Below are 60,948 nucleotides of genomic sequence, written 5' to 3'. Positions count from 1 at the left end.
CTCTGGCTAATATGTCACTTTGGTTACTAATTCAGAAATGGTTTTGGATGATTTTCCAGAAACGTAAGGTAGCATATGTCACTTTCTCTCCTTTCATAACTGCAACTCTATATTATAGTTGTAGTTTGAACCATGTACTGCTACAGTACACATGAATGATAGAAGACAAATAATTTCTCCCATGTCCGATGCTTTCTTTTATCATAATACAATAATTACAGATGATCCAATAATAAAGCTTCATATGAGGAATTATTGGCTCAATAGTGCTTCACAAATAAAATAGGCTATGGCATAAATTATAATATAATGATAATTATAATTATAACCTTGAAACAGGATTTTAATAAAAACAATCTTTTATTTTGATTGGCTGAAAAATTATTCAGTTTCCATTTTTTAGTGCCATTCCTAAGGCCTGGAATTTGCAAATTAGTTCAAAAGATTTAACAGATTTAACAGATAATCAGAGTTTAGAGTGCTATTAGTACCTCACTTGATCTTGATTGTATCCCCCTGTTAATGCAATTTAGGACTGCATTAGCTTTTTGGCGGCTGCTGCACACTGCTGGTTCATATTTATCTGGTTGTCCACTAAGACTCCAAGATCCCTCTCACAGTTATTGCTAATGAGCTTGGTTTCACCCAGTCTATATATGTACTTTTGGTTTTTCTTGCCTAAGTGTAGGACTTTACTTTTCTCTCCATTGAATTTCATTTTGTTATTAATATAAGATTTGTAAGATAAGTAAGTAAACCTGTAAATCAATTCAAGATCTATGCATAAAGAAAAGCAAGTTGCAGAGAACAATCCAGAGTAGAAGCCGCAGCTGAAGCAGGCGTCTGTCGAGGCGGGTGGCTGCAAAAAGTGGGATTTTTTGTTAAGATTTTGTTCATCCTAAAATATTAATAATTACTTAAATACTGGATTTGTTTGCAAAGTAAGCCAAAAGGTACCTAAAAGACGGGTTTATTTTATAAATGGTTGGAAAATAAAGTAAGAAATTAAATGATATTGTTATAATGATATATAATGTTGAATAGGTTGTAATATGAATGTAAACTTAGTAAGAAATATATACAAATATCAATATGTGCACAAGATATATGTACCCAGTCGACACACTGTATAACTGAAAGATGGATTTGTTTTTTTAAAAAAATTAAAATTAAAAATCTTTTTAAAAAAGACGGGTTTTGTGAATGATTATCAGGAAAAATGAAGACATCAAGGGTATCTGAGAGTTGCTCAGTTGTTGTGAGATAGGTGTCATAAAAATTTAATAAATAAATAGAAATCTGCAGAAAGTGCATGGCTGAAATGTCAAAAGGATGGGCATGCCTCATGTTTATGTAACCTGGTTGAAGTCTTGACCCCTGTCGCCTGGTGATGATGGCTGCAAGAAGGAAAGAACAAACTTAGGAACTTCTTTCTTCTGGTGCTGGTTGTCCTACAGTATATGCAGATTGGGTCTGTGCTATACAGGGACGTCCCTCTGCTCCCATCCCTATTCCAGTAAGCAACTCCTGGGTTTATGTCATGTAAGTCCAATCGGCTTTTAGATTGAGGTCCATGTGTGCACACAGGTAATCAGGGAACACATATGTGACAATTTAGTTTGAAAGAAAACAATACAGATGTTGGCAAAGATACCTGCCATTTTCAATGCAATCCAATGTTCCTCTCTTCAGAGTGGTTCTTTCGTAAAATTATGACAAATAATATTCACATCAACCAATGTACATCCATCCTTGTGGAACAACTAATTTTCAAAAGATTTAACAGATTTAACAGATAATCAGAGTTGGAAGGGACCTTGTAGGTCATCTAGTCCAACTCCTTGCCCAAGTGGGAGACCCTTCACCATTTCTGAGAAATGGCAGTCCAATCTCTTCTTGAAAGCCTCCAGTGATGGCACTCCCACAACTTCTGAGGGCAAGCTGTTTCATTGGTTGATTGTTCTCACTGTCAGAAAGTTTCTCCTTATTTCCAGGTTAAATCTCTTCTTGTTCACCCAATAGGCCTCCTTATTAAGAGAGAATTTTTATGTTATTACTCATTGCAACATGTCCCTTTAATCATAGATTTCTTGGTTCTTCCTGAATTCATACCCAGTGATTCAATGAATTCATTATAATAGGCCTTTGTCCCAAGAAGAAAGTCAGGCCCATTTTTAGGCTATTTAAAAGATGAATTTTACTCTGATGGATTGGCAACAAGCAAAGCTGGAATCAATTTGTGGCCCTGACAAACTCTAATTCCAAAGTCACGCTTGTGGCTGAGAATGTCATGTGGCAAAATTGAAGGAAGGGGATTTGTTTAAAAAAATGAATGACTTGTAATTGGCAGTTTTGGATGAAAAACACTGCCAATAAGTTCATGGATCATCCTTACTACACTTTATTGCAATCGTTTTGGCAGTAAATCCAAAGTTTTGGCATAATGTTTTTCAGTGTAAACTAGGAATTAGAGGCACACTGAGATAACTAATTTCTGTGGTGCGAGAGAAAGTTTGGAAAATAAAATAGTAGATTTTTAGCAATGTCCTTGATGACAGCTAGCCAGCCAAACCACAGGATAGCTGTGAAGATCAGCTATTTCAGAAGAATGGTATGTTGTGAGATGAGAAGGGAAGAGAAAGAAGCATATTTGGTCATCCTAATAATTGTTTTCTCAAAGCTTCTCTCAAGCAGCGCTTCTGGCTAGAATATTTATTAGGCAATCTAAACATTGTTTGGGATTAAATCTTTTTAAGGTAAGATGGAGAAAAAAAGGTGTCATTTTAGCATTTGCATTTGATGATTTTTAAACAATTGCACATTGATTTCATTCTCAACCCTGTCAGTTGATACTGTTCAACAGCTGTATTAAAAAGTTTTAGTAATATAATTATGGAACCTTATTATAGAATCAAGGAAGAAAATTTGAAAAAAATATACATATGTTAGGAAAGTGAGCCAGTATGGTCTAATAATTAAGGCACCAGGCTAAAAACTAGGAGTGTTCTAGTCTCACCAAAATGCAAAGGCAGCAAGGTGACCTTACCAACTAATTTCTCTAAGCCCTAGGCAAGCCACTTCTTGCCAAGGAAATAGCAAGAACGTATCCAGACAGTTACCAGGAGACTATACTAATGTCAAAACTACAAAGTACAAAGAAATGTCTTCATAAACAAACATACATTTATATACAGAATTGCTTCAGTTCTGTATATTATCTCTTATCTCACACCATTGGCTAAACTTTATAATTGCTTTTTTACATTATTTTCCTCTTTAAACACCTTTACCTTATAGATAGTCCTTGGATTACAAACACTCCTTCAGCAACTGTTTAAAGTTTCTCAGAGTTCCAGCTGCTGCAGTGTCTCCAATGTCAAGTGATAGCAGTGATGACCTTGCAGTATGATCCCAATTTCTGATATTCCTTGTGAACTTCTCACAAGCAAAATCAACAGGGAAGCCAAGAGGAAGTCAGAAATTATTCCTACCACTCTCATGTCTTCCCAGACACTGTAGCACTTGCCCATAGTGTGTGCGCACGCACACACACACACACACACACAGAGTACCTATGCACATCCACATTCTGCAGGCCTTGTCTGTAGCACGGCCTGCTTGCCTGGGACTCCCACCTCTTCCCACTTATCAACCCAGGGTTATAACAACAACCGGCACTGGCAGGATTGCCAACGCTAAGTGATATGGTCATGTGATATTGTGCTTTATGATAGCATCACTTGACAATGAAAATTCTGGTCCCAATTGATGTTGTAACCTAAGGACCACCTGTCCTTTGACTTTTTCTTGAAGCTTAGGGAGGAGGGTGGAAACAAGCCCTAAGCTTCTTGGAAAGCTACCACCTTGGTCATGCTTCCTTATGTTGTTACTCTTGATCTATCTTTTTCAAGGCAACTACAGTTGTTTGTCTAGGGCTAGGCACTCCATTCTTCCTTCTTCCTCATTTGCTTGCTCCTCAGTCATACATATATATATAGGGGGCGTGCATAAGCGCACCAACGTGCCTACCATCCCTGTCCTATTGTTTCTTTTATTTTTCTCTTATTTTTCTTATATGTACCCATTTCATGTATTCATAACTATGTATATACTTATACTTATTATCTTGTAAACAATTGACAAATCAAATAAATAAATAAAAATAAAATAAATAAATATACATTCTTCCTCCTGAGTTCCTTTCTCTAACTTGTTGCCTGCTTGCTTCAGCAGGTTTACTTCTTGATCCTTGATGTGTATATTGTACCTCCAATCCATGCAGAAAACATTGCATAAACACAAAACTACTTTGCCTGACAAAGCTTCACTTCATAAATCTTGCCTTACAAGTCAGAAAGCTTTGCTCAGAAGGGTTTTAATTAATTTAGGAACCTTCTGATGATTTATGTGTCACTTTTCATACTTTTGGCAAGCAGAAAAACTTGAACTTTGAGCCAAACTATCATTCAAGCTCAGTGGCACATACATGATTTAAATGCTCCCTTGAAAGCATTAAAAATACTTCCTCCCATACCTACTTCCTACAGATAGTAATCTATTTTTTCCAAACAACGGAGAAGCATACGTTACATGGTGTAAAGGAATGGGTATGTATTTATGTATGAATTTATTATGCAAGAAGCAAAGGGTTGCCAAAGTGCATTCTGAAGGGATAACCAATGCCCAGTGAATCTCTCCTATGTCTAGATCAGCTCTTGATTAATTTCCCAGTTAAGATTGCCAGGAATATTTTTCCTGCACTCTTTATAATATCTAGAAAATAGCTTTTATATTGTTTATCTCATCTTGTTTCCCCAGTTGAGCCTTTTTATTCTTGTATTTACAGAAACACAATGGCCATGTGGATTATTTTCCTGGGAATTCTGATGCACTGCTCCTTCCTGGAAGTCCTAACACAACTGCCTACTCAACCCAAAAACTGCTCTGACCAAAGCCAGAAGATCAGTTTTAGTCACTCATACAAAATTAATGTACCTGAGTCCTTTCAGTTCAATGTGGAACCAGACCCGGGGCCTCTCCAAGACAACAATCACATGTTCTTCACTAATGGCAAAGCAGAGGAGGGCGAAGAGCAAAACATTATATTTAGGCATAACATTCGTCTGCAAACTCCTAAAAGAGACTGTGAAGTCCTTGAACAAGTTAAAGCTTTGCTGGAAAGACTGGAAAATGTAGAACTAGAAGTGGTACATCTGAAAGGGATTTGTAACCCTCAAAAGTGTTGTGGAAGAGGGCAAGGTGAGGAAGCTAGTTTTTGTAGCCTGTTCACTGTATATTGTGCCCTATCATGTGCCTGAGACTTGCCTTATATCACCCACCAAACACTGGCTTGCTTGTCATCCATAGATGGGGACCCAGATTTAGCTGAGCGGACTGTTGAAGTTTGTTATGATATGTAGAGAATAACCCTTGAGTAACAAGGATATGCACATGGAAACGTTTATGAGAGTAGTTATGAATAATTATTCAGTTACACACAGATACACTGAATTGAGTTAAAGTTTACTTTAAGAAATAGCACAGTCCAATAAACAGTCCAGGTCATATACATTTTACAGTCCAAAGAATATCCAATTGCAAAGTCTTCTTACCGGTTGCCTTTTTCATTTCTAGTAAACAAAAATATTTATTTATGTATTTATTTGATTTGTCAATCGCTTACAAGATAATAGGTATAAGTACATACATAGTTATGAATACATGAAATGGGTACATATAAGAAAAATAAAAGAAGCAATAGGACAGGGATGGTAGGCACGTTGGTGCGCTTATGCACACCCCCTACAGACCTCTTAGGAAAGGGGTGAAGTCAATAGTCTAAGGTTAAAGTTTTTGGGGTTTGGGGAAGAAACCACAGAGTCAGGTAGAGTATTCCAGAGATTGACCACTCTTGCTGAAATATCAAATATGAATATCAAATATATATCATATCAAAGTATAAGCACAGCATAAACCTTAGATAGCAACAGAATGTCAGAGATACAGAATGTCAGAGATACAGCATATCAGAGAGCCCGGTACGGCATCAGCTGGCGCCGCCATCAATATTTTGATAAAAAAAAGTGGCTTCCGTGACCTCACGGTGACAGCACGTTTTCATCAACCTTTTCCGGCCGTACGATCAAAAGATAGCGCATCATAAATGCGTGCCTCGGCGCTTCATCAAAGGTGAGCTTTTCCGGTAGAAATGGCTTTCTACCCGGAAAAGCTCACCGAGCGCGCCGCCATCTTTTGATGAAAGCGTGCTTCCGGTGAGCTTTCTACCGGAAAAGCTCACCGGAAGCACTTTTTCATGAAAAAAGATGGTGGCGCCAACAAGCCGCGACCCGGTAGGAGTTGTTCAGCGGACGTGCCGGTCCGGACCGGTGTGTTGGGGACCCCTGCTCTAAACAGTTTCATGGGGTTTACTTATGCAGATTTACCCCTGTATCCAATAAAAATTCAGTCATCATCTTATTATCATCCTTAAAAGCAAAGCAGCAATATTGCACATGTTGGCTTAAGGGTAAAAAGATGGCATTTAGCTCAAGATGCTTTTTGCTTAAAATTGAAGCTCGTGCATGTAAGCAAGGTGTCAGTATTCTTCTTCTCAAGGGAGTTGAGATCTTGGCGCCCATGTGTCTTTGTCTTCCATTTTTTTCTCCTATGTTCTGGACCTCTTGCTGAACAGGGGTGTCATCCTGCAGCGGCCATGGCACTTTCATCCAAGAGATCTGCAGCTGCAACTGCGAGGAAGGCTGGGAAGGGCAGGACTGTTCCCAACCCACGTGCCCAGGAAATTGCAGTGGTAATGGGCGCTGCATTGATGGCCGGTGTGTTTGCAATGCCCGTTATGCTGGTGACGACTGCAGTCACCTCCTGTGTCCTGAGAACTGCAGTGGAAACGGGGTCTGTGTCCATGGGGTATGCCAGTGTTATCAGGAGTTCACTGGAGATGACTGCAGTGAGAAGAGGTGCCCTAATGATTGCAGTGGCAATGGATACTGTGACAGTGGCGAGTGCTACTGTAAGGATGGTTTCACAGGTCTAGATTGCTCTAAAGGTAAGAGCCTTTTCCTGGCTGTCCCCACACAATGTTGATGGACCTCCAAATGAAAATTTCATTGAACGGCCATTCTTTCATTGCTTTTTTAGCACACTCTGTCTGGAACGGGAGGGGGGGGGGGCAGAATCACATTTAACCCACATCTTCCTCCTCCTCATTGCTTGTGTGAAATGCTCTTGGCTGAACACCCAGAAGTTCAATTAAGCCTATTAAGAGATTTCCCTTGTTGCTTGTCTTTCTGGGCTTATTGGGGGCTCTCTGAGCCCCGCAGTGTCTTAGCTAGGGGGTCTCCTCTGCGAGCCCCCAGCAGCCCACCCTTGGTGCTATAACTGGAAAGGCCCATTGTGTATGCTGTTGAAATTTGTTTTCAGGGGACCTGAAACAACTCTTATATATTGAACAGAATATTTATTATTGCTGCTATTATTTACTAGGGCTATAATCTGCCAGAAAGTACTCTCCAATTTCTGTTGCACTGAATTGGGAGCTCTGCTTAATTTGTCATAGGATTTTTGAATACAAATTGCCATACATTATTCCTCATTTCAAGGAGTACAGCCGAGTACTTCAAAGAGTGCCAGTTTCTCTTCCAGTGAGGGTGATGCATTTCTAATCGACTTACTTTTTAAAATGTTATAATGATAAATGAAGTAACATAATAGACTCTTATACTGCATATCAATATTTATTGAACAGTCAAGGATTTTAACTGCCATTCTGATGAAAGTGTGTTTGTTGCCTTTACTTTGATAGTCATGGAAAGACAAAATGCAAAAGAGAAACAGTTCTTAAAGAAAGATAACAGAAATCTACAATATTTCTTCCTCCCCCCTACCTACAATTATTGTACGTTACATCTGGGCTCCTTGCATTTGATCAAACATTTTGCTTGGGGAAAAAAGGAAGTCAACTTAAGTTAATGCAACTTAAAATGGGTAGATTTTATTAGGTGCCAGATCTGCACTTCATCATCTGATGAAGGAATTGTCTGAAGGAATTGGACACTTTGCTGCTTAATGCATGAAAAACAATGTTAGCAAATATTTATTGTCAACACTTGTGCCACTAATTATAAAAAATTGAGATGCTGTGGCCTATACATTGCTAAGCAAATTATACAGACAAAATGAAACATGATATGCCTCGCTTGACTCACAGGCTGCATTATTTTAAAATCTTCCCATTATTTCCCAATAGTGCTTGCCCCATGGAATATCCATCTCCTTAAAACCACCGAAAATTCCCTAACCATTGGCTGGGATAAGATAACAGAAGTGGACTACTACCTCATCAGCTACTTTCCTGTTGGGAAAGAGGCCTTGATGAAACAAATAAAAGTGCCCAAAGATCAGACAAATTATGAGATTCGGGGTCTAATGCCTGGCACAGAATATGTAATCACACTTCGCAATGTAAAGAAGGAAGGCTTCAGTGAACCAGAACTCCTGCAAGGTAGCACAGGTAGGTCACTGCCATTCTCTTTCCATTATCTTTGAACCTGCAGGGTCTTCACATCAACAGAAGACTTTGAAAAACTAATAATGCAAACATTGTTTCTTAAGGAAACAATATGAATTATGGATGAATTATGGATGAAACAATATGAATTATGGATGAATGAACAAATGTCTGAATGGTAGCTATTTCTAATATTTTGCCCAACTTGGATTCTAGAACACTTGGATTCTAGTGTTCTACAAAAAAAGGAAAGTAGCTGTAACTAACTCTCTTTGCAATATTTTTATCTGCTTATTTAATTTATCTTCTTCATTTGTTTCTTTCCTTGGTTACCTCCATAGCCAAAGTGAGGCCAGAGGATACAGACCCTCTGACTGGAGTCACATTTCATCCCACTATGATTTTCTCTCCTTTTTTTCAGAGGTGGGGGAGGGGAATCATGTATACCTCTATGCCATGTCAGTGACAGTTTCCCTCTGAAAAATAACTGTTTAAAGACAAGAATTAACTCTAATTGAATACTGTAGCAGGTGGTGCTTATATTCTGTCTGAATCCAGTTCCCTCAAGATTTCTCCAGAATTTTCATGATCACAGCCACAGCCAAGAATTACACGAGGAGTAAATATCTATGGCCTAAATTAGTTTCCTGGAGGGTTTGAAAGCTGTTTTCCAATGTCCCTTCTCCTATCTCGGGGTTTAGGCAAAAACTCATGAAGATCCTCCCATCCAGTAACATTTGGACAAAGTCCCCACTGATGATCATGGATTGTTTTGATACCTGTTGTATGTATGGAAGCATATTTTTTGGGATGGGGCAATGAATCTCAGGAAAAAGGAGGGATGAAACTTCCACTGCCCAAAACTCATGTTTTCAGTAAAATCAGTATTTTAAAAAGTGAATTTCTCATGTACTGTATGCAGGCTTTTTTATTGTCTCATAAAATATAATCCCACTGGGTACTTTTAAGGAAGAAAGGACCAATTCTCACTCCAGGATCCTCAAAGAAACACCCTCTTGTGCTGCAAATAGGCATTGAAATAATTAATATTGTTTATAAATACTGATTTATTAAACCATTAATATTAGTGAATACTGTACTATTTTAAAACCTACTTGTCATAGTGAAGAGTTGGGGTAATATGCGCAGTATGTCCATTTGTGTGAATGTAATGTGTCTGCATGGTTCTGAACAAGGTATGGGGAAACTGTATGCTCACAGTGAAGCAGTTCTGTCCACTTTAGCTATAGATTAAAGGTGTGTCTGAAAGGGAGGATGGTTAAAAAAAATCAAGATGGTGTCCATGTCCACATCATCATAGCCCTTTTCTCTAATCATAATATGCAAATGTGATTAATGAATATTAATCCTAATCAGTTCAATAGGATGTATTCAGTGAGATGTATTTGTTTGCATACATAAAATAAGATATTAATACTACTTCAGGCTTGACATCCCCTCCTGTGGATGTTCCTGCATGAAAGACTATCTTTGATGGTAGGTAGGCTTTGCTAAATTTACAGAATAATAGAATTGGAAGGGACCTTGGAGGTCTTCCAGTCTAACTATTTGCCACTAGTTGGTTGTATCCCTCTGACTTAAGCCAGGGGGGCAATTGAGTGAGGAGCAATGGACATCAAAAGGGGTCAAGGCTTTGATCACATAATTGTGGCCACCATCCTGATTCCCTTCCATTACGTATGTCTCTAAGAATTAAATATTAAACTTTCCAATATTATGGGTAAGAGGCATAATATAATCGAATCATTTAATTGCTGTTATTGATACCAAATTTACTTTTAGGATAACTATCATATTGCACCATATTTTCTTTTAAACTTATATAAATGTGTATTTTTAATTTATACTGTATTACTGCCTTTTGTTTCTATATTTTATTTTAAGCTCTGGCCTGTAATAAAGCATTTTTTTTGTCTGTCTATAAACTGATGCTACCTTAAGATGGTATTTGGTCCTCAATTACCTATAGTGTTGTGATCTTCCTAAGAAGGAGGACTAACTCAAATACTGACGTGACCCTAATTTATCCTAAAATGTTTATCCTAAAACTGCATGTGTTTTTTTTATACTGAAGAAAGATTTATTTGTACAATAGTATCAATTTCTTAAAGGATCCAAGAGGGAAAATGGAAATAAACATAATTATATTTATAGAGATATATTCAGAGAGTAAGCTTGTTTTTTTGGAAAAGTCTGCTTTGGTCGTTAGAGCAATGCGAAGTGCTTACGGACTTTTAGAAAATGACTGGCATTCAGGTCCCACCCCAATAGCAGAAGCTGTAGGTTAATACCAAAATTTATTTGTATTAGTTGTTGGCTAATACACGAGATTTTGGGAAATCTGCACCCCTCTGTTTAGCATAGCTATAATTTTCTATATTAAAAATGTCCTTATAATCAACACTCTGCACAGAAAAGCTTGGTTGTTGTAGTCTTGGAGTCCTCTTTGTCAATGTTCATTTTAGCCGTTTCTGGCATTGGGCTTATCTGGGTGACGGAGGAGACTGAGAACTCATTGGAAGTGGAATGGGAAAATCCGGCAGCAGAAGTGGATTACTACAAACTGAGGTTCAGTTCTTTGTCTGGAGAGGAGAAGGAAGTAGTGGTTCCCAAAAGTAATGATGTGAAGAGCAGATACCTCATCACAGGTAAGTAATCAATGGGTGCTTATCCAGAATAAGGGCAATTAATCTGTTCATTTGGTACCAAAATGTTGGCTGAGCAATTGCAGGAATGAAAAGTTTTTGTTTTCAGAGTTAGGGTTCTCACCTATTTATATTTTACTTTCTTGTTATGTGCTTTCCATTTCTGGGATAGAGGTCAACTTCTTTGGAAAAGAAACCTCAATCAAGGGCCTTAGACCAGTGTTTCTCCACCTTGGCAACTTTAAGATGGTTGGCTGGTGAATACTAGGAGTTGAAGTCTACACATGGTAGGGAGGCAGGTGGACCCTAAAAGATGTGCTCCAAGTTTGCCTACTCCTGTATTAGAAGCTTACAATGTTTTATATAGCTTAGAACACAGAACATAGTTGAATGCTGCAGCAGACAACCAGAAGCCCTCACACATAATTGGCTTCCAAAGAAGCAGCTTCTAAATGCTTATAGACTTGAAGTCTCTGTTTCCTCCTTCCTGTCCAATTTGAAAATGTTATTTTCTCTTTTACTTTCTTTTCGAACCAAAGGATAACTGCATAATTTCTTCCCTAATGATTGCTAATGCATTTTAAAAACTTAAGATGACTATGAAAACTATAACTATTGGGTTTGCACCCTATTACTGTTGGTACTCCCTTTGGTGTTTTTTTTTTTTTTGCTACAAATGTTCTATTTCTATTTGTAGGTATTTGTATTTTATTATCTTCTCTATTCCTTCTCTTTTATTCTGTTGTCTCCAGGTACTGCCCTGTCCACTAACTAGACATTTTTGTTTTTCTTATTAACAATAGTTAAGTTTGGCAAGTTATGTGTCTGTTTGAATTCTAAAGTCCCAGCAGGGCACTTTAGCTTCTTCATTTTCTATCATTTTCTCTTTTTCATGGTTCCACCAGTTCTTGCTTGCAAGTATTTCTTGCAAATTCTCCAATGCACTGTGCTATTTTCTTGCAGCAGCTACTTGCAATGATCCACTATTTCTTCAACTTCTTTGCAGAGGCAGCATTTCTATCCTCTGTTGACTTCTCAATTCTGGCTTTGTATGCATTTGTTCTTAAGGCTTGGTCTTGTCTAGCCACAATTAGTCTCCCTGTCTCTTCAACTTTTCTGCTCTTAGCTATTGCCAGGACTTGTTGCTATCTGCTTTGCCTGCTATTTTTTTTTAATGTACTGGCCATGTACTGTTTTGTCTTCTGATTCTCCTTTTCTGCTTTTCATTGGTCTTTCTTGTAGGACTTTTGGTCTCTCCAGTGTTGTTGTTGTTGTGTTAATATTATTATTATTATGACATTATAGTTGGACTTAGTTGACTTATTATTGCAAAAGGTGCAGGATAAAATGGGGAGAAAGAGTCATTTTGGTCTTTGTTACTAAAAGCACAACTCTCCCTATTCCTGATCTCTTTGTCCAAGCTGTTTTTGAACATAGGTTTAATACTATTTCAGTGTAGCACTAAACTTATCTCCAGATGAAATTTATCAGCTGATATTTAGGCTACCCCTCAACAACATTTCAATTAAACTACTGGACTAATCAATTGTCAAAAGGTGCTTCTCCAGACCCAACTTATGATTAGAGGGTGACCAATGGATTTTTTTTTTTTTTGCTAGCTGGTAATGTCTGGTTGAAGGGGAGGAAAGAAAAATCAAGAGAACCCACAATTTTCTGTCCTTCATATGTCTTGTATACCACCTGTAGACACTTTGCCTATGAGCATCAGTTCTACCCATTCTGTATATCAGTAAACAAACTTATATTTTATAAAATTCCAGATGCCTTTTATGACCTGCTTCAAAGGAAGCTGAATCTGAGAAAATACTGCAGCCTTTCAGTGCTTTATTAGACTGCAAATAGTCTTAGACAATTTAAAATTCACTAGAATGGAAACAATAGTTGTGATATTACTACAATAAAGGTCTGCCTTGTGCATCTATAAAGTGGGTTGTGCAACAAGACCTATAATGAAAACTACAGATTGCAGCCATAAGACTTTAATAAAACATTTTTTTTCATATGATCTGAAACAAATCATTAAAGCTTTACATCAACAGCTTCCTTGAGCTCAGAAACAGTTGAAAAGTGATGTAATAGTTTCAAGTGCAAAGCAAAATTTTATTCTTCCTCAAATATGATGTCAAAGTATTACTCTGGACATATTATTGAAGAACAGTAAAAATGTATTTTAAAACTTGTTAGTTTTAAATCTTGAAAGTGTTAAATCTTGAAAGAAAAGGAAAGAAAAGTACAATTATGTCTCAGACCATTTTATCATTTCCCTCCTCTGTTTCTTCTTTCCATAGGCTTGAAGCCAGGAACCAAATATAAGATCACTGTCACATCTGTGAGGAATGAGGCTGAAGGGAAGCCATCTTCTGTACATGGTTGGACAGGTATAAACAGAAAGCTTTGTTTGTAGCTTAATGACATCCTTACACAATATCACAGCAAGACCACTATTGGTCTTCACAGCTGTTGCAGCAATTGGCCATACAGCTGGATCAACTTGAGACTGTCAAACCTTCTTTCCAAACTGAAAACTAGTGTCCAGGAAGAAACAATATGTCAGGATTCTGGCAGTTACTCCAATTAAATCATGAGCCTTGAGCCACACTCCCAAAACTAAAGAGAATTTATAGTTGACACAATAAGCATGCCAGGAAGGAAGGGGATTATTCCAGTTAACTCTGGTCCCAACCTCTGTGAGTTATTTGGTTGGTCTGCAGAGTCTTGACATGTATGGAACATGTCTTGAAATGTATGGAACATGTCAAGACTCTGCAGACCAATCAAACAACTCACAGAGGTTGGGACTAGAGTTAACTGGGATAATCCCTGTATATTCCAGAATTTTCAGATAGTAAGGGCTTTGGGGTAATGTCATTTGAGATTAGAGTGAAACTCTATGATCAGAAAGGTCTTTGCACAGATTCATCTTATGGTGCCCTTTCCTCAACTGGGTAGCCTTTACATGGTCATTCATGACCCAGTCACTTCATAACTGGACTATTGTAAGCTTTCTGACAATCTGCCCCTTAATTTCTGTTACAAATATTAGGGACAAACTTCCCCATTCAAAGTTCATTGGCCCTGAATTCTATATTGACATTTTCTCACAGAAAGCCAATACCAAAGGCCATTGTAGGGTTATATTCAGTGCAGGCTCTATGCTGATGATTAAAATCAATGCATGGAGAGAAAAATGTATCTGTGTTAGCAGGTCGAACTCCCTATTGCTGTGTCTTCAGTTACTAGTCTGAAAACTTGGGAGCGGGGTTGTCATGAATACCACCCTTTTGGCCTTCCAGCTTTTGGAAATCATTTAAAAATGTACCAGAGATTAAGGCTGCTTTGACTATTTCAGATTAAAACATCAGGATGTTATGCACTCAGTGATGTTTGTACATTTGTAACTTTTGGTTGGTTCATGTTTTGCTTCTATGTGGGATGGCTACCACCAAGCTCCTGGCTTTGGAGTAAAGAAGACCACAAGTTTGGCTTCAGAATCACCCAAGAATGAATTGCATAGCATAACGTCAACCAGAGGGCAGACTGCTGGAGTTGCAGGTTTTGGCAAGGCAGTCTTGCTTCTAATTGTATAACCCTCAAAAATAACAGTATTGGTGTAAATGAAGCTTTGCTAGCTATTGTTGGTTGATACATTGAAAATGGCTTGATCACAAAATGTCCCTTTGACTGGAGATTTGAATTTGGCAGAAGTCTTATTAGAAGATGTGCTTCTAAGAACATGCAGAATGCTAAAAGGTTCTCAAATAATTAAGTAGCATCAGGTCCCAATCAGAAAAGATTCGTGGTATTGTCTTGATTGCAGATTAAGCTTTACCTACGGTAGCTATCAATAGATAAATGTATTAAGAATTACATAAGACTGAAAAGCCTTACTTTTTTCTAAGCAACATCTTAAAGGTCATGTGGTGTATAGGCCAGGGAGTGTGAAGGCTCAGCAGTTAAAGACACTGAGTTTCTCAGTGGGCAGCCGAACTGAATGCTGTGTGATGGGGTGAGCTCTCATTATTTTCCCCAGCTCTTGCCCACTTAACAGTTTGAAAGCATGCAAATGTAAATACATAAATAGTTACCACTTCAGTGGAAAGGTAACAACGTTCTGTGCATTTCGGTATTATATAGTTATGCTGGCTACATGACCATGGAAGTATTTTCAGACAACACTGTCTCTCTAAGAAACAGAGACGAGCACTGTCCCCTAGAACTGGACATGACTGGACGGGGGAAACCTTTAGCTTTACTAGTATAGATCAGCAAGAAGTTGCCTTTGTCTGTTAACGTAGAATTTCATTTAACTCACCATTGGCCAAGTAAGAAGGAGGCACAGGGACTAACTCCTGCCATTTGCCTCAATGATCAGAATGCTTTTTGGAGGAAGGCGATGATGCTGTCTTCAATATATTTAAAGAAACAGTTATGCTTCCAATGGGATGTTTTCATATGCAAAGTTTTTCTTGAGGTATTTGCAACTATGTAAGGACCAGGAAGGAGTTCTCTAAAACCAGACCTTTGTTTAAAAGAAGTAGGTTCTCTCACAACACACTCCTGCAAACCAGCAAGGTAATCTGAAAAGCTTCACATACATATAGCTGCATCACTATATGAACAAGAGATTGTTGGAATCATTGCACCACAGCTTCAGGATGATAAGCTCTGTAATGATTTGTCAGCCATTATCTTGAAAGCTGGGCCTTATACGTGTTAGAGGAGAGTTGGAAGATAAAGGCGTGTCCTGAACTTTTGATCACTGCAACAATTCTCCGCTCAGTATCTAGTTTCTCCACAAGTAGTTATGTTTCTGGAGTGCCTTTTATATGGGACATTAGCAACTCCTGTCTATTTCTGTTACCAACTTCACTCCAGGATTTGAACAAGTAGGAGAGAGGAGAGCAAAGGTGGGTACAACAGTCTTCCTGCTCTTCACTGCAGTGTGCCAAAAATAATGAGGGATGTCAAACTGAGCTTTTGCTGCTCATTTGTTACTTTCTCGATATTTGCTAGTTTTAATTACTCTTCCAAAGCAGCTCATTCGAAGATAAAATCCTAAAGTCCATCATTGCTATCAGAGTGCTCAGACTGACATCCTTTATCTGCTGGTTGATGATTTGCTGAAGGAGGGGTGGTGGCAACAAATCCAGAGGTCAGAGGAAAAAGCCAATCACTTTATTATGACACCCTCACAAATTAGGATAATACTATTTGACAGTGATTCAGAAAAGACATGATAGATGCCAGTGGTGGGATTCAATTTTTTTTACTACCAGTTCTTGGTGAGTGTGGCAGGGGAAGGTTACTGCAAAATCCCCATTCCCTCCCCACCCCACTAACCTGCTTTCCAGCTTTGTTCTCCTGTGCAGGGCAACCAAAGGAGACCCAGCCAATCAGCTGGGACTCAGGAGACAGAGAATAGATGGGGGTGGGGACAGTCAGAGGTGGCATTTGCCGGTTCTCCAAACTACTCAAAATTTCCGCTACTGGTTCTCCAGAACTGGTCAGAACCTGCTGAATACCACCTCTGATAGACTCATGGTAGGGATTGGCAAATTGTATGCTGGTATTGCTTTCTACCAACACACACAGATATATAAAACTAACAACATGATCTCTAGTTGCCCAAGCATGGTTTTACATACGAGACAGGAAAATATGATCCAACTCCTGAGGAGCAAGGGCTCAGCACAGGCTCTGATCATGGAATTGGCCCTTTACAAGATGCCTTAGGGCAGGCCAATTCTGTGGAAAGACCACACAGACAAAACCTCTGCCAATGGTTAGGTCATTTGAATGTTACTCTACCCGCACAAAAGAGTTGCTCTCAGAAAAGCAGACTCTACATTAACTTGTCTAAAATGACCCCAAATTATACAGAAATCTGAGTAATTATTTATAATTTGAGGGAACTCATGAAACTAGATGCTGGTGATGGTAAACCACATTGATGGTCCCAAGGGAAAGAGGCAGAATACTTGTTCACATTCAGCTAGAATTTCTTCTCTTCCCTCCTTCAATTATTTACAGGTAAGAGCAGTTTGGAATAAACACAGCAGCTACACTCTTGTTCTTGTAAATTGCAGAAGGAATGACCTTGAGGAGCATGAAGAAAAGCTGCTACAAAGCCAATGGTTACATACTCTGTGTCTAGGGAAGAAATGTGACATGAAAAAATGTCTCAGACAAATGTTTTCCTAGTTCTTGCCAAGTTGTAGAGAGGGCGGGAAAGCACATTCAGATATGCAAAATTCTGTTACTATATCTTTATAGTAACAGTGGTATTAGCCTACATGACTTTGGTTTCGTAGTCTGGATTACCTTGAAGTGCTTACAGTTCTTATGCTGCCCATAGACACTAAGCTCTACCACATTGCAGCCCATTTGATTTAAAAAGTCTACCAAAGGTGCTATCAAGTAAATGCATATTTCTTCCATGCTGACCTAAGCAACAAGGCTTTTTAAAGAGAGCACTTCTAGTTTTGTGGAGTTTGTCAGTCCTTTGGAAGAACTGAGGTTATCAACGGTACAGCTGACAAGGAAACAGTTTTTATGAAGAAAAGAATGCACCATGGGAGGAAGGGGGTGTTTGAGCAAATATGCCAGAAACAAATATGATTGAAATATGGGGAATACAAAACACCGATTCTTTGAGGATTCCCAGGAATCAGACTAGCTTGAGGTTTTAAATGTGCCAGAGCTGTCTTGCTGTAGCAAGATGTCCAGCTGAAGACCCTGAATATACCATCTATTTTTAAGCAAGTGAACTCATGAAGGAGCAACTTGAATGCTAGAAATGGGAGGAGGAGTTTTGCTAGAATTCAGATTAAGAATGGGTTGTCTGATATGTGGAATCATGGCCATAAATGATGTATATATTTGAAAGAGCAAGCAGAGAAAACTACATCTCAGTTCCAGACGTATGACCACCACCCCCAATACTCCCTGGGAAAAATCTGAGCTTCAGGCAAAGATTCTTTGCTGCTGCAAAAGAGGAAAATCAAGATATGAAACAATAAGGGATGACCTTGAGCAGGGATGATTCTCAGTGAAAAGATCTGAGTGGGGGAAAGAGGTATATACCACCACTACATGTCAGTCAGTGTACTTGAGAAGACAACACAGATTTTCTAAAACAAAACATGATGGATGCAACTCTGACTAGAGCTTGTGGACAGATATTGTAATTGGCATTTAAATCTGTATTAGATGAAGAAACCAGCAGATTACAAAAACAGGGGTGAATTCTGACTGCTCTTAAAAGAACAGATTGATGCACGTGAGTACCATCCATGGGAAGATTTATTTGTGCCAGCACAAAATCTTCTCAGTTTGGCTTATGCCCTTTGTAACTGGTAGGATGAAGGGGTGCCATGTGGATTGTATACCCCCAAGCACCAAAATGTTCTGAATTAGCCTTGAAAAATGGTGGACAATGGTAAAACTTGCTGGAATCACTGTGTCTAATCATGTCTAATTCCTTCCTAGATATTGATGGCCCAACACATTTAGTAACTGACCGAGTAACAGAAAACACAGCCACCATTTCTTGGAATGGAGCCCAGGCTCCCATTGATGGCTATGTAGTGAGTTACAACTTAGTGGGTGGTGATACCAGACAGATATCCATTGACAAGGACAAGAGAACCACTACTCTTGTGGGCTTGAAGCCTGGCATGGAATACATTATCCACATCTGGGCTGTGAAGGGAGCTCAGCAGAGCAAAAGGGCAAGTACTGAAGCAGAAACAGGTATTTCATAGATATGAAATTGTGAAATCTTCACGAGTTCCCATGTTTTAGTTCTACACAGTGCAGTTCTTTTTAACATGCCAAACTGTACAAATTATATGTGAAGGAGTGTTAGAACCCTGGCAGCAGATGGAAGATTTACAGTCTGCTGAAGAAACCATGTATCTTCTTTTCCTTAGTTTTGTCAAAACAAATCATATTCAGTTTGTGAATGTAGAACCCGAACTATGTCAAGCAAGTACTGATTGTCAAATTCTGGACAGAATGAACTATAAAGAAACCAGATAAGCAAATAACAAATCTTTTAATAATATAGTAATTGGTTAAATATGGCAATCATATGTTGTTATATATCTGCATGTATGCATGTCTGTATATTATGTATGGGTAATCTACAGATTCATAGCATAACAGTGGTGAAAACTTAATTCAAGTCTTAAATTGGGACTAAGAATTATTAAACTGTCATTTAAGAATTTGGGCATTGACAAGCAAGGAGGCTTTTTGTAAATTAGAGTGTTCAGGTCTGATAAATTCAATATATTTCCCGATATAGAAGTTCTTAAGCCAAGGGCTGTAACCCTTATTGGTACAATAATAGATTTCTTTTTCCACAAGCATTATTTCAATCTGCAAGTCCCAATATAGTACTGCATTTTGAATCTTTTTCCAATTGTTTTTCTTCAATCCTAGCACTGTGTGATTTAGCAACATCAATGAACCATAGTTTCCTCTTTTCAGTAATTGTTATATCAGGCATGTTAAGGACAAGATGGCAGAGTTATATGTATAATGCTTCTGATACTTCCTGTCTTTGTTGAAGCTGAATATGATGACAGTTCTGACAAAACTATTCAGAAACAATAAATAAACTTTCTCCAGATTTTTGCTTCCTTTTTAGTAATCTATTAATTTAAATTGTCAGACACGAAGAAACAAGGATATATAATGCTGATATTTAGTTGTTAAAAGTTATGCTCAAGTTTATGCATGGCCATATGGTCTCTTCAGTAAAGATTGACAGATCATTTTAAGAAAATGGAAAAAAAGAATATATAATCCAATGTTACTGAGGAAAAAAATGCAATAAATTGTACCTTGATTCACAGAAATAGATGGCCCCACCAATTTGAAAACAGACCAAGTGACCGAGAACTCAGCCACTGTGTCTTGGAACAAGGCCTGGGCACCGGTGGAACAAAACATCCTCAGCTATACATCTGCTGATGGAGAAACCAGAGAGGTACCCATTGGGAAGGATAACACCAAGACTACCTTGACAAACCTGAAACCAGGCATGGAATATGTTCTCCACATCTGGGCAGTGAAGGGAAGCCAGCAGAGCAAGAGGTCAAGCACAAAAACTATGACAGGTAACTTGAATAGAATGGTGGGAGTGGATTACTGCATTTCTTCACCTATAAAAATATTCTGCAGGGGATCTGAATAACAAGCTGAATGAAATGATGTCCTTTGAATGTCTATGGAGATTCTTAGTCATCCAGGCAATGATTATCCCAAAGGTGCTTTTTTAAGAGGCAAGTGGGTTCTTTTTGGATTTTCTTTGAAGATGTTTCACTTTTCTTTCTTTCTTTTTAACAAATTTTATTCAGTTTTTCACATTAAAAACAAAAATCTCTTTTTAGTGGACAACGTATTTCCGGGTCATCACCTTTACATACAAATATGACAGCAATTATACATTCATATATGCATACTTAATTCTATTATTACCTTTTCCATTCCAAATTTTCAGTAAGGAGAGAAACAAACACATTAATTCTAGCCTCTTTCATTAATCTCAGTTGAAGTACCTTTTTGTTTCATTTCAATTATTTCAAATATAATCCTTTAATATTTATTTTAAAAATAAAGATAAACAATATGTGTTTGCCTAATAATAATAATAATAACAATAATAACAATAACAACAACAACAATAATAATAATAATAATAATAATAATAATAATAATAATAATAATAATAATAATAATAATAATAATAATAAACATTACCAATGTCTCTCCTTGCTTTTAATATCTATATTAACTTATTAATTTATTTGGTTCTTTAGTCTGTCATATTCTCTTTCCATTACACATTCTTTTAATAAATTCTAGATTAATACAAATTTTAACACTAAAAAAACAAACAAGTATAGGTTTCCCCCCTTTTACTGTTCTGAGTGTGACACCTCAATGATTAAAATATATCTTTATTTCCTCATCTTGATTCCCAATAAACCATTATTTTTAAGAAGTTACAATAATAATCATTACATCTTTTCATTTGGATTCCGCAGTATATTTTCCCCGCTTGATTTTTAATAAGAGTTATCAGTATCTATATTACCCTATTTTCTAAATATTTTTAATTGCAGAAATATTCTTATTACCCCTTGTCACCCTGCAGAATCCCCTTTTCAATTCATCAACCATTATCTCTGAAAAAAACAATTTCTTTTCAACATTTTACTATTTCCGTATTTCTTTATTTCATGCACCTGTTTCTTACTGCTTCTCCTCCCCCTCTTTTCCCCATATCTTTTCTCATTCCAGTTTATATCCCTCTCTTTCTTAATATCTTCCTTTCCCCTTTTCTGCTGGGTCTTTCTGCCTTTCCTGACTTCACAGGTATTCCCCCTTTTGATTGCCTTCTTAAATTTCAACTTTTTAACCTTCCTTCTTTCCCCACTTCTTTGTAGTGTTCTTTGTGTTAATTGTCTATTTAAAATGTCTTCTCCTTGAATCGACTCCTCCTCCTCTGAAGTTCTTTCTTCTTGTTCTTCAATCGCCATTTCCATTTTTTCTAACACAGAGAAAAGTGATTTGCCTCTTTCCTGTCATAATTCTCTCATATTTTTAAGTTCCAGTTTTAATTCCCGAAGAGATATCATCATTACACACTCTTGTATTTTATGATCGTTAAAGTCCACAAAAAAAAAAAAAAAAAAACACACCACTTTTACTTTCCTTCTTTCTTCTTTCAATTTTCTAAAGTTCTCAGTTATTCCAGCCCAGGGTCTATACCAAAAACATCGATCAATCCCACAGTCAGTCTTTCCTTGCTTTTTCCTTTATTCTGGTTCTGCTTTCACTTTCTAAGATTCTTACTTTGTTTCAACATTTCTTTAATGTTATATCCACACAAGTTCATTCAGAAACAGGAAGCTTTCCCTTTTGTTTGAGCTCAAGTTTTTGTCAAAAGGTGGCACTCTACATTATACAAAGTCTTCACCTTTTCCCCCTATTTTTTTATTTAGGGTTTTTTGAACCTCAATATTCCAGCACAGTCCAGTCTCCAATTTGTAAACTTTATTATTATTATTTTTTGACAATCTTAAGTCCAGCTTTATTTTATGCCTGTTTATTCCCAAAATATTTTAGTCCAATTTAGTTAAATCTTTAGTTCCGGCTTCTTCCTTTCCCGGTGCGAAGCCCCGCTTAGCTGTTAAAAATATTTTCTTTTTCTTCCCCTGTCCCTTTGTAATTTCGCCGCTCACTTTTCTTTTCTTAAAAATTCCATGTTACCTTAATCCCGGGGTACTTTTGTTTAGTTGTATTGCCCAGTTGTCCCGGTTCAGATGTTATCCACCTCTTTCTTCCCTCCTGCACAAATCTTAATCCAGCTGAGTCCTCCTCTTCGGGGTGGCCATTTTAAACCACCGCTGCAGTCGTCTTCGGGGGAAAAAAGACCAAGCCCAGGGGGGAGATGCGGCTCCCCTCAACCTGGCTTGCGGCTTCCCTTTACTCCGCCACCCCTCCAAGGCAGCTTCAGCCCCTAATCGTAATAATCGGGGCTCTCCAACGAAAGAGCACGGACCATAGCCATAGAGAGTCGCGATCTACGGTCCGTCAGCGAGGAGGCTCCGCCTTCTTCCAAAGATGTTTCACTTTTCATCCAAGAAGTTTCTTCAGAGAGAAGTGAAATGTCTTCAAAGAAAAACCAGAAAGTCCACTTACCTCTTGAAAAAGCACCTTTGAAAATGACAGTGATGTAAATCATACTGATACCAGAGCTGATGAGTTCTATACTATTTTCCTTATGTATTCCAGTACAAATTGTGCTATATATTTTCCAGCTACAGTTGCATGAACAGAGCTGCTTTGGAAATGCTAGGGACAAACCTAGCATATATACAGAGTCCTGCAGCACCCTCTGTTGTATTCTATAAGTATTCCTTTCTCCCTGTTATTGGGATTAAATAGGGAGCAAAATCATAAATATCCAATTAGGTTCTGCTATCTTTGCTACATGTTCAAGAAAGGATAGGAGCGGAAATGTATTATTTGAAAGCTTGTAGACAATGGTAGTACAATTGAAATAAAAGATTCCTTGGTAGATTTGTGTCATAGATCTCCAGCCTTTCAGCTTCACTATTTTGGGACATTAGAAAGTTTCTTACAGAACTGTGCTCTTTTTCCTTTGATATATCATTGCCTCTTTTCCTTTATGTCCCTCCAAAGACATTTATTCAAGAGATCTTTGATTCAGCCCCTTATAGTGCAAACTTACTGTAAATTATATATCACTCTATTTCCTGAAATTCTTAAATAACATGCATAGAATTGAGGACTACAATATTTTACAGGGTGATAGAGCTGGTTGGTCATTCTTCAATATAAAAAGGGACATGCCAGTATACATAGAATATGTATCCTAATATGTACTCTAAACCAGGGGTGTCAAACTGGCAGCCCATGGGCCGGATTCGTTATGTGCAGGCCAAACCCACCCCAGTTCCACGAATGGGAAAAACATGATGGCAATATGACACAGCAAGTTTGACACCCATGCTCTAAAACAGTGGTCACCAACCAGTAGGCTGTGGCCCACTGGTGGGCCATGAGAAAATTTTGGTGGGCCGCAGAGAAATCTCACCTCCAGAGCACCCCCCCCCAAAGCAATTAATCCAGCCTGCGCAGAAACACAAGGCTGCACCGCCCACATGGTCCGCAGGAACCCTCCCCCACTCTCTCCTTACCCAGCAAACTTGCCTGCTAAATTGCTACTTTTCCAACCATCAGCTGTGGGATTTAGATAAGCTAGGAAGCAGGAAATAGTTGGATTTCTTGCTTTCTAGCTAGTCTTTAGATCTTCGGCTCAGTACAGCCTAACCTCCCTTAGGACTGAAGGTTCTGTTATTCAGTGCATATTGGCAAGCAAATTTTATGTGACAGACTGAGCTAGCTGATGGCAGATGGATAGATCACTAAATGATTCTGTGAGCAACTCAATCTGCCTGCCTGCTTTGCCTGATTTTGGGTAAAAGTTGTTCTTTTTTTAATAAAAAAATCAATATTTACATGCATGGCGTGTTGTAAGTTAATTTTGTGAGTTTGCTTGCAAGCAAATTTTATATGATAGACTGAGCTAGCCAATGGCAGATAGATAGATCTCTGAATGAATCTGTGATTCTGTGAACAACTCAATCTGCCTGCCTGCTTTGCCTGATTTTGGGTAAAAGTTGCTCTTTTTTAATAAAAAATTCAATATTTATATAAATATTTATAATATTTACATACAAGCCATGCCCAGCCAGTCACATGACCACCAAGTGACACCCACAAATTAGGCCACACTCACAGAACTGGTTGGTGGTCCTTGGGATCTAAAATTATGAGTTTGGTGGTCCTTGAGGTCCAAAAGGTTGGCGACCCCTGTACTAAACCCTTCTATCTTGGATGAAAGAAAAAAGAAATAACTGGCTTCCCAGATATTACTGATGGCTCTCAGTACCTCCTTGGTATGTGCATAAATTTTCTCTTCAATTACAGATTCTGGGATTGATTCTTTTCTAGCTTCTCTGTTTCTTAGCACACATCCAAATAGCTTTATTAATATGCTACCTTCCAGTCCCTACATTGGAAGAAAAAGATGCCAATATAAATTGTGTAGATGACTCAGCCTTATCCTGCCTCAGCAAGAAGGCCCTTGAATGGTGCCGCCTGTATAGTTTCAATGTGGGACAAATTAAGACAGTGATTTGTGAGACGAGTTGCTAGGAAATTTTAGAGCTGAAAAACTATTCTGGAAATGTCCTTGTTGTCCAGAAAACTACATGGACATGTACTCTCCAAAAGGCAATCTTTTCACCATACCACAATTTGCTTCTTCTGAGACAAACCAAGGCAGCAGTGACAAAGTACATCAAGGTATGCACAGACAATGTAACTGTGGACAAGTGCATCAGAGTCCATAGGAATTGTAAATCCGGATGACTGCTGAGGTACGGATGCTTCTGAGAGCCCGGGATTCTGCCTTTAAAGCAGGGGACACTGACAAATACAAAGAGGCCAGGGCAAACCTTTGAAGAGGCATTAAGATGGCAAAACAAAAATTCAAACAAAAGGTGGAGAACCATCAAGCAGACAACAACCCGAAGGAACTGTGGGAGGGACTGCAGCACCTAACTAACTAATTATAAGGGCAGCACAAGGAAAACGGTTAATGCTGATGCCTCGTTGGTAGAGGAGCTGAACACTTTCTTTGTATGCTATGAGGTGAAAACACCTGACCTTGCTGTAACCCCTGCCTGCCGGCCTTCTAATTCCAAGCCACTCACTGTGAATGAACATCAAGTGAGAGTGGTATTGAAGGCCGTGAACCCCAGTAAAGCTGCAGGTCCAGATGGGGTGCTGAGGATTGTGGTAAAGACTTGTGCCGACCAATTAGCAGAGGTCCTGATGAGGATCTTCAACATCTCCTTGCAAACGGCCAGTGTTCCATCATGCTTGAAAGCAGCCACTATTATCCCAGTCCCGAAGAAAACAGCAATTAACTGCCTGAATGACTGCAGACCTGTTGCACTAATGTCTGTAGTGATGAAGTGCTTCAACACCAGTGGTGGGTTTCCAAATTTTTCCCTACCAGTTCTATGTGCGTGCGTGCTTCTATGTGCATGCAGGGCTCAAATACTGACCTCTGTCAAGGCTGGATAGCTGCCTGAAGTGTTTTTAAGCTCAGCTGGGGTGCAGCAATAGCGCGAATCAGCTGAGCTTCATGTGCACGTGCACGGTACAATTATGGAGCTCTGTCAACCTGGTGAGCTGCCTGGAGTGTTTTTAAGCTCAGATGAGGTGCAGCAATCCACTCTGCCATGCAAAGCAGCTGAGCTAAAAGACAAGGAAATATATGAGAGGTAATGGTGGGTGCGAGTGGGTGGGGCCAACCAAAGGTGATATTTGCCAGTTCTCTGAATCAGTCAAAATTTTCACTACTGGTATGCCAGAACTGGTCTGAACCGTCCGAATATCACCTCTGTTCAACACCTTAGGTCATGCCTCCCACCGTATTTTGACCAATATCAGTTTGCCTACAGGGGGAATAGGTCGACAGACAACACCACAGCTACAGCCTTACATTCTGTAGCGAGCCATCTTGAGAAACCTGGAAACTATGTCAATATGCTTTTCATAGACTATAGCTCGGCCTTCAATACCATTCTGCTGAGCATCCTTATCGAAAACCTGACTGACTTGAAGTTTCCCTCTTCCATCTGCGACTGGATTAAAAACTTTCTGATGGACCGGCCACAAACAGTGAGGGCTGCGTCATTCATATCTACCTCCCTGAAGCTTAGTACTGCCTCTCCCCAGGGCTGTGTGCTCAATCCCTACCTGTACTCATTGTATACACATGATTGTGTATCTTTCAACCCATCCACTGTGATCATCAAGTTCGTAGGTGATACCACCATATTGGGCCTTATTACAGGTGAAGACGAATCAGCATACAGGGGGGAGATTCAGAAATTATCCACATGGTGCTCAGAAAACAACTTGCAACTGAAGACAAAGGAGATGGTGCTAGATTTCTGGAAGAAGAGAGAGGAACCTGTCTGACTCCAAAATGAAGGGGGGCTGTGTGGAGAGAGTCTCTTCCTTTAAATTCCTGGAAGTCTATCTCAGCGAAGATCTCACCTGGAAAAACAACATGATCCAAGTGGCCAGGAAGGCCCAACAGAGACTCTATTTCCTCAGGGTCTTGCACAAAAACAAGGTGGAACAACAACTGATGACCTCCTTTTACAGGTCCACAATAGAAAGCATCCTCATCATGCTATGATATTCCGGCTTGACAGCCACAGATAGAAAGACATTACAGAGGGTGGTGAGCACAGCACAAAACATTATGGGCTGTCCCCTGGTAACACTAGGTGAAATTGCTAGGGCTCGGTGCCTTAGAAGAGTGAGGAAAGTCCTCAGGGATGACTCACACTTTGGTCAGCACTTCTTTACCCTCCTACCATTGGGAAGGAGATATAGAAGCATAGCCAGTCATACAAACAGGCTGAAGAACAGTTTTTATCCATGGGCTGTCAGACTCCTGAATGTGAAATAACATCACAACTACGTAGCACAGGGGCCGGTGCAATGTGCAACATGTTCACCTTGGTGCAATAGGACTGTGTGTTTGTTAATATGATTTATTGGGTTAGGGATTTTTTGTTTTCACTGTGAGTTGTATTGTGTTGGGGGGGTGCACTAAGGGAGGCTCAGTCAATCTCATTGTACACATGTTGTGCTCTGACAATAAAGGTTTGAAATAAGTATTTTAAAAGGAAGAGTAATTGTAGAACAATATAACTGTTCAGGGAAAAGAGGAAGATACATAAAACAAAGAGGAATTTGTTCACCTCCTCTTTACAAAAAGGCAACATAGAATATGCATATAATTTCTTTGAGTTCTCATAATAGCTTTCTGAGTGTTTTCATGCTGGTCACTGGTTTGTCTAGATATTGATCCACCAAAGAATATCCGTGTATCAGATGTGACGCAGTCCAGTGGAGTAGTCACTTGGGTGCCCCCAGATGCTCAAATCAGTGGCTATCTTCTCACCTATCAACATCCAGCTGGCACTAGTAAGGTAAGCCTGACAAATGCACCATATGGGAAATTGGTCAACCCAGCTATTAGGACATGGCAGACTTGCTTAGATCATTTCAGTCAACAGTCACAACAACACATCTAGATTTGCCATAAATTAAGCCTGATTCTAATGTCTTTTTTTGTTTTCTTTTGTACATATGTTTTTATGGCACCTTGTTCTATAATTCTAGGCAGCTCATACTAAAACCTAAAGAATATGCAACTTAACCTGGTACAATTTGTTTAAATAAACAAAACACATCATGTGGCCTTAAGACTTGATAAAATAATATGATTATTTCATTTTTTTTGTAAAAGTTTTTTTATTTTTTAAAGACAAACACTAACACAACACAAACATAAAACCATCTTCCAAAATACAGCTGGTTGGTACATTTCTTTCGTGCAATGTCACAATATCAACAGTCTTCCCCTTCCAAACATACATTCATAATACATAAGTCAACTATATATATTATATTGTATTATTATTGTATCATTATTAGACTCCACTATAAATTTACATAGTTCTTATTGAGCGAATCTAAGTTTTAACAAATCTGGGAACATTCAATTCATTTCATTATGTTCAATTATATAATATCATTACATCATATTATCTTACATATTATACTATTCCTTTTTATAACATCATTTACTTCTCTATTTTCTTATCTAACCATTGATAAAATAAATACCAAATTTTATAATATTCTTGATCTTCTTGCTCTCTAATTGCTAATGTCAATTTACTCATTTCTGCACAATATGATTATTTCAATAGTTATTCACAATTAGAACTATTCTAATTACTTCAAAATAAAAACAAATAACTATTCTATTTACTTCAAAATAAAAACAAATTATAGGGCAGGAAAATAATATAGACGATGAAAAATGAATTCAGGCATTGGCATTCTTACAATAGCAACCAAGTAATGGCTTATAGAAACTAAGCTACAATTATCAGCAAATGATGCATTATGAAAAGGCCCAGCACATTGGAAAACACAACTTTTCTTCCTGTGCTGGGCACTAATGCAAGAATGAGCAGCAAGTTGGATTTTTATGTCAGCTGCAAAAATCTGCAAGGAGGATGTTACATACAAGGTATATGACTACAAGGAGACTGTAAGTTCTTGTTCCATATTAGGCATTGGCTAGTCCCCTTCTCTCAACCCTAGGAAGCAAGCAAGTGACTTCTGAAAACCTTGCCAGGAAAACTGCAGGTATTAATTCAGTCAATCTCCAGGAGTCAAAAACTGACTTGAAGGCACAGATGTCAGGTTCAAACTCAGAGGCAACATAGTGAACTCCAATCAAGTTCAATCCTTTACTTATTTACACTTAATGGACAGAATCTTGCCAAACTAAATAACCTTCTAACCTACTAGGTATATCCTGTGAGATTCTAGGGTGTGGCTGTCTTGAATCTGTTCCCCACTCCCCATCCAGCTTGGGACTGTGCAGTCTCTTAATCCAGGCATCTCTCTGGGGAAACTCTGCTAACCCTGCCACCATTGCTCCTGCAGGTGTACATTCCATCGCACAGACATGCATATGCTGCCAGGCTCTCTCTCTGCAGAAATTCATGCTGTATCTGTGGAGGATGCTGATATCCCTGATACAGAAAAAAGTGTAGGTGTGGCACAGAAAGGCTGAAAATGGTTGTTGCCATGCCTTCATGGTTATCTGTCATTTTATTCATTCATTTATTTCTATCCTGCCCTCATTATTTTTATAAATACTGTAACTCAAGGTGGCAAACCTATTTGTAGTAGAGGGAGGCCCGGAGCTCTGGAACTTCAGCTGAAGGAGGAAGAGTTGGGGAAAGGTTTTTGGTGAAAAGACTTTTGGTGAGAGAGTTGGCTGGAATCCTGAAAGGTGAGGTGGGAGGGGAACATTTATTTCAGACAAGGTTAGAAATTAAGGAATTAGAATTTTTAGTTAAAATAGCCTTGAAGCTTCTAGTGAGGGAGGAAGAGGCGGGGAAAGAAGAAACGGAGGCTCTGTCACGTTTTGGTGGAAAGACTTTTGGTGAGAGAGTTGGCTGGAATTCTGAAAGGGGAGATGAGACTGCAGAGGCGAGTGGACCCAGACAAGTGGGTGAGCGAGTGACCAGAAGGGGCACCAGATATGACAGAGGTGAACTGACCAAGATGAGTGGGCAAGCCAGTGAATCACCAGAAGGCAGAGGCAAGCTGACTCAGACAAATGAGCAGGCCAGCGATCAGAGGGGCACCAGGCACCCCAGTGGACAGTGGAAGTGACCTGAGCTGGACGAGTGGAGGTGCCTGGGCAAGAGATCAGAGTAGACTGATGTCCAGAACAATATATACCTGGCGAGTGACTGTGTAGCGGGAAGAGCCTGGGTACTTGTAGAAAGGGAGGGGGGTAGATGAATCAGGACTCTAGCAGCACTTTTGGAGGTGGTGCTACATATCCAACACTCCTCCCTCTCCTATTTTTCCCAGAACAACAATCCTGTGAAGTGAGTTGAGCTGAGAGACAGCTATTGGCTCAACATTGCCTGGCTGTCTTTCATGACTAAGACAGGACTAGAACTCACAACCTCTGGCTTTCTAGGTGCCTTAGCCACTAGATCAAACCGTCATGAAGCATGAGGAGAAGTTTTTGCCTTATATTCAGTGTTCAATGTTATGCTGCAGGCACACAATGTTTTATTACACTATCAAAAAGGCACCTAAAAATATAAAAGTAAATGAGACAAGCAACAGTGATAAAAACTATGCATTCAAAAATGCAGCAGGGAGCTAAAACCCTAAAGATTGATAGGCTTTGCAAAATGGTTGAGGAGCATTTGTGATTCAGGAAATAAAAAAAGTCCCCTGTGTAAATGAGAATATCAATGCATCCTATTCTATTCACATACTGTCTGCATTTTAATGTTTCACATAGTTAAAGTACAGCATGCATTTTTGTCACCTGCTGTCTTCAGTGATGTTAACCAGTCATGTAAGTTCCTATTCATCACTGAGCTTTGAGGGAAAGCAGCACATAGGAATGGAGTGTTGGTGAAATATAATTTCAGTCTCTTTCTTCTTTGTGGCAGGAAGTGCAACTTGGAGCAAATGTTCAAAAGTTTGTTCTAGAAAACTTGAGTCGTGGTACTAAGTACACCATATACATCACAGCTTTTAAGGGAGACCGCAGGAGTCGAACAGTGACTGCCACGTTTTCTACAAGTAAGCCTTGAGAACTCTCGTACTGTAATATTTTGGTGCTATCTATGTACCTTGTCCTTAAAAGAAGAACGAACTTGGAATGAAATTGAACTGGGATGAGTTTGGTCTGGAAGAACTTATAGTAAAAGATGGTTTGGAAATGGAATGTTAGTACGAAAATTATGCAACTGAAAACCACAATAACAAAAATAATACTTATATTTTTATCCCCCAGTATTTCATTATATCATAACAAATACAAAAAGACCTTTAGCCTTAGAATAAACTAAGCAATGTTTGCATTTTCATTTTGTAAGTTAGAACTCCTGTTTCTCACGTGGGGATATTATTGATCTAATAAACTAGCCTGAAAACAGTCCAAAATTGATAAAAGAAATAATCATCAAATTTGAAAAGCAGTAGCTATTCAGAAATAGGATGAAGGTTGGTAGTTTAAAAAATGTCAGCATTTGGAGATTTCTATAGATTTGATAGTAATTCCAAGTGCCATATTCCTATTGTTCAGTTTTAATTTTATGAAATGTAAGTGTGGCTACTGTCCCTAAATTGGTAAATAATGATTCAAGATAATCGTGAGGTATATATATATATATTTAATAGATTAAATAAAGAGCATATAGTAAATGGTCAATGGTCAGAAAAAAGTATTTTAATTTCTTCATATTTGTTGAGGTAATTCCCCGTTAGGAGAATGAGCACATGCAGGGAGACGTAGTGAGAGTAGGGAAGAATAACACACACACAGCACACAGATACACTGTACAGTAAATGTAGGTTTTTACTTCCAATAAACGTTTAAGCACAGTCCAAACAAGCAGTCCAAGTCATTCACAGGTAAGGCAGTCAGTGTTCCGTTCAGGGATAATCCAAATATCAAAGTCCAGTATCAAAAAACAGTTCAGTAACAGACTTACATCAACGATCAGTAACAGTCATTAGGAGGAACGGCAATACTCTCCAACAGAAGGAAACAGAGACTCACTAAGACTCAAACACACACTCCAGAAACACCAGAACAGGAACTAAACAACCCAGGTTTCTGGCTCCATCTTATGGCCATTTGATGAACCACACCCAATTACACTTTTAGCATTCCCTTAAAGAGACAGTATTAAAATGTCTATTCTGGTTTATATATTTTCCAACCCAACTATTAGGTGACTTACATTCCTAACAATATTTATACTTTGAAAGTATAAACACATGAGAAACACATGACATGTGTTGAGGTATTCCCTGTTAGGAGAATGAGTGCACTCAGGGAAACATAGTGAGAGTGGTGTTGAATAACACACAACCAGTACACAGATACACTGAATAGTAAACTGTAAGTTTTACTTCCAGTAAACGAGTAAACAAAGTCCAACAAACAGTCCAAATCATACATGGTTAAAGCAGTTAGGGATAATCCAAAAACAAAGTCCTTTTCTTTACCAGTATCATAAACAAAGTTCAGTAAACAGAGTTTGTGAACAGTTGCAAGACTCACAGCAATTCAAGCAGAATGACGATCAGGCAAAAGGCAAAAGGCAATGCAAAAAGGAACAAACCAGGTTTCTGGCTCCATCTTATGGCTGTTGGAGGAACCTCAGCCAATCACAATTACAACACTCTCTTAAAGATACAACAGTATTAAATTACTATCCTGGTTTATATATTGCCAACCCAACTGTTAGGCGACTATCATTCCTAACAAGATGCAAAGACCATATTGCCACTAAATGCCACTATTTGTGCCACTAAATATAGGAAAATATAATGGGAGAAGAGTCCAGTTCAGTTCACCAATTCAGAATGGAATGGAATTGAATGGAGTGGAGTGGAGTGAAGTAGAGTGGAATGAAATGGGATAAGACTATAAGACTGAATAAATGACAGTTTTGTTATTTGAAATTTAGCCAAGTGTCTTTCCCTGTTTGGAGAATCAAAAGGAAACTTACAGTTAAAAGAGGATACATTTTTAAAAAATAGCACACTTATAAGTAGGAAAGCACATACAACTCTCAATGACCAAATAACAGCTCTCAAGCAGTCTTATCAGTGTTTAGCAGTTTAGACTTGCATTTGTGCAGATTCATGCCTTGCTATCTTAGTGTTTATTTTCTTTTTCTCTGCTGTTAATGAAATTTATCCAAATGTCTTAGTGGCTTAGATAGTTTGGCCTCAGCATTCGTTTGCCACTAGGTTGTTCAAAGACTTTTCTGTATTTCTATCTCATCTTTGAATTTAATAATGTCAGCTCTTATTTGCTTTGCTCCTGAAGTCAGTTTGCATTATCCCTACCCTGCGGACTGCAGCCAAACCCAGCAAAATGGTAATTCTATCAGCAGCCTATATACCATCTACCTGAATGGTGACAGCAACAGACCCCTTGAAGTATATTGCGACATGACCACTGATGGAGGGGGATGGATAGTGAGTGTTGTTTTCATTACTTTCAAAATATTATTAATTTTAGCTACTCCCAGTATAGGTAGTCTTTGTTTAGCAACCACAATTGGGATCAGCAACTTGGCTGTTAAGCAAAGCAATTACAAAGTGAAACTCCACCTGTGCTTATGATCTTACTTCAGATTCGCTTTGCTGTACAGACCTGCAAAATCATAAACACAAGGATTGGGTGCAAAGTTATTTCTTCATCACTGTCATAACTGTGAATGGTTGCTCTCTGAGGCAGTCACTAAATGAGGCCCACCGTACTCTTTGACATTTTTCCTGCATGGTTATCACAGTGCTGATATTGCAACCAACTAATCTGGAAACCTGTGAAGACTTTGATTTTAATTACAGACAGTCCATTATTCGTCATGAACCTCCATTGCTGACCTTCTGTCTTACCTCATGTTCTTCCTGATTCATAGTTTAATATGGAATCTGTGATTATTTGTGTGTGTGTGTGGGGGGGGTGTATTATACACACAGACATACTTTGAATTTTTAAATGGGCGCAGCTCTCTTTTTTCTCATTTTAAAAAACGTTTGGTACACAAAAGAGCATATTAATTAGTTCTCTACATAAACAAATAATCTTAATGAGACCACTTGAGAATACCTTGTTAGTTGTGAGTTGGTGTACTGTATGTGTGTGCTTTTATAGTCATGAAACATGGAAATGAAAAAGTAGGCTGAAGATATGACCTAAAACTGTAACTTAAATGTTTAAAGAATTGGATATCAAAGGAGAAATAAAAATGGATAGCTTACTTGATATTATGATTGCTCCATAAATGAAATAGTATCATCTGGATTTCTCAAATTCAAGGAGAATTTCATGTGTAATATTGTGTAACTTCTTCTAGTCTATTTATATCTGCTAGATTATGAACAGACATACCTTCAATCTTCCTTCTCTGTTTGATACTATATGTAGAATTAACATTCAATGAACCAATTTTTATATGCTTCTGCCTGCTTTTACAGATGATTCAGCGGAGGTCCACAGGGCAGCTGGATTTCTCTAAGAGATGGAAGAATTATGTTGAAGGCTTTGGAAGTCCTTCTGGAGAATTTTGGTTCGGTACTGTTGCTTTTTTAACATAATTCAAGATGGATGTATAGGCTTTTTAGAAGAACCACTATTAATGCAGAAATTCTAATTTAAGGATTATACTTTTCTGATGATGGGTATCGAATCTCCACACTACTCCTTTCATGCCCCGAGTTCTTAGAGTCTCAATACTATAGGAAATCTTCACTTAACAACCAGTTGCTTAACATACATTCAAAGTTATGATGGTCTCAAAAAAAGATTACGACCTATGACCTTTGAAATTGAAATTATGACAGTTGCATGCACCCTTGAAGTCACATGATGGCATTTTAGGCACATTTCAACCAGCTCAAATTTACAACCAGTTCCAGCATTCTGTGATCACATGACCATGATTCGTGACTTGTTATGCCATCCTTTGACAGAAAACAAGAAAAAGCACCCATTGAATATACTGGATTTGCTTAACAATTATGCGATTCACTTACCAGCCATGTATTCACTAAACAACTCTTGTAAAACCAGTTGAAAAATCAAATCAGATTATGTAGTGACCAACTTAACAACTACAAAGACTTATGACCTAAATTCCGAGCTTGATCCTGATTATAAGTCAATCATAATGAAAAGGTTGGGAAGAATACCTATAGTGTGCTAAAGTAGGCTCAGATTCTAAGAGTTTTACTTAAAAAAACATTGCATTTAGTATTATCTGGCTGTACAGTATGTAAGGACTCAGCACCATAGGTCATGCTTTGCAATGCTATAGAGCAGGGGTGTCAAACTCACGTTGTCATGGCGTTGTCATGTGATGTATCAGGACTTTCCCTCCTTCGCTAAACTGGGTATGGGCGTAGCCAGCACATGACGCATCCGGCAGGCTGGGAGTTCGACAGCCCTGCTATAGAGAGTCATAACTTTGTTGAAAATCATTAGCTAAATGGGAATAGATGGTGGTGGTTGGATTGTGATGGAATGCGAACCTGCAGGAGCAGTGGGGGAGAGTTTCGGCAATGCAGCTTGAATGCAGAAAGAAAAGGTTCAGGATAGCCACACCTTAGAACAGGGGTGTCAAACTCAATTTCATTGAGAGCCGCATCAGGGTTGTGTGTGATCCCAGAGGGCCATGTGTGTGCGTGGGGGGGCGAGTGTGGGCATGTCCATGGTGGGCGTTTCCAGGTGGGGGTGTCCATAGTGGGTGTTTGACACAGGCTCAAGATACGTTTTTTTCCTTCTCTTCTTTCTTTCCACAATTCTTTACTAAAACCATTTTCCTATCTCTTCTACCAGATATTACAGGCAATCATTTATTATGTACTCTTCATACTCCATTAAACTTTTTATTCCTAAATTTATACCCCATTGTTTAATAGTAAATTGCTTTTCCAGGCAGAAAAGCTATTTATATTGATGTATTTTTATTATTCAACTAATAATAAAAATACAATAGCACAAATAACATGATAATACAAGATCTAACAGCAGAGGTTAAATTTCTAGGATAGTAAATAGAAATGGCTGTCAATTATAGATTGTTGATTGTACATTAAATGGACCATGGGTCGGTCCTTTGATATTTTCAGACTGGCCCTGCGGGCCAAATTTAAGCACCCTGCAGGCTGGATCTGGCTCACGGACCTTGAGTTTGACACCCCTGCCCTAGAATCTCTCAGGATATATCTAGTAGGCTAGGCGGTTATAGCTTTAGTTTGGCAAGACTCTGTCCATTGGGAATAAGCAAATGAAGGACTGAACTTGATAGGATTATGCTGCGTCATATCTGGGCTTGGCCTGACGTTGCTTTAATGTTCAGCTTATAGTTTTTAAAGTTTCCTACACTAAATGTTATCTGTAGTTCCATCATAAACTTTGTTAGAGAGCATATAAATGGATATATAAATTATAAACCAGTTTTATTATCTTCTTGGAAGAGTATCTTCTCTCTCTCCCTCCCCTCACACACACACACACACACACATTCTTAGAATGGGAAATTGAAGTATTTCTATTAATGAACTGATATAAAGTGACATGCAGTTAAATGATTGTATAATATTTGTTTATTCTATACAAATAGCTCAATTTTTATGGAAGAATTCTTACTTTACTTAAATATGCCTTGAATATAATAGTTTTGTCAGGTCTGCCATTGCATCACCCTGTTTTGTTTTGATGGCATCCTGCCATAAAAGGGAGAGGGAGGAGCAGGGGGATATAGGGAGTGGGGATGAGAGGATGAGAGGAACCAGAGGCGCCAGCCCAGAACAGAGCTTGAGAGATTCAAAGATTCCCAAGACACAAGCTTGGGAATGGAATGGGGAATGCCCAGCCGAAGAGGTGTCAAAATGTGGAGCTGTTACTGAAACACCTAATTTGAACCTTATCTCCAAGATGATCAAGGTGGGGAGGGCTTGGGAGAAAAAAAATTACCAGAACTAAGCGGGAAATCCTCAGATCTGGCTTTGCTATGCTGTAACCACTTGGCATCAGTATACCTTTCACTATAAATAGAAGCGAGGATCTTTCTTTCCTGAACACCCAAGGTGGGACAGGTCTGACAAGTTTGTTTGGCAGCCCACCTTAAATTTGACTCTGGAATGTTTCTTGCAGGTCTAGAAAAACTGCATAATCTCACCAAGTCTGCTCACCTTCCCTATGAACTGAGGGTGGATTTACAGACCCACAACGAGTCAGCCTATGCTACCTATGACTTCATCCAGGTGGGCTCCAGCAGAGATCGATACAAGCTGTCTTTGGGAAACTACAGAGGCACTGCAGGTAAACATTTCTTTTATTTTATTTTTTAAATAAAACTTTATTAAATTTCAAATAAAAAAATAAAATATTAAAAAAAACACCAAATTGGGGTGTGTGTGAAATATTAGAGGGAGAAATGAGAATGGAGAGTGAAAAAGCAAAATCTCACATCCGTCTGAGCAGCAACCAATTTTTCAGGACTTCCTGAACTTATTATATTCAAAGATGCTTTGGAAATGTTTGGAAGTGTGTCAGGGATGTTTTAGCAAGTAGCTTCTGTAAGGAGATTATACGTGCACTAATAAGAAAGCCTAGCCACAAAATTAAAATTAAAAAAATATACAACAAACATTCACCACTTAGCAGCATGTCCTTGCATGCTGCTTACACAGTATGATGGCATCTCCTGTTCTATTTAATATAATTAAGAAACATTATAGTCAATCAAAAAAATTGACTTATCTGGAAAATATCTATACTTCTTTTTGTCTTCCAGGCAAGCAAAAACAATTTCAGAGTTTGAACAACAATATTTTCACTGAGAAATGAAATACTTTAGCCAAGGTCAAGAAATATATTTACATTCCTTTACTCACAAACATGCTTACACCCTTTTTGGCTCCTTCTTTCTCCCCACTCTTGTCCATTCCCTTCTCTGGTTCAAAGCAGATAATGTACAAAAAAATAAATAAGAACATCCTTTGAAATTTTATCCAGCTGTCAATTTCTCAGGAATCAGGAAAGGAAAAAAGGAATCCGATGAGGAAAAGCCAATTTCTGAAGCTGAGAAATTATGCTGAAGGCACATTGGTTTTTTATTGCCTCAATAAAGGGTTGCAGTTAGTCATTTTCCAGTAATTTTAAAACTGGGGAAAACTTTCATGTTGTCAGCTTGATGATATCTGGTGGAGAAAAAAAACTTGGTGCTGAGATACATTTTAAGGCTAAGCCATTCCCTGTCAGCACCATTCAACTTAAGATGTGTATGTGTATTTATAGATATTCTGTATAAAGATGCCAACCTGGTTCATTGCTTTACACTATTTAGCCTAAGGAACATATGCGTATTTATAGGTATTCTGCATAAAGATGCCGGTACTTTGCTTTGCAGCATGCCAGCTTCTTGGTTAATTATTCTTAATAAGACAAATTAGAAAAAAAAAATCTTGATTGGTGCCTGGGGGCAGCAAGAGAGGTGACTGCTGAACATTTGTGCTTATAGGTAATGCACTGAGAAACCCAGGATTAACTCATATTAAATTATGCTCTGGCAAGATTTTATATCTGTACTTTGATTAATTGCTTGCATATTTCTGTGTCTGTGTGTAGAGGCATTGAAAGGTATTTAATTACATTTCTGCCCATTCATGTCAGCGATCAGAGGATTTCTAATGTCAGAAATATCATGATTCTAATGCTCCCTTTCTCTCCTAAGGGGATGCCCTGACTTACCATAATGGTAGGAAATTTACAACCCTAGACAGGGACAATGATATAGCTATTACCAACTGTGCTATAACTCACCATGGTGGCTGGTGGTATAAGAACTGCCACCTGGCTAATCTCAATGGGAAGTATGGAGAACACAAGCACAGTGAGGTGAGTCTGGTACATATCTTTCTAGATTACATGTGATAAATTTCAAGAATACGCAAATTACTGTTAATACTTCTCCTTGTGATAGCTACTAAGTGTTTTAGACCATCTTAATCATTTTATGAAAGGAGAAGAGAACTTTTCTACTATTATTTGATTTTGAAATAATACAAAGAACTCTTTGTATTAATCCTGCAACCTTTATGCATTTTTAACAAACTTCACTGCTTATAGTGATCCCAGTTAATTTGGTAGCAGATTCTAAAAATATTGTAAAAGTTTTTTTCATCAAAATAAATGTGTAAATAGCCAACAATATCTTAAAGGTCATTCCTCCATTTTTTTTTTACATAGGAGGGAATGTCTCTTTTAAAGATATGGCTAATAAATTAAGATTTAAAAATAAAACATTTTTTCAGATCTGTTTTTATTTGCATGGATGATATGTATACACATTTAATTTTAAAAAATCAACTGTAATAATTATATATGTTCAATAACTATTTAATAGAAGAACACTTTTCCTGTAGACTGCTGGAAGAGATTGATCTAGTGCTTCTTGATTAGCTTATATTATAAGACATCTGTTGGGGAAAGTTTATGAGCTTCTATTATTGAAGCTCATAAACTCTGAAGGTGCCTTAAACGTCATCTAATCCATTGTTTCTCAGCCTTGGCAACTTAAGATATCTCAACTTCAATTCCCAGATTTTCCCATTGAGCATGCTGATTACAGAATTATGGGAATTGATATCCACACATCTTAAAATTGCTAAGGTTGAGAAACCATGATCCAGTCAAACTCTTTTCAGTGTGAAATCTACAATTGTACTATTTCCAATGGCTGCTCAGCCTCTGTTTAAATACTGCAGTGAAACTCTTCACCCCATTTTTAGGGTACTTGTTGCAATGTTGAGCAGCTTTTACTGTTAGAAAGTTTCTTATAACATTATGAAATTCACCTTTTGGGTTTTTTTTCCCATTGTTGTAAACCTTGTTCTTCTGAAGCAAGAGATTGGGTCTGTTAGCAATTATATTTTTTTGCTAAAATATAGGACTTCGTAAACTATTTCAGTTGTTTCATCCATTCCTCATAGGTTTAATTCCATTCCTTTATTTTCAACCTTTTCACCATCTTTGTTGCTTTTTTTGAGAACTATTATATGAAAGTATATGAGTATATGAAAATTGTTTTTAAAATGTGTTCAGAAGTAGATACAGCATCTCAAACATGTCCTGATTAAAATCAAACAAAAATATTCTGAATTACCTGCACTTAATCCCAACTGAAGAACATTAATACTTTTAGCTATTATGTCACACTGTTTAATTACATTCAAGCCAGATTTTTCCAGTCTACTGATCTTCATTTGCTTCAGATGCTTCAATTTGTTAAGATACTTCTGAATGTACAATCTGCTTGTTAAATTTTCAAACTTGGCCTTTCCCATCATAGTCTAATATCTTAGCCACTAAACCACATTGCCTTTCTTTGCTGTATTTCAATCATGCATTTTATCCCTCAAAGTCAAAAAGGTGCCTGTAATATCATACAAGATATATTGTAGTCGACAGTCAATTTTTTTCAGTTTGATCCCTACATGCCACTTGTTAGAAGATACTGAAGGTTAAGATGCTCAGACTGTGAAGATCCTATTATTATGTACCCAAAAATGAAATCACAGCTGCTGGTTCTTTAGCTGGTGGTGGCTTTCATATGCATTGAGTGTTATTATTAGGGTTCATTGAACAGTAAACCAGATGTTTAGACTGGATTTGCCATTTTTATCCACCTATCTCAAATATGCACTTTCCTGGGATTGTATGACTGTGAGCCCAAGCAAAGATGCTGCTTCATTAAGAGATACTGATATAGTGGAAAGGCTGCACATCCCTCATCACAAAGTAATTTATGTGAAGTGCCATGTAATTATAGTTATTAGTGGATCAAATGAGACAATTTATCAGTCTGTCTTAAAAGATTTTTATACACAAAATACATATGCAAAACCTACAAAGTCCTAATAGTTGAATATTGATATATTTGTATTATTAGTTTTCTGATTTGTATTATTACTATACAGTTTTGCACATTTGTTTATAGATTGAAAAACTTGATCTATATAAAATAGCTAATATCCTATTTTTTCTTTTCAGGGAATTAATTGGGAGCCATGGAAAGGCCATTTATATTCTATCCCTTACACTGAAATGAAGATACGTCCACGTTCACATAGCTTTGAGGCAGTCCTGAGTAGAAAACGGAGATCATCTCTGGCTGTGAAGGGGAAGGAGACTAAAGTTTAAAAGTCTTCTGGAAATGCTGTGTTTGCCAACACACAGCAATGCATGATCATGTAACAGTGTATCAGGCCTTTTATGCACATTTTGATATAAATATAATCATATCAGTTATTTCAAGCCTTCCTTAGAAATATTTTCTGGTTTGATTTGTTGGGAACACCACAAAATATGCATTACATCTGTATCACTTGCATTAATGTGTCTGCATTACTTATAGAAAAAAGCCCCCGATTCTCAGATACATTCTCAAGTGGTGGAGGAGGTGCTGGTGCTGGTTAAGCTCCCTGTGATCATAATGGCTGCTTGGAACTGCTAAGGTTGAGAACCCTGTTCTGGTTTTCATTATCCCTCTGTATATGATAGCAAAGTGACTTATGCTACTCAGTTGCCTTCACAAGACCAGGTAGGCTCAGGCATTAAGTCAGCTTGTCTGCCTCCTTGGGTGATTCAGTTTTGCAAAATCTAAAGTGAGGAACCCCATTATTCCTTTCAGGAAGAAAAAAAAATCCACCTGAGTTGTTTCCATTTCTAACAGGAATAAAATCATGCAAGTATTGTTTGGAAGATCAGTTTTTGACCTTTCATTGGTGAATCTGCCTTTCTACCATTACAAAATGTAGGTTTAATTCTGAACCTTATTGCAAGTAAAACACGTCATGAAATATTATTTCCCCCATACAAAAAACTGCCCTCTTGAAATCTCTCTCTCTCTCTCTCTCTTCTCTAACACACACACACACACACACACACACACACACACTCAGATGTATTTTTATTATAACTACAAAAATATTATTGATTCAGAGTTACCTCAAGGTAAGATGGGCAGCCAATACATTTTAAAATTAATTAATTAAACAACTACTCTTAAATTAGATGTTCTTCAGGTATTTGGATTTCATATACCATTAGCACCAAGAGATTCAGTGTTGACCATAGATATTGTTATATTTTACTTTATTGGTAAAACTATATTGCCACTATTATGTGTTATAACAGGGGTCCCCACCGTCCGCGGACCGGTGGCACCAGCCGACATGACAAGCCTTACTGGGCGTCATGGTTGCTGGGCGCCATCTTTTTGGTAAAAAAGCAATTTTTCGAAACCATAGATATTGTTATATTTTACTTTATTGGTAAAACTATATTGCCACTATTGTGTGTTATAAGACCCAGTGCTCTTTCAATTTTGCTGGCTGCTTTTGCCACATTAGAACCAACTGGATGGCATATGTGTGACAAAGTGGTGAAAAACTTGATTTTCAATCCAGCAAGAACTATCACAGATGCGAAGGCAGAGTAATACTCTACCATTTAATTCTGCTTCTTTGTGCAAAAACCGAATGTGGCAACCATTTGTGGACAGGGCAAAAATGATGGCTGCCAGACAAACTGTTGTGTTTTGCTACCTTACCAGGGTCTGCACAGTGTTGCAGAAGTTTCTGGACATTGCAGAAGGTTTCTGCAGCATTGAGAGTAGATTTGGTTAAGGCAGCAGAACAAAGCAGTTTGTCTCTGAATCTAGGCCATATAGTAGTGATCCAATTTTGTGGATAGGAGAAAATAGTGGCTGCTTCTGGAACCATGGTATGAAGCTGCACAAAGAAGTAATGTATTTCAGTGCTCTGGATGGATTTGGTGCTTTTCAAAAAGTGAGGAGGGTGTTTGGCCTGGTGGGGAAGGAATCAGGCCTAAAGCCTGGTGTGTGTGTGTGGGGTGGGAGAGACCCAAAGGGAGTGGGACCCAAGGGGCAGGAGGTGGAGCACAGAGTGTTTCGGAGTGTGGAGGAACTTTGGGAGGCCAGGGCAGGTGGCCCTAGCCTGTGCTAGGCCTCCAAGGGCCTACTCATCCCATGAGGTACCCCATTTTCCACCTAAAGACCCTGGGGTTCATTTAATGACTCACTGGGGAGAGCAGGGATTGGGAGGGGGTTATTAGGTGAGATGCTTCACCTAACAACCATTACAACATGCAACCATAGTGGGCAGGCTCCCCTATGATCATATCTCAAGGACTACCTTATTGCAACCCTATTGTTTTTTATTTAGATTTATCATTAAATTCATGAGGTTTACATTTTTTACAGTAGTAATAGATCTAGTACTGTGGGATTGTCAGTTACACCCTAGGCTTCCTCTGTGATGCACGACAATTGGACATGCATCATCCGATCAGTTTAAATCATAATCTCCTTGCATGTCTTAAATTTCTTATATAGAAGACTAAAATTCATAGTCAATAAGGAATAAATTCCAAAGGAGATGGCCATTGCTTATCTACACAACATCTCCAGATTAAAGCTTGAATAGAGATCTATGATAGAAAGGGGGCATATGAGGCACAAGTAGTGTAACATTAAATTAGTGGCACAGATTATAGTGGCAATACTGTGTTGGCATTACTTCACGAGAAATAATGTTGCATGAGTACATTAGTTTCAGAGAAAAAGAGGAGGTAGCATAATAAGTGAAAGTGGAAAACTCACATGTGGCACTTAAAGCAAATATAAGGTTACCAGACCTGGGCTTGTACCACTATATGTAAAATCCATTGACAGCCAAGTCTTCTGTATCTCTTTGCTGCCATTTAATTTTGGACTAGATTTCTGCAGCCCAAATAGGGAAAACCTTCTGAATCAAACAAGGGAAATTTCTAAGTTTTTAGAACAGAACATATAATTGTCATTCTGAGTTCTTTCCACTCTTAACATTGGAAAAAATATAAGAAATATTGAAGCACATATAATCTTCGTTTATCTGTTGATATTTTTGAAGTTCCATTTTATATAAAAAGGTATTTATGTTAGTTATAAGTACGATATCAAAATCAATTATTTGGCCAGTTGACTTAGCATGCTGTTCTTCAGGACAATATAATGGTAAAAAGTCATAGCATATTAACATACTCTATTCATTGCAAGGCCATTCTCACAAGATGCTTAACCCAGGCAACTACACATCCAATTCCTTTAGCAATGGTTTTCACAGTACACACTTCTGACAAGAATTCTACTTGGGGAATACAGATACTCTATCTGTATATATAATATACTCAATTTTTTCAGATATTATTGAATGCACCAGACTGTTGGCAAACTTCATGAACTTGCTAGAGTCTTCCCATTGTCCAGGTACAGAGCAATAAGCTTGCTAGGGATCCAGTCAGGGTATAGGAGGTGTATTCTCTGCTGCTGTCTTCAGCAATGAATTCTGTAATCGAGAGGCTTGCTTTTTCAGCCACTTTATAAGATTTCTTGGAGGACGAAATATAAAAAATGGGTCTGATGACTTGGTTTAGGTCAGGGATTGCCAACCTTTTGGACCTCAGGGACCACCAAACTCATCATTTTAAATCCCACAGATCACAGACCCTGGGAAAATCCCAAAAAAAGTCTGCAGGAAAATTTCCCACCCCATTTTCCTACCTCGATCATTCTTTGTTTGGGATCGCAGGATACCATCGCAAGCTCCGTTCTCAGGGAGAGAGAGACTTTTGGCTTCATGCAAGGAAAGCAGCAGAAGTCTTTCTCTCCCCCAAACTCCGCCAGAAATGAGTCTTTGTGAGACTTGTCGCACTGGCGCAGCCTCTTGGAGCAGGATGCCTTGCAGAGTCCCAAAGACTTATCTTTGGAGTTTGGGGGAGAGAAAGAAAGACTTGTGCTGCTTTCCTTGAGTGCAGCCAAAAGCAGAAGGAAGAAGCAGAAAGAAGCAGCCCGGTGGCCAGGCGAGGCATGTGGGGCAAGTTCTCCCCCTTTCCCCCCTCCCCTCACTATGTGTTGTTCGCAATGCGACACAAATCTTGTGTTCACACAGGCCATGTGGGCGGCATAGCCTTGTGTTAAGCCTGGATTAATTACTTTGGGTGGTGCTTTGGGGGTGACATTTATCTGCAGACCACCAGTGATCCCCGGCCCACTGGTTGGTGACCACTGGTTTAGGTACCATGACTGGGTGGAATTTGTGTAAGCTCCTGGATGATTAAGTGTGTTTGCAGAAGTTACTGACTGGGCCAACAGTTCCCCTTTTGAACTTCTACAACACAATAACTCTAAGTAGGTTATGGGAGCAGAACCTGTGTGTGTGTGTGTGTGTGTGTGTGTGTGTGTGTGTGAGAGAGAGAGAGAGAGAGAGAGAGAGAGAGAGAGAGATGAACTAGAGCATGAAATCTGGAAAGGAAAGCATCTGGCAGTTCTTGGCATGTTATGCACACAACTCTTGTGAGAATATTTTTTTTAAAAAAATGTGGTCGCCTTATTTAAGGCAACAATCCACATTTGACTGTTTTTATTTTTGAGTCAATTGCTCCCCCATGGTCAGAAAAATAACACAAAAATCATTTTCTTCTTTAATTAGTAAATAGGAGAAATCGGAACACAAAATGTAACGAAGCACAATTTATTAAAATAAATTTATTTTTAAATAAAAAGGTTGTGGTTTCTTTTAATTATCTCTAGAGTAACCCTAGAATGCAAGTCTAAAAATAAAGAACAGAATGCATATTGGTAACAAGTTGTTATATTACCCCATTGCTTAATCTAAGCACAGAGTAATAGATTTTTCATGAAAATGCAAAAATATATTTGCAAATGCCTTTACCAAGAGATTTATTATTAACCGATCATAATATGTTGTTCCAGGACTGGAGGGTTTCCTCCCACACCAAATTTTTCACCATGTTGATTGATATATTATTTATTTTTCTACTTCTTGTGGAGTACTAATGCCTCATCTTTCTAATCTTCAACCTACCCCATTCCCCCATTTGGTACATCCAAAGCTGTCAGCATAGCTGGAAGTCCTAAAAACCTAACCCTTTAAAGAATTAAAATAGAGACTATCGGTATGCCAAGCAATGTGCAAAACTTGTAAAATTCTGACTAGTTCAGACATGGAAAAGAATATGAGACATTTGTTAATAAGGCAATTTCTTGTGTTCCCAAACGTTCAGACCAAAGGCCCAACTAACTCAGCAGTTTTCTTCCAAAACTAGCAAATAATCACTAGTCATAGTCTTCTCTTTCATGATATATTTTTTTAAATCACCCAATTCAATACCTTGGCTTACATATCAGTGCAATCAGATTGTATAAGTAAATGTGTATGGTAATATATGATATATACCTACATGCATACAACAGTGTTTGCTTACTTTCTTACTTGCTAGTGCAGATAAGCTTTCAGTGCAAGCTATGCTAGGCAAAGCAAAAGTTCTAGTTTGAATTCTGCATCCTAAGTGCACAAGTTGATTTGTAGAATACAATTTGCTACTGAGTTCATGTAAGCCTATACCTTTGGTGTACACTGAAATAATATGCATTCAGTGGATGCACACCACTCATTCATTCTGCATTGGTGTAATGTTGCAGCTTGCTTGTAAACTGTGTGTCCAACTTGAAAATTCCTAAGCTTAAAAAGTAGCTTCCTTCATGTGGAAGTAAGGCAGGATGGCATGTTCTCAGCTTTATGACGTGGAAGTGAACACATTATGAGATAGGAATAGGAATATTCCTTATACGAAAAGGAAGTAACTTGTCCTCCTGCATTACTCTAAAGTCTAAACCAACGATGGCCTTTTTGCCAGCAGAAGCATTTTGGGCTGGGCTGAAATCCACAGATCATCTTCTTTCTTCTTCTTCTTCCTCAAAATATTACGTCTTCTTTGCCCTTGGATTGGACCACTGCTGCTGTGGCTATTTTTGTCCCTTTGCCGCTGGCCACAAAAACAACAATGGCAACAGATGAAAATTCCAACAAGGAGGACAAGAACAGGTAACCCCATTAAAACAGCGAGACAGATTGTGTTATAGATACCCTCCTGATGTTTTAAGCAGATAAAAGACCAGATGGAATGGAAAAAATTACTGATCTGCTCCATGGCAACTTTTGCAGACTGGAAACAGGTCTGATAGAATATTAAAGTTGCTTTCCTTGACCTTTGCCTCCGTCCTAGATGGGAACTCTTTGTAGATTTTGTCTTTGAAGATATGCAAACGTCTTCAGTTTTTCAATCTCTGCGAAGGTAGAAGATGAAACATAAAAAATGGGTCAAATGAGTAAGGGAAAATGTTTTGGTTAATGCACCTGCTGGTAATGACAAAATATGTTGTGATCCAAATTATATATTTGCCAAAGACCTTAAGATAAGATATACAGCTTTTCCATATTGTTATCTCAATATTCTAATGAAGTATGTTAGAAGAGATGGGTCAAGATACTTACAGCCAAATGTGAACACACCCACCCTTGAACCCCACTGCCTCCATTCAACATTCTAAACCAGGGGTGTCCAACCTTGGCAACTTTAAGACTTGTGGACTTCAACTCCCAGAATTCCTCAGCCAGCAAAGCTGGCTGAGGAATTCTGGGAGTTGAAGTCCACAAGTCTTAAAGTTGCCAAGGTTGGACACCCCTGTTCTAAACCATCATATTATTAACGAAATGTTCGTGAGGATGATAGAAAAGTCGAACTGGAAGTTATGAAATACAGTACTATAGGAAATACCCTCACAATTACTCCATTAAAGTCAGATTAAAATATCAGAGATCAGGCTATATTTTTCCACACTAATTGCTAAAAATTCTTTCTTTGCATGACATGGAGTTATGGGAGAACTCTAATAACAGTGGCAGAATTACAAATCAGGAAAATCCTAATTCAAATATCATCCACATATAAACCTAGGGGTACCTCAGTCATTTACTGCCATTCTACTTCAATTTGTCCATCTGCAATATAAGTCTTAAGAACACTGGTCTAAACTGTCCTAAAATATACATTAAGTGTTTGGTACAACCTGACATGATCAATAAATGATAAATATAAATGTAGCTTCTTCTCTGGTAATATCACACTACTAACTAGAGCATACAAAACATTTGCTAGACCTATACTTGAATACAGCTCATCAGTCTGGAACCCATATCTTGTATCTGATATTAACACAATTGAAAAAGTCCAGAAATATTTCACAAGAAGAGTTCTCCGCTCCTCTACTCATTGCAGAATACCTTATGCCACCAGACTTGAAACTCTAGACCTAGAAAGCCTAGAACTACGCCACCTCCGGTCTGATCTAAATATAGTATATAAAATCATACATTGCAATGTCTTGCCTGCAAATGAATAATTCAGCTTCAATCATAACAATACAAGAGCACACAATAGATACAAACTCAAGGTTAACCGCACCAAATTTGACTGCAGAAAATACAACTTCAGCAACAGAGGGGTCAATGTTTGAAATACTCTACCTGGCTCTGTGGTTTCTTCCCCAAACCCCAAAAACTTTAACCTTAGACTGTCTACTACTGACCTCACCCCCTTCCTAAGAGGCCTGTAGGGGGCGTGCATAAGCGCACCAATCATGCCTACCGTCGCTGTCCTGTTGTTTCTTTTTATTTTTCTAATAAGTATCTATCTCATGTATTCAAAACTATGTTTATTCTTATACCTGTATCTTGTAAGCGATTGACAAATCAAATAAATAAAATAAATCTGCTGTCATCGGGGCGGGGGTCGGAATTGGGGTGTGATTTTTTATTTTTTTCCAGATTTTGTTCTATTGTACTTTATTAATTTATTTCATTCTTTTTGTTAGTTTTTATTGCTTTTTAAAAATTTTAAATATGGTTTTACATTCTGTAAGCCACCTCAACTCACCTTCGCCTCATGGGCAAATAGGCGGCAATATAAATTCAATAAATAAATAAATAAATAAACAAACAAATAAATAAATAATCAGACATTGAGCTGAAAGTAGATCTACAGAAACAATAAGCATTATCATTGGAAGAATGGAATGACTAGGTTGAGGGCAGATAATCCCGGAGAAAAATCTTTCAAGTGAAAGTTGAATGAAAAGCAGGGTCCTTTCTCTATAATTCTGCTTTAAATAGTTACATTTTAGTAAATTAATCTAGAAAGAATTCCACACTTTTTCTATTCAAATAGGTCTTGCCAGACCATTCCATTTCAGATGCTCATGAAAATATTTCTTCTACTTTGGGAAAAGTGACCTGGACTATGTGGTAGGATTCAACTTTGCAATTGCCTTTCGGGTGTCTCTAGATGCAGCACCTTACATTGCCATGCTGCAGCAGAAGTTCCTTCTTGTGCTTCTGAAGTCTTAATTTCAAGTAACAGTTCTGAAACAAGTGGAAATGACCTGCTCAGATAGACAAAGTATAGAGGTTTTTCATGATGGTTTTAAGAAGTTCATTCACTATTGGCAGAAATGTGTGATGAATGATGATGATTATGTGGAGAAGTAAAAATAGGTAACAAAAGTGTTCCATTCAAGGATTATTTTCCTTTTCCATATAATTAAACTAAATTTAAAATATAGTTGTGGAGGCAGAGTCATTTCTTTTTGGCCCTTGTTTGTCAATATGAAATTAATAGTCCTATCAATTTGGCACATCATTATCAGATTTACAAAGGTGAAAAACTGAAATGGATAGGTAAGCAGCCGGCATAAACATTCAGTAGTTTCAATTTACTCTTGCCAAAAAAAAATCAGTAATGGAGGAATGCTGAAATTGATGTTCTGTTGCTATTTCATCAAGCATGCAAAGTCTCTATATTTCTTTTAAAAATGGCAGTATGTTTAATGATGGAAACTCTGGGATATTTCTAATTTGTAGAATGACTCAACAAGAAAGGCCTTGCTGCCATCTGAGATACTTCACCTGCCTGTATCTAAGGTGATTCTAAAGCAAACTCCTGGATCTATTGATGATACTGATTGAAGCACCTTGTCAGCAAATAAGTTTCTGATTTTACTTATCTTTTTTATCACCTTATTCAGACACAAGAATATTTCCCTCTAATCTTCATTGACAGTCCAATCACAGTGATGATGTCAGTCTTGTGACAGATGCATCTTCCTGATAGTCCAGCACCAGCTTATTAGAAACTTAGTTGCAGTATTTAAATAGGTATATGGGCAGTGCTGTTATAACCCACCAGAATTAAGATTTAAATTTGCTTAAAATAAGCTAGTTTAGAATAGCAAGTGTTCCATGCTATTCTCAATGTTGACAGTTAAGGTGATAATCAAATATTTTGTTAAAAGAATCTAAAGACAGGAGATGGTTTAACTGCAGCTGGCAATCCATGAAGTGAATCCTGCTAATTTAGAAAAGTGGTATCTTCCAGGTAATAGAAAGAAGCTGAGAAATAATTGAAACCTGTTGAACTTGAAGAAAATATCTGGGGTCTACTTCAAGTCCTTATTGTCTGCCAAAGGAATAATAGTTACTTCTATTGTGCTTTGTTTGATTAATTTCCCCTCAAACTATTATCTGCATTGGAGATGCTCACAATGAAAAGGAGGGGAATTAAATAATTACTTGGCCTCAGAGATGGCAGCTGTTCCATGATTTAACTCTTTTGGACATGCCTCATACAAGCCAGGTTGAAGTATGAAAGGAAGGTTTATCTGACTAATTATTTTATATAACAAATATTTTGGCATGCAAGAGTAAAATGGGCCACAATTTACAATTTAGAAAAAGTGTGTTTCCTCTCTCAGGAGAATTGAAACTTCCTTGATTAATGTTTAATCAGGTTCTACACGCCAGTAAATTGAGATGTGCGAAAGGAAGGTAGAATAGACTTGGAAATGCTAAATTATGGAATAAGGGAAGCTTTCTCTTCTTTTCCTTTTTAGAGTATGGTTTGACTTATAAGAAATAGGGAGCAAAATACACCAGTGCTGCAGCTGAACCTAAGAGCCACTAACTCTACAATACATTGATGGATCCAGTGAATCAAACTATGCTTCTAGAGCAGTGGTCTCCAACCAGTGGGCCGGGGACCACTGGTGGTCTGTGAGAAAATGTTGGTGGTCCGCAGAGAAATGTCACCCCCAAAGCATCCCCCAAAGTAATTAATCCAGGCTTAATACAAGGCTGCGCCACCCACATGGCCCATGTGAACACAAAGCATTGTGAACAACACAAGGTAGTGAGGGGAGGGGAGAAGGGCAGAGGGGGGGAACTTGCTCCACATGCCTGGCCTGGCCACTAGGCTGCTTCTTTGAGCTTCTTTCTTCTTCTGCTTTTGGCTGCATGCAAGGAAAGCAGCAAAACTCTTTCTTTCTCTCCCCCAAACTCCACCAGAAATAACTCTTTGGGACTCTGCAAGGCATCCTGCTCCAAGAGGCTGTGCCAGCGTGACATGTCTCACAAAGACTCATTTCTGGCAGAGTTTGGGGGAGAGAAAGAAAGACTTCTGCTGCTTTCCTTGCATGAAGCCAAAAATCTCCCTCTGTCTCTCTCTCTCCCTGAGAACAGAGCTGGAGACGGTATCCTGTGATCCCAAATAAAGAATGATCGAGGTAGGAAAACGGGCTGGGAAAATTTTCTGCAGACTTTTTTTGGGATTTTCCCAGGGTCTGTGGTCCGCAGGATTTAAAATTATGAGTTTGGTGGTCCCTGAAGTCCAAAAGGTTGGTGACCCCCTGTTCTAGAAGACTTCTTGCTTTCGGCAGTCTTCTTGCTTTTAAATTTAATTTATTTGCCTACTGCTCCAACGACAACATTTTATTCTGTTACCATTTCCATCCTCCCTTTTAAAAAGCATAGCAAATCCTAAAAACCCTGGAAAAGCACCTTCAGGAATAGCAAAAATATGTATACTAATAGTTCTCAAGAAAGTACTATGTACAGCCAGCTTTTGCTGCAAAATAAACAGGATGGTTTTCTGCATGCTCAAGCTGAAAAACAAAACTGTATGTCAGGAAAAAGTGCCTCCTCAAGCCTCAAATGAAAAACTTCTGTATATCTCCGTAGTCTGCTGCTTGCACGCTCTATAGTCATTGGCCATGTGAGCTGGAATTCTGGATCCTAGCCCCTTTCCTTTGGAGGACTTTAGTCTGTAGAGGTCTCTGTACAGGGTTAGGAGAATTGTGGGGAACAAAAGTGTTAAAAAAAATAAAATAGTATTTGCTCTGGTAAATAGCTAGCTATTGCTAGAAAAAAAAATACAGGTATAAATAGACCACAGTTTAACAGCAAGACCACAGCCATGTTATCAGTAACAGTGGATATGAATGATGATCCTTCCCCCAATTGCTATAATTGAAATTACAATACCCTACATACACAACAAAGAAAACAAGAACAACAAAAGAGCAAGCTCTGAAAAATATATATCAGACTGGCGTCCAAACTTTTTTCATTTTTACTCAATCTATAATCTAGAAAAGACCATATTTTTCCATAATTTCACAAATATTCCAAGTATTTTCTTTGCTATACTTTGACATTTATTTAAGAATTTATTAAAACTGATGTTACACATAGTACATTTTGGCTACAATTTTGGTTTGACTCTTCTCCCCTCAAAGAACACAATTTGAGGAGTCAAATGAGCAAATCAAGAATAAAAGTTGTAATTGTACATAGCAATACACTTCAATGCTTTACATCCCTCTCTAAGCAGTTTACAGAGTCAGCATATTGCCCCCAACAATCTGGTCCTCATATATATCCTCATACATATTTGCTTACTCAAAGGATTCTTTTATATTGTTAATGAAATATCTATAGCAATATGACTCCCTGTCAGGTTTTTATATCAATAAAAATAAGATCAAATGCTGACATGAAACTTAATCCGCTTAACATTTGCTATATATAGCAGAGTTCAATATTACTGAAAGATTAAATTTAAATCTAAGAATTTATTTGACAAAAATTATGCAGATATTCTTAGAAGTAACTATTCATAAACTTGGAAAAATATAGTAGTAAACATGTCAAGATGGAGAAAACTGGAATTACTGTATCTTGGTCAGGAAGAATTGTTGGATTAAGAACTGCAAGAATTAAAATGAATGTTCTACCGTGACTTAACTTTTTGTTCCAAATAATTCCAATAAATATTGAAAATGATGTATTATTTGCTTGGCATAATCAAGTAACATACTATTTAATAAAAATCAAAAATTAAACTCAAGATTGTATAGGATTTGAAAGAATAAGATGAATCACCAGCTCCAAACTTTAAATTTGTTAGTTGTCCAATCTGGCTCACAAACTGGATAGCATCTCTTTATGGCTGAGCTATCTCAGCCATATCTAGGAAGGGAAGAGACAATTATTTTTACATAAACTTTCAATATCTGAACAGCTTCCATCTAAAATAAGTTAAGAGTTTGCTTGCTGATGCAACAATAACTGTATACAGTAAATCAGTGTTTAAAATGTCAGGCAATCCCTACTCTGAATTTATATTTTCAAATAATACTGTACTGCATCCTCCTAGGCTAGGGGATGTTCTCTTTCAATTTCCAGGACAGGGAAGACGGGTTCTTAAAATTTTGCAATGAGATTATTTATGTGCTCATAATCTTTTTACTAACCAGTTGCTGGAAAAATAGGTTTGCCAGTTTTCATTTCAAAAAATCTTGGCACTTTCAGACTATCCCCAAGCAGCCTATATAAAAATGTTTTTTTTCCTATACATCCTTTTTTGTTCTTTTAATTTAGGAGTGGCTTCCATTTTCTCATTTTGGCTAGTTTATTTGCTCAGTAACCATTCTGACATTTTCTTGGACTTAATTATATTTATACATTTGTATGTAAATTAGCCTCAGGGGACATTTCATTGTTAGGAGTAAATATAGGGAGGAGGTCTAAAATCAAGATGGCAGCCACAATTTTGTGATCTAAAACTCTGTCCATTTTTAGGAATGTCACCAATATTTTTTTGTCCTCGCCCCCCCAAATGATTGCCGTTTTAAACCTAAGGGATTCTTATAGAATTCCCAAGCTTCCAAATATTTTGGAGAGCTTTGGCTGCTTTGACCAAGCTATTTAACTATTCCTCTTGTTGTTGTTTTGATGTTTTTTTAGTACACTATACACCATTTTATCTTGACTAAATTATTACCTAAACTGTAATTTTAAATTGAATTAAAAAGTTAACTTAAATTGCACTAAATTATAAATGTAAGCTTTATAAACCAGACATTAAGTTGGCTTAACTACTACAACTGGACTTTAAAGCATTGTTCAGATGTATGAAGTAAATAAATAGGTACTATTTATCTTCTCCTTTCAGAGGTAATTCACAGGCTAATTTGCTTTCTCTGTTTCTCAATAATATAAGGTCTGTGGTTCCTTCTTCTTTATTTTTTATATTCTGAGGAGTATAGAAAGCAAATCTCACCCTTAGGGAAATCAGAATAGGTGTTGAGATAGGGCATCTGCCTACCAATATCATTAGAAATAAATTATGAATCACATTAGACCTGATCAGATATGAATTGTGCTTATTTCATCTCCTTCCTGCCTCAATGAAAAATGCTCAGGTCAAAGGCTAGGAAAAATAGGACTGTCCTACTTCTCTTGACATATTCTTTTTTGATCCCCCATGCGCTTTCGGATCCTGCCTCCCCACTCCTCAAAACCCCACCAGCTGGCAGGAGGGGAAGCAGTAGAACTTATTCTTATTCAGAGTGGAAGTTTGACTGACATACAATAGTAATATAGGGATACACATCATCTTGCAGCCACACTCCAGTTATTGTTTAGTAATGCCTATTTGCTAGGTTCAGCAGCTAGAGTCAACACAAAACAGATTATGTATTTCCTACATATTAATGATTTAATATCCTTTTGATGGGAAAAAACGATTTATTAACCCTGATAATTAAAGCAGACACATGTGGCCTTTGGCTTGCAAAATGCTATATTCAACATTTTAAGGGATTTGAAAGTCCCAAAGTAGGTGTCACTATACCATATATGTGGGTTAGAAATGGTTTGGGGGTTTCTTTGGTTTTTGAACAACAATGTGGTCAATCATATAGCTTCCATGTGTTTTTAGGATACAAATTCCATCAAAGCGGCTAATGAGCAACACAAAAGTCACAAGGAATCATTTTTTTAAAAAAATCATTTTAGGAAGTTCCTTTAGGACAGTTGTTGGTGGCAATGAGGAGAGAGGGGAAGAGTCTAGCATAGCCAAAGTTAGCCTAAATCATTGGCCTGATCATCCTGTTCTGCAACTGGATGTTACTTGAGGTCATTAAGAACTGCATGACTATCTAAATAGACAAAGAAAGCTTCATCACATCCAGTCAATACTACCCACCCACCCCCAGTGCAGCTGGGAATCAAGGAATAGAGAACATGTGAGCTTCTTGAGGTTGCTCAGGAAGTTTTAGGCAAAGCCAAGAACGGAACCTCTTCCCGTTGTGTCTTGAATGTTTTCTTTGCCTGAAGCACAACAGCCTCCTTCTCTAACCTAAATTGCTTCTTCAGCTCACTCGGAAATGCCAAAGAAAAAATAAAGTGGGGGTAGAGAAGTCCTTATGTTATGATCTCTTGCCAAGACAGAACAAGTTTAGAAACTGTTGCTTAGAAGGGAAAGTTTGGAAAATCATTCAAAGAATATGGAGAATGAGCATAGGGGCTTTTCATTCTGACTTCCTTCTAGTTATCCTTGTTCAGCCAAATATTAGCTATGTTCCATTTCCTTTCTCTCACCTGATATCTCAAACATTTAAATCTTTTTAATTAAGGAAATATTCTGACCAATATTTCTCACAGTTGGACCACAGCATGTATTATTCACCTAGTTTACTGTAGATCCAATGTGTCAATCACCTTATTAATGACTTTATAATTTTAAAAATGTAGAATTGCAACATACAGGTACAAACATTTTTTTATTCTGAATCTGTAAACAACTGCCCATAAACAGTAAATATTAATTTCAATTTATTCCACATAAACTATCATATTACAAGGTAATAGGGTAGAACCCTCTGAGACACATAGGTCATCAATTCAGGCACACCCTGAATAGAAGAAGTGAAACCGTGAAAAATTACTCTCAAGAACCAACCCCTCCAGATGATCCTGAACAATACAATGAACAATGATACTGAAAACCAATGAAAGATCTGGGAAAAATAACAATTATATACTCCCCTCTTCTAATTTCTGGCATGTCCAAGTTTTAGCTCAAGCTGTCTCAGGAATATATCCATAATGAAACTCTAATTGAAATGACTCCAGATAATCAATTTCATTTAAAAGCATCTACAGCAGCAAAGCTAACAGGATAACCTTATGCAGAATGGAACATTTCAGATAGGTATAATTATAGAAGACTTCTATGATCAGACACCTCCCCCCCCCCCAAAAAAAAAGCCTGATAACTGACTACTGTACTTTTAACAGGCAAGATCACATTCTACATTCAACATTTACTTTAAGGCCAGATTAACCTGGCCAGTTTTCCTTTTGGTCCCCTTCATCTTCTCATATAACCTGCATCCTCAGTACTAAATTGCAAATAATTCATATAAACATGGCAGTTTGTCAAAGAGTTCCTTATAATTTGCCCCAGTTAGTAGAATTCAAGTCAAGTGAATCCAGTCAACTTTGTTCAAAAAGTTTGGTAAAAGTGGTTATATCAAGTTAGTGATTTGTTCCTCTTCCAATCCTGCAACATATTTTTTATTTTCCATGCTGTAGAATCATCAATCAACTCTGAGTTGCATAGTCTTGCTATGCATAAAGAATTTAAAACACCATAAATAATAAACAATGGGCAATATTACATGATAACGTAGTTCTCTGCCAAAGAATATTTATTTTGTAATGCTGTCCATTGTTTGGCTGTTTTTGGTACACGTTGCACAGTGTAGAAAATTAATACCACACTGTCACGTGCATATACAAGGAAGTGATTGTTTTCACTGCATCTACGACCATGAAGTAGGATTTCTGATGTATCTTAAAAAATTCCTCATTGATATCCAACTTCTTATGTTCAAGAATTCCTCCTCCTGCAATCTAGCCTTCTACTTACCTGATTTTTGTACTAGCAATCTGAGAAACTAAGGTGCTGATTTAGGTGGAAGCTGGTATTTCAGGGTGACAATGATAGCTACCAGCTATGTCCATTTTCAATGGAACAGGCAGGGAATTTTATTGCCCCAAATTGTTATGTATTGTTCATAATACTCCAGCTTTTTCTTGGCCCAGAATTGTACAATGATCTAAGTTGCTTTATATGTTTGGCAAATTAAAATTGCATAGCTTGCATAACTTATTCGGCTCATGGAATTTGAGAACTTCCTGTTATCTGTACCAAATATCTGCAACAATCTCCAAGCTATGCCTCCTGAAAACTTACAATTTCCATTTTTTTTAACTGCTCATGATGATTTATGTTGTAATCTTCTATATTTCCACTAACAGAGAAGTAAACTTTGTATGTGGGATTTCACTTGTGCCAGATGAAATGCAGGGCACAGGATTGAGTAAGCTTAACGATATAGTTAAACCCAGGTGTTGTCAAGTTTGGAGAAGTGATCTAGTCACATTGGCAAGATTTGAATATAACTGGATATGCCTGAATGATTTTTTTCACCCAACGGTAGATGTCTCTTGAGACCAGTCGGCTCTCCTCAACCGTCCCTTTTGAGCTTGTAGTTTTTCAACTTTTCTTAAATTGTGTTCATGGGTATTGTTTCTCACACAGAGATGATAAAATCTACATTATAATATTGAATCTGCCAAGGTTTAGATTATATTTTGCCCTGATTATATTTTTTACCTTGGTGGGATTTATACATTTTAGCTTTTTTAAAAAGTAGATTTAACCCATGAGCAGTCTGCAAAGGGTTTGGTCTGCTTGATTTTCCTTTTAACTTCTTTTTTATTTATCTCATTTTAGAAAATTACCAAGCCAACTGGCATTCAAAGAATCTATTTATATAAAGGATGCATAACTGAGGCTGATCCTGTTTTAAATAGTCTTGGCTTCAACTATATTTTGTTTTTAAGTATTCCCTGTTTTAGATCTATTGCAATGGATCTAAATAGGGATGGGCAATAGGTGGTACCTGACCATGTTTATGTGGCTTTTGCTTAATTTCAAAATCCTTTTGTAAGAAAATAGTTTAGATTTCTGATAAAAGTTGTTTTTCACTTTCCCATAGTTTAGGAGGAAACAGGCTATTAATGGGGAGATTTTTTTTAATGGCGGACCCAACACATTTTTGGCTTTAACTCAGGCACTGAAATCAATATATCAAGGATATCCAACAGTTTAGTGGTAAGAAAATTAAGGTCCTGCACTTAGGCAGGAAAAACCAAATGCACAGGTACAGAATCAGCAGTATCTGGCTCAACAGTTGTCCCTGTGAGAGGGTGTTTGGCTTACTTAAGTATGAGCCAGCAGTTTGCTGCAGCTGCCAAGAAAAGCCAATGCATCAACAGAGGGGTAGTATCAAGATCATGAGAAACAATAGTACCACTCTGTACTGCACTAGTGAGGCCACACTTGGAATACTACATCCAGTTGTGGTCACCACAATACAAAAAAGATGCTGAGGAGCTAGAAAGCAGAAGAGCAACAAATATGATAAAAGGTCTGGAGGCTAAACTGAATGAGGAATGGCTAAAAAAACTAGATAAGTCTAGCCTAACAAGGAGAAGGATTGGGTAACATATTGTTGTCTTTCAATACTTGAAGGGCTGCCACAGGGAAGAGGGGATCAATTTATTCTCAAAGCATTGAAGGCATGACAAGAAGCAGTAGTTGGAAGCTTATCAGAGGAAGACCCAAGCTGGAACTAAGGAGACATTTCTTAACAGTGAGAACAACAAATCAATGGAACAGCTTGATTCCCAGAAATGTGGGTGCTCTATCAGGGGAGGTTTTTAAGAAAAGACCATGCACCTATTTGTCCAGGATAAAATAAGGTATCCTGCCTTGGGCAAGGGGTTGAATTAGACTTCTAAGGTCCCTTCCAGGCCTATGATTCTATTTTTATTTTTCTATTTCTATTGCATCTTTCAGCCCATCAGAAGCTGAAAAAGTCTGCAACAGAAAATCTTGAATCTAAATTAATGACCTCCAAAACAGCTAAAAGTTGACAAAACACCACTTGCTTCAGAATTGTGCTTAAACAATGGAAAACGGAAATACATGGATAATTTCCCAAAGCTAATGTTTAATATTTATCTTTCAGAAAGGTGTTTTTATCATTGTTTTGTTGGAAAGGATTACAGCTTTCACCCTTTAGTGAACTATTTGTTATGGCTGACTGCCATAAAGCAAACAAACTCTATAGCGAAGGCTCTAAGGAATAAACACTTGGTGTTCTCTCTGCAAATTAGTAATCTACCTTATTAAGTATTAGCTTTAATGGCAGAGAACTATGCTAAACCTCTAGGTTATTGGCCTATATTCTCAACCACTGGTGTACGATCCCTTAATTCTATGCATAAAATTGTACCTGAATTCATACTTTAAAAGCATTATAGACAAGACAGAGCTTACAGTAGTGATACTTGATAGGGGCAGATAATTACAATTGATTAGGAGACAGACTGAACTAAAGGGCAGAGCTAAGAGGATAAACCTGATCAAAACAAAAAAATGCTTTCTAACTATTCTGTCATTCATAGGACCCTGAAGAAACTAAAGCATTTACATCCTGGTATATTAATTATTAAAATCAATCCATTTGGGATAGCATGATTTCCTCATTTTTAAATGCCTTTCTGAAGAGCCATGTGATTATTGTTCTCCAAAAATACAGTAACAAGGAGGTGTCCCAAAGACAACTGGACTTTCTGTTTTTTCTTTGAAGACATTTTGCTTCTCATCGAAGCAGCTCTCACTGGATGGTAAGGAATGGGAAGATTCATAAACTGGAAGGATCCATTCCATTTCCCATCATCCACGTCTTCAAAGAAAAAACAGAAAGCCCAGTTGCCTCTTGGAAAAAAAAAAGCACCTTTGGGACAACCATGACCTGGATGACTGAGAATCTCCATAGACATAACAAGGAGGTGGTTTTTTTTTTCTGGGGGATGAGAGGTTGAGGTGAGAAACTGTTCAAAAGGAACAAATTCTTATATGTGTGTGCATTTTATTTGCATGCAAATGTCTAGTTTGACTTTTCTATTTATCCCTTTAAAGAAGAATATGGCTTGAGATGAAATTGAGTGTGTTAAAATGATATGGTTCAAAAAAGGGCAAAGTTAATAGAAGACCAACAGCAGCCTTTATAAGAGGGATTTTAAAAGATGCCTTTGCTTCCAAGGAAAAATAACAAATGGAACAGTTTGTTAAAAAGAACTGAACTGTAACCAGAGAAGTATAAAATCCAGTATCAGGCATTTCCTTGTAAGCTACCTTTGCAAGCTCTTCTTTAATTCCTAATTTCAACTTTATTTTCAATGGAATTGTTTACAGTTCTCTGTCCATGTTCCAAATTGCCGCAGAAGAAAATGACCATGTCCCTCAACAATATCAGAGCACTCAAGGCCTCAGATCATTGGCCGGCTCCTCCCCCTTTTCCTTTGGCTTAACCTCAAAAAGTGAGCTTCAAATTCTCCAGGTTTTTTGTGAAGGCTGCAAAATTACCCTGACCTTGTCATTACAGCTCCAGAAGATGCAGGCTGACAGTAAGTTTAGGTAAGCATGGACCAATAATGTATTACCTCCATTCATTTGTACCAAGAGGAAGGTTTCCCCTTCCTCCTGTCTGATGTGAAAAGCAATAAAAATACTTGATAGAGCCCTTCTGTTGAACACCCCTGGAATATCTCAAACTAAACACTATTGGATTGGATTTCAGATGCCTTTTTAAACACTTAAGAACCCTTGAGATGTATTATGGCAGCAGCTATGAGGAAGAAATATGCCCTCTGCATCTTTTCCCAAATGGATCTTCTACACCTGAAGCTATTGGATCTACCAGGATCTAATAGCTAATATAA

At 37.9% G+C, this 60,948-nt stretch overlaps 2 protein-coding genes across 2 annotated transcripts; one reads left to right on the top strand and one right to left on the bottom strand.

The window, feature by feature from the left end:
- The first annotated feature begins 4,853 nt into the window (after positions 1 to 4,853).
- On the top strand, positions 4,854 to 41,300 carry TNN (tenascin N). Its single transcript, XM_087960910.1, has 14 exons — positions 4,854 to 5,259; positions 6,692 to 7,063; positions 8,264 to 8,527; positions 11,011 to 11,193; positions 13,500 to 13,589; positions 18,700 to 18,963; positions 20,073 to 20,336; positions 27,703 to 27,833; positions 30,909 to 31,041; positions 33,305 to 33,456; positions 34,462 to 34,558; positions 37,142 to 37,309; positions 38,724 to 38,887; positions 41,042 to 41,300. Exons 1-14 carry the CDS (start codon positions 4,854 to 4,856, stop codon positions 41,189 to 41,191), a joined length of 2,838 nt encoding a protein of 945 aa, XP_087817036.1. The 3' UTR covers positions 41,192 to 41,300.
- Positions 41,301 to 45,523: 4,223 nt separating this feature from the next.
- Positions 45,524 to 47,196, bottom strand: KIAA0040 (KIAA0040 ortholog). The gene has a single exon (XM_026669191.2). It carries the CDS (start codon positions 47,060 to 47,062, stop codon positions 46,742 to 46,744), a length of 321 nt encoding a protein of 106 aa, XP_026524976.1. The 5' UTR covers positions 47,063 to 47,196; the 3' UTR covers positions 45,524 to 46,741.
- Positions 47,197 to 60,948: the final 13,752 nt, after the last annotated feature.

The sequence above is a fragment of the Notechis scutatus genome, chromosome 3 (assembly GCF_049901735.1).
Source record: "Notechis scutatus isolate UNSWTSFEM ecotype Mainland chromosome 3, rNotScu1.2, whole genome shotgun sequence".
Lineage (NCBI taxonomy): Eukaryota > Metazoa > Chordata > Lepidosauria > Squamata > Elapidae > Notechis > Notechis scutatus.
Note: the sequence above shows the minus strand (reverse complement) of the source record. Positions and strands in the feature narration are given on the sequence as shown.

Coding starts and splice junctions, on each gene's coding strand:
- KIAA0040 (XM_026669191.2), bottom strand. CDS start 47,062: ATGGAGCAGATCAGTAATTTTTTCCATTCCATCTGGTCTTTTATCTGC.
- TNN (XM_087960910.1), top strand. CDS start 4,854: ATGGCCATGTGGATTATTTTCCTGGGAATTCTGATGCACTGCTCCTTC. Junction 18,964..20,072: donor AAGTACTGAAGCAGAAACAG/GTATTTCATAGA, acceptor CTTGATTCACAG/AAATAGATGGCCCCACCAAT. Junction 27,834..30,908: donor ATCCAGCTGGCACTAGTAAG/GTAAGCCTGACA, acceptor TCTTTGTGGCAG/GAAGTGCAACTTGGAGCAAA.